Consider the following 72,089-nt stretch of genomic DNA (forward strand, 5'->3'; position numbering starts at 1 on the left):
GATGACAAAACTATTTTAAATTAATGGAACAGTCCCAGACTCCCAATTCAACTCTTTCTAAAGAAGAAACCTCAAGTTCTTCTCAGGATTTCGTCCCTATTCAATCAAATCCACAACATATAACACATACACCTATTAATTAGTAGAAAATAAAAGTGCATGTACTAAATTAAAGAACTCATTTGTCGTCTATCCGATCATGGAACTCTCCCGATAAAATTCTGAATGTTCTCAGCTTTCACATATACATCATATAAAAATGCGAATCTTTTTTTGATAATCTTCTTTTATTTTTTATTATTATTTTTTTTTTAATAAAATGCGAATCTAGATCAAATGTAATGAGAAAAAGTGATATACACAAAATATGTCACCTAGCCTTTTTCTTTAGTTGAATATCTTGTTCGTAAAAATGAGACAAAGTGATAAATATAAAATATATCATCTAGCTTTTTTCTTTTGTTGAATATTATATCTTGTTCGTAAAAATGATATAAATTAAAGTGATAAACACTAAAAAATCACTTTTTTTTTAGAATAAAAAATGTAACCTAGTTGAATGTTCTATCTTGTTGATAAACACAAAAGTGAAAGTGATAAAAACAATGCGTAGAGTAATTACTATTTTTATTTTAAAAAATTGTTGTAATTTAATATAGTCACTTGGCACAACTACGACTTCTAAACCTAACTATATATATATTTGGAGGGAAATACGATGAAACTTTCATTGATGTGTAAAATGTATACAACCAAAAAGCAAGCCAAAAGCTGGGTTACAGGCAGCAAGTTGCCTAGACCCAAACACATGTTGTTACATCAGGGAGTTCATTGTGTGTGCATCAGGGAGTTCACTTCTAAACCTAACTATAATTTGGGTGCAACACGGCTTCTAAACACAAATTTTATTATATACTATATAATTTGGGATAAATTATGTTTTAAACCCGATAATTCATATTTAGATAATTTCAAATTATATTATAAAACTTAAGAATGCTACAAATTTTTATTTGTTTCAAATCGAATTCTGAACTTTTTTTTAAATTTTTTTTTTTCTCTTTTCTATATGGAAAGAAAGATAGAGAATATGGTTAAGTTTTATTATTATTACTGATGATGCACAGAAAATCAATAGGCTGAATGATCCGGACTTCGATGGGCTAGTGGTTGCTTGGAAGGTCTGAAAAGAAAGAAACGCAAGATCAAAGGTGACCGGGGTGAACCGGCCAAGAACCCTTCGATGCTTGAGTTGATTTTTCTCTCAAGAACTCAAGAATTCCAACTTTCAGAGTGGTGGAAACTTACTTTTATTTGATGTGGATGAATCCTTTTATAGTGAGCTCTTGGAGTGGTTACTTGTCTAGTAACTTCCCCAATATTTGTGGAAGTTAGAAGGTTCAAACTTAACTTCCACAACCGCTATAGAAGTTAGAATATTTAATCTTATCTTCTACAACTGCCATTGGAAGTTAAGTACTTAATAGCGATGAACAAGGATTTGGTAGCGCGTGGTCTGAGTTACAAGCTCTTGTGGATAAATTTTATAAGTCTTGGGTGGTCGTCCAGGTCACCTCGTGAGCTGGACGACCCTTCTGGTCCTGGACGACCCTTCTGGTCCTGGATGACCCTTCCAGTCTTGGACGACCCTTTCGGTCTTGGACAACCCTTTTGGGTCTTGGACAACCTTTCTGGTCTTGGACGACCCTTCTAGCCTTGGACGACCTTTCTAGCCATAGACGACCCTTCTGGTCTTGGATAACCTTTCTGGCCTTGGATGACCATTCTGGTCTTGGATGACCTTTCTGGCCTTAGATAACCCTTCTGGTCTTGGACAACTTTTCTAGCCTTGGACGACCCTTCTTGCCTTAGACAACCCTTCCGGTCTTGGACGACCTTTTTGGTCTTAGCTGACCCTTCTGGTCTTAGACGACCCTTTCGGTCTTGGACAACTCTATGGACGAACTGGAGATAGTCTAATTTTTAGTTCACCATCAGTTGCCCCATTTGTCCAAGAGTCGTCTTGGTCACCGTAGTAAAATTCTTGTTCACTGTTCATTTTTGACACATGTCGATGTTTCATTGGTCAATTGGCATGCCATGCAGTGTCATTGTTGTGGTCGGTTTTCGACGCCTCAAGTTGTGCTACATGTCATGATCTCATTGACCAACCTATTATGTCAATTCGTTAACCAAGGAGATCGCCACGTGTCAGCTTTTGATTGCCACATGATTTCATTGACCAACCTATAGGTACAATCTCTCTCTTTCCCTCCCATTTTTTTTTTTTTTATATTTTCCTCTGCCATATCGTTTAGGAGCCTCGTCTAGTCATCCTCGTCCTTAGGCTTTCGTTAGGTACTTCTTCTTTTCTTCAACCTTAGGTTTGCCTTAGAAAATTCTGTATTTTTCCCTATCATATCTTCATCTAGTGGTAGTACTGTGAAAGAGATAGACGAGTATCAGGATGAGTCCAATGGTAGTAGCAGCTTTAGTTCCCAAGACAAGCATTATTCGTCTAGGGTTCCTGGAGTTCCTTTGGAGGTCTTCCAAGAAGAGATGAGGCGGAAGGCAACTTCCAGTTCTAGAGCTAGCTCGTCCAAGAGGGCTGAATCATCCAAGACTCCTTCTTAAGAAGAAGAGGAGAATGTTATCTATAGTTGATTAGGGGTCGTAATTCTTCTGATAGGTTATGGAAGACGGAACTTTTCTTCGTCTTCGAAAATTGGGCTGGGGACCCAATTGATGTAAATAGAACTCCATTCCCTCCTTTTACCAATGCTCTAGGTCGTCTTTGTCCTGAGGGTATGTTTTCTTTGAAGTTTACTTCATCTTTTCATTTGCTCTTTCCTTTGTCTAAAAATTCTTCTCGTTCATGCAGCTGTTACTCGTCCACACTTAGACGACTATAGAAAGAGCTCATAGTTATCTTGATAGGTCCTTCCATAATTTGGCAACGTTGTGTCATCTTGAGCCCACTAAGGAGAATCTCATTCACAAAGAGACTACTGATAGAAGTAAGAATTGTCTTTCAAATATTTTTTTTTTAGTCATCTAATTCTTCATGCTTTCTCCATTATAGGGCTAGCTACCATGAAGGAGAACAAGGGTAAGAACGTTGACAGTGGGACTAAGGAGGAGGAGGAAGTAAAAGTCCTCTAGGACAAACCAGTTCCTTTGGTCGTCCAGAGCTCCACTGTCCAAACTCATGCTAGGAAGAGGAAGGGTATCTCTAGAGATGTGGACCTTGGAAGCCTGGACGATTTGGCTGTGAACTTGGTCCCTTCTGAAGTTCCTCCTTCAGTTGTCCAGATTGAATCTCTTTATCCTCTTGTTGGTAAACCTTCTCGTAAGATTCATCCTTCAACTCTTGTTAAGGCTCCTCCTACCTTGGTGTCAGACGAAGGCCATGCATTTTCTTTGTTGATTTTTTTTTAAGAGAAAATTTCTAACTCTTCCTCATCCATCCCTAAGTTAGGCAATGGCAAAGCTTTATGCTGCATCCTAGCAGGCCAGGGAGTTGTGTGACGATGTTAAGGTTTTGGCATAAAGAACAAGGAGCTAGAGGATGAGCTTCTTCTTGAAGGAAAATGCGAAGAGTTATCCTCGTCCTTAGAGAAAGCAAAGGACAAAGCAATCGAAGCCTTTAAAACATCTGACGAGTTCACTAGGCATCTGGACAAGCAATAGGTTGTTGGCTACGAGGACTTTCACTTTAATGCTAAGGAAGCCTATCTTGAGATGGACTTTAATGTCTTCAAGGTTCCAACTGCTGCTGAGAGTTCTTTGCTTCAGACAAGCTCTAAGGATGTAAATATCATGGATGATGTCTCTACTGAGCCTTCCAAGGACGATCCAAAGTATGGGGATTCCCCTGGTGGTTTGCCAAAGTAATCTTCAATTTAACTTTGATTTTATATATTGTTCATGGTGCCTTTTTTTTTGGCTTATTTTAAGTTTCATCTAAGTACAATCTTCTCGTCCAAATGTATGGAGGTATGATAATAGATACAACTACTTTTATTAGCATGCACAATTTAAGGGTTTTTTGGACGATGGTTGTATGCCCTTTTTATGTTTTATGAATGAATATTTACTTCCATTTTCATTCTTCATTTGGTGTTGAACATGTTATATGCTTTATGTATGAACGAATTTTCCCTTGTTTACATCGTCCATGTTATTTCTATGGTTTTAAGTGTGGTTTGTCCACTTATAAGACATTTTATCTCGTCTTAATTGTATGAAAAAATTTCCTTTGTTTACATCGTCGTTGTTTTTTATGGTTTTTAAGTGTGGTCCATCCACTCATGAAGGCATTTAGCTCGTCTATGTTAAAATAATTTTTTATGTTCAACACTTTTACCATTCTTTAAATTTTACAAGTATAACTCGTCTATGAATGGTAATTCTTTTGCTAGTTTTATTCGTCCATAGATTTGACTTATAGCTTGCATTATCCCTTTTCCATAGGCTGGACGGTCCTTTACTCATCTTTAGGCAAGACTTTGCTAGCATTTACTTGTCCAAAGATTGGACTGTTTGGCTGGTCAAATTCATTCATGAATTTTGAATATTTTCACGTGCACGTTTTTCCTTGTCCATTGGTTAGACAAATATACCTTAGGTTTTACCTCATCCATTAATTAGATGAATATACCTTAGGTTTATTTTTCTTTGCTTTATCCTTATTTTAAGGAAAGCTTATAAACGTTACATCCCTGCGTCCAGAGATTTTACTCGTCTTAGGCTTTTAGCCTTCTTGTGGATTAGTTTGAATGAAAATAACATGACAATTAGGAATTCATACAACATTATATACATTGGGAATCCAAACTGTATATACACAACATAAATATCGTCCACAAGCATGGCACATACTTAGAAGCTAGTGCCTTTAGGAAATTAAAAATACTTATGTACAAACAGACTAAGTCCATGACTTTGTCCATCACAAATTCATCCATAGACAGCGCAAAAGTTGGAAACTAATGCACTTTTTAGAGAATTAAAATATTAAAAACATGTAGTACTAGCAATAAAATAAATAAATATGAGGGAAGTAACACATAGCTCCAACTTTGTCCATGATGATGCTCGTCCATGATGATGCTTGTCTAGGCTGATCCTTCACTGATAGTATCTTCATAGATGTTCAACATTCCAGGGGCACTCTAGCTTCTGTCTATCCAAGGCTTCCAAGTAGTATGCTTTTTGTCTTTTGCAATTGATAACCTTGTAAGATCCTTCCCAATTAGGCCACAATTTTCCATGAGCTAGGTTTCTGGTTGCCAAAGAGACCCTTTTTAGGACGAGGTCCCCAATGTTGAAATGCTCAGGTTTCACCATTGCATAATATTGTCTAGCCATAAGATTTTTATATATTGTTGTCCTCTGCTCTACATCCATCCTTACCTCGTCTATTAGATCGAGGTTAAGACGAAGTTGCTCTTCATTCTCCTCGTTTGCTCCCTCGTCTATGGTGGTCGTCCATAGAGTTGGACGTTCTGCACCACCTTCAGGTATGTCTTTCTTGATTTGGAAGATTGCTTTGCTAAAATTCTTCCTACAATAACTCTTATTTCTCCAAGTGGGGGTTGTGATGGTTTTTCTACCTTTCCTTTCAACTTCTCGTCTTTATGATCTCATCCAAGAAAAGTCCTCAACTTTCCCTACCTGATAAGATTCTCTATATGATACATTAAGTCATAGCACTCGTCCGTGTCATGCCCGTGGTCCATGTAGAAGCGACAATACTTTTTCTTATTGCGCTTATTAGGATCTCCCTTCATCTTCTCTAGCCACTTCAAGGATGGGTCATCCTTGATTTGTATAAGCACTTGATCAAGTGGAACATTCAAGGGCGTGTAATGCTGACTCCATACTGAAGATGAACCTGCCTTCCTATTGTTTTTCTTCTCTCCCGTCCGGGCCTAATTTGGACAAGGGCCTTGGTTAGGATGGTGTGGGAGATCAGCTTCCATTCGATCTACTCTCTTCCTTTTCTTGGTAATGATCGCATCCTCTGCATTCATGAAGCTTTGGGCTGAATGGACGAGTTCACCCATGGTTTATGGTTCCTAATCATAAAGCTTATGGATGAATAAATCTGAACTAACTCCATTATGGAAGGCTGCCAATAGAAACTTGTCATCCATCTCATTTACCGTTAGGGCTTCCCTATTGAAATGAGTGATGAAGGACCACAAGCTCTCATTTTCTCCTTGTTCTATAGTCAACAGGTTGGATAAGGAGCATTTATGCCCTTGTCCTCCAATAAAGTTGTTGGCGAACAACTTACTCAGCTCCTCGGAGCTATTTTACTGAACCACACTCATGCTGGCCCCTTAAAGGTGGTTAGGAAGGCCTTACACATTATCTCACTTGGAACTTTTTTAAGATGCCTTGTGGTCTTGAAAGTTGCTATGTGATCACACGGGTTGCGCATTCTATCATATGAGTCCAAGGAAGGCATCTTGAACTTAGAAGGCAAGGGATGACTATTGATGAAAGCCATGAAAGGGGAATCAGTTCGATGAACTAAATCATCTATGTGATTCGTCCTTCTCATGTTCTCCCTCATCTCGTCCATGGCTTTCCTCATTTGATCCATCTCTTTCTTTAAGTGTGGTACCCTACGTGAAACAGTTCCTCTTTAGTGATTCTCACTCTCAGTATTTTCTCCTCTATCTTCTTAACTCTGGGCTTGTCCTTCCACACATCCTTCAAGATGTTATCTCCTTAGATTAATCTCCCTAGTCAACTCTTGGTTCTGACAGGTTAACTCTGCCGTGGCGGCTGCCATGGACTACATTTGTTGGATGGAAGGTGGTTGCATGACAGGTGCTGACTAGCGATCATGTTTGGGATGACTAGAAGCATTCCCACTCCCCTAGTGCCCTGGACTAGTGGCCATTGACCTTGCCCGAACCATGCAGCCTTTTGTCAAAGAAATATCATTTGAAAAATGTAAATTTAATCTTCCCCACAGATGGTGCCAACTGATGATGTACAGAAAATCAGTACGCTGAATGCTTTGGGCTTCAATGGGCTAGTGATTGCTTGGAAGGCTTGAAAAGAAAGAAACACAAGATCAAAGGTGACTAGGGTGAACTGGCCAAGAACCCTCCAATGCTTGAGTTAATTTTACTCTTAAGAACTCAAGAATTTCAACTTTAGGAGTGGTGGAAACTTACTTTTATTTTATGTGGATGAATCCTTATATAATGAGCTTTTGGAGTGGTTACTTGTCTAGTAACTTCCCCAATATTTGTGGAAGTTAGAAGGTTCAAACTTAACTTCCACAACCACTATAGAAGTTAGAATATTCAATCTTATCCTCTACAACTACCATTGGAAGTTAAGTACTTAATAGCGATGACCAAGGATTTGGTAGCACGTGGTCCGAGTTACAAGCTCTTGTGGATAAATCAATTTCTAGAAATTTAAGTGTTGGGTGGTCATCTAGGTCACTTCATGAGCTGGACAACCCTTCTGGTCTTGGACAACCCTTATAGTCTTGGACGACCTTTCCAGTCCTGGACGACCCTTTCGGTCTTGGACAACCCTTATGGTTTTGGATGACCTTTCCAGTCCTAGACGACCCTTTCGGTCTTGGACAACCCTTTTAGTCTTAGACAACCTTTCTGGTCTTGGATGACCCTTCTGGCCTTGGACGACCTTTCTGGCCTTAGAGGACCCTTCTGGTCTTGGACAACCTTTCTGGCCTTGGACGACCCTTCTAGTCTTGGACGACCTTTTTGGCCTTAGAGGACTCTTTTGGTCTTGGACGACCCCTTTGGCCTTGGACGACCCTTTTGGTCTTGGACGACCCTTCTAGCCTTGGATGACCTTTCTGGCCTTAAACGACCCTTTCGGTCTTGGACGACCTTTTCAGTCTTGGCTGACCCTTCTAGTCTTGGTTGACCCTTCTAGTCTTGGATGACCCTTTCGGTTTTGGACAACTCTATGGACAAACTGGAAATAGTCCGATTTTTAGTTCACCATCAATTACTATCATTATTATTATTATTATTATGGAAAAGATAGAAAGTTCTACTATTGTTGACCCATTTCTCACATGAACCCAACTAGATCAAACATAAACCTGATTGAACCGACTGCCAGGTGTGACTACCATATGATTAGAAAATAAACCAGCAAAACATTTGGAGCATTTCACTTTGTCAGCTACAATTATTGTATATAGGCCAAAATACATTTTAAGGAGTAAAAAGGGTCATTTAAAACATTAGAAACAAAACAACAACGACCAAAAAATAAAAAACTCAACTTATAAATTTTATGGGCGGATCCTATATGTTTGTATTGCAAATATTATTTGGACGCTAAGGAATGATTTTTATATTTATTTTTATTGCTGTGGCGTTAGTGGATCTAAAGCCATTCAAGCAATTTTTCATTATATTCTCTCTGTGATTCCCCTATTATTCCTAATTAAAGTGTTCCTAATCTTGATTAGAGTTGTTTCACGGAAAAGCCTCGTGTTTCCAGGATCAAACGCAATGTTGGTGCAGCTTGAAAAGCAAGCAAATCTTGTGCTGCAATTATAGCAAGGAGTGCCAAAGGTGATGCCTTGAAAGCTTTTGCAATTCATTTAGCTGTGGAAAGGGGCCATTGATACATGATTGTCTCATGTGGCGATTATTGAATGTGACTCCCAATTAGTGATGCTTAGCTTCATTAATCCTTTCAAGAAGGCTGATTGAGAACTAATGCAATTAGAGGAAGTTGGTAATACCATGTTTTTCCACCCCTCGTTTGCTAAATTTGGGGTTTCAGCATTTCGTCTAAGCCTATGTTTACTTGGGGTGAAACTGGTTAGGAAGAAAAATAGGGAAAGAAAATTGGAGAGAAAAATGTTACTTTACATTGTTTAATTTAGATTGAAAAATGAGATGAAAGAAAATAAGAAGGATGGAGTTTTACACCTAGACTTACCATTTTCTTTTCTTTTTCTTTTTTTTGAGAAAAAAAAATAGCAATGAGAAGAATAGTACAAAATTAACTCTACATTTTCATGCATATACTTTTAATCAAGGATATAATAGTAATTTGATTTTTATCCTTCTACCTTTCTATCATTTCTATTAAACTTAATAAAAAACACAAATATTTTATATCCTCCAACTTTTCTATCTTTGGGACATATTATTTTTTTTCAATTTTTCATCATTCTAACCAAATAGAGCATAAGAGAGGAGCATAAACTTGGTTCCTAAATTTTGTGGAGTCTTTTTATACAATATATTTCCCATTCACATCTTTTCACAGTACAGAAATTTTGCTGCCACATTAGCAATTTTGATAAAAAAATAAAAGAAAAATTATTAGGCACTCCCAGAGTATCATAAATGCGTACTTTTCCCTCTCACATAAATAGTGGGTCTCACTATGAATTTAATTAGTAGGATCTATCATTCATGTAAGAGAAGAGAATACGCATTTATGATAGTCTAAGAGTACACAATAATTTCCAAAATAAAATATGTAATGACATCGCAATTAAAGCTTTAGATTTGGAAATCTAATCAAATAAGAAACGAATACCTATCTTTTCCTTTTCGCTACAGGAACAAGGTACCTAATTACTTAATGGAAAATCTACTGCGTAGACACATACATTATTGCTAGATTTAGCACATGAAGCTTGATACTGTCGTGTTATCTTTAATTCAGAAAAGAAACTCTTAAATGGCTTTGATTAAAGGGAGCTGTTTCTTAAAAATGACCTGTCAAAGCTTTTTCCTATATTTTTCAGCAGCCACTTCCTCATCTATAACAACACAACCTTTTCATTATTCTTCTCAATAGCTTATAAAAACTTAAACGCTCAGTCAGCCTGTCATGATACCATTTGAGGCTTAAGACAATAAATTTAAATGAATCTTTTTTATATATTTAAATATAAATCAGATAATACAATTTGATGCAAAATGATTGTAGGTAGGTTTTGCTAACAACTCTTTTTTAATTGATAATAGCAAATCCACTCTCTTTTTTTTTTTCTTTTCTTTTTTTGGACAATCCATTCTTGTTGTATTTTGACATTAAAAATTATTAATAATCTTAATTGGGTTTCAAATAGGTTGGGTTTATATTGGTCCAATATTTTGTGGCCTGTTTGAAATGGTGTCCTTAGGCTTAGGCCTAAATCTAGCCTTGCAGTCTACCATTGAGGGTTTTTATTAATACTAGGGATGGCCAAACCCACCCTGCACCCATTGATACTTCCTCTTTCTAATCGTGCGAATACCCCTCGAGCGTTCTCAGGAAGTTTTGGGCCTTTGAAATCTAAGTTCTTTTTGAAAAAAAGCACCAGAGGACTCTAAAATAGTGAATTCAATTCTCTCAGAAAATACAAAAAACACTGAAGTCGATTACAATTTCATCTCTCATACAATAAGCACACAATTTCTGTGATCATAACAAATTTTAAAACGTTTAGCTAGCCCCCCTGCGGGCACGGCGCCCCCCCTCCCCCTCCCAACAAAAGAATAAAGAAACTCCCAATATCATGACAGTGATTTCACTTTTAGCACCCAGGTGGAAAAATGTTTATATAAATCAGCACTGATTCTAACAGATGATACAAATAAATCCATCATGTTATGTATTCAGCGAGGTCAAAGCTAAAGCTCCAATGCTCCATTAGATGTACTTGGTATTCCAGGCCAAATTGCAATAGTTAACAGGATCTGAAATGAGCATCAAATTGAAGTACTACATATATATATATGTGTGTGTGTGTTCTATGGATTGAAGGGCAAACGATTCGATTTTACTCTATCTATTTTGGCATACTTGGGCTCTCTACCATAATAAGCTGGAAAGAGAGCCTTTTGACAATTGCATTTTCACTTATGTAGAGTTTACAAAGAACGTATAGAACTTATACTCGGGCTCTCTCTCATAGATAGGGAAGTAACTATACACTAAAATCATTATATCTTTGCCAAAACTCCACCTCAAATGACACTATAATGAGTACCTCCCATGGATATAGAGTCGGACTTATTAGACGTTGTAGGAGCTTAAAAAAGCGTTTTAAAAAGCAAAACTTTGTTTTGCAATTACAATTCCTCGTAGTTTTTCACAAATGCTCATTTTAAACTCAAAAATTTGTTGTCCAACGGCGTATACAAACGCACCCAGTGTCGGTAGACTTATTGCTCTAGCCAAGTAGCCTTTGCTCAAATAAGGTACTATTAAAGTTCACAACCAATCTAATGTCTATATGTATTTTTTTTTCAAAAAAAAAAAAGTTAGTATTCAGAGAGATAAGAGTAACATTACATTGTTTTAGCAGAGAAAAGACAAAGCCTTTATCAAGCCTTGAACACCAGCCTCCACCTCATCACAACCCGCCTGCTCTTTTCGATGGTCTTTTGCTTCTCCTCCATTTGCTCAGCCAAATCTTTCTCTTCCTTGTTAATAGCCAAGTGAGACTCAAGGCATTGGTTCCATTCTCTTTTCCAGTCAACAAACAACGCCTCTTCCCAAGCCGATTCATGCTCAAGCTTTTTCAGCACCTCTCGGATCTCGAAAACCAGACTCTTCAGACCACTAACCCGCTCTATGGCTTTCCAATAATCGGCTTTGGATCTAGCCACCGCTTCTTTCAACCGAGCTTGAATAGACGAAACAGCGTCAAATTCTTCGTTTTGGTGGGTTTGGAGCTCGGACTCAACGGAGGAGAGTTGAGTGCGGCGACAGAGGACAACCCTAATGGCATCGTAGAACTTAGTGTCTTCTGGTTGAAGCCAATCCAAGGTTTTGAAAGCCTTGTTCACCGATGCTGCCATCGTTTCCACGTCCCCAGACCACGACAAAAGCTCCAAAACTATTAGCTTGTTCAACGACTCTACCGTCTTCGCGTAGTGTTCATGCGTCGTCAGGGCAAGTTGGTTGAGATTGCAGTTGGCAGAGAAATTGTTTGGAAACTTCCAAAGTAGTGAGAATGGGCCCGTATCTTCTCCGGAGTCCGAACACGACACTAGTGGTGGGCCCCACTGCTACTCTAACAACAACCTTGTCGTTGTTGTTGTTACTCTTAGTCTCCTCTTTGTCTTCCTCTTCGTTTTCCACTTTCTGTTTTTGTTTCTGTTTTTGTTTCTTTCTCTTGTACAGATTTAATTTTGATTTTCTTATTCTTGTACAAGAGGGAGGAGATTTGGTGTTGGTTTTGGTTTTGGTTTTGATATTGGTATTGAGTTTGACTCTCACTACTTGTGGGAGTGGTGGTGGCTTATACAGACTCTAACCCTCTTTCAGACGACCATTGCTCCGCCACCGAAAAAGTTGTGTTTTTTGAGCTCTTTTTCTTTGAATAATAATCAAATATTGATTAAAAAAGTGACAAAATGATAATAATTTTTTTAAAAAGTGACACATAGGTATAAAAAAAAATTAACTCTTACCTTTAAAAAATGGTGTTCCTTTGATTTAAAAACTCATTCACTCTTCTTGTGTTTGTTTCTCAGTATTTTATAATATATATAAAATTAATGAGTTATCAATTTAACAAAGTAAGTTTTTTTTTTCCTAAAATAAATGAATTGAATGCAGTATCAATTTTAACCTTTATGTATTGACACAGCAAATTGAATTCACATGCTTTTAAACAATAAGAGCATGAGCATATATATCTTATGTATTGGCAAGTAATATTAATGTTATCACAACTATGTTAGAGTTGTTTAATGCGGACAAATTACGAACAAAAGACAAAAATACATAAAAATAAAAAATAGAAACTCATTAAAAAATAATAATAATAATCTTAACCAGTCAACTAATCAAAACAAAATTTAGATGAGAAAAGCCAAGAAACAAATAGGAGAAAGAGTAATCAAAGAGAAACTTTCTCTAGGAGAAAGAGAGATCAAAGAGAAACTTTCTCTAAGGAAAGCTTCACTGTGATCTTCAAAGGGATGGAAGGAGAGGTTTGCTATGATCTTCAAAGGGATGGAAGAGGGTATGAGGATTCTTGGAGGGGTAAGTTCCACACCTACAAAGTATCTATATATCTATATAAATGAAAAAACTTATTTGAGAGGTAGTATTGATAATTGAATGCTATGGCAGTACAATCTACAGAAGAAGCAATTGTGATTTATTTTTTTATTTTTTTTTTCTTTCTAAACCCTAACAGCGATGTAATCCAAGTGATAAACTTGGGAGAAAAAATTGACTTATGTGTGCATATGGATAAGTAAAACAACATATATGGCGGTAAAATCTAGAGAAGAAGCAATCATAATTCCCATTTTTTTCTCTCTGAACCCTAACAGTGAGCTAATCCAAGTGATAAACTTTAGAGGAATTATTGACTTCTCTATGTATATAGATAAACAAAAACAAAAAAAAAAATGTGAGCAAAAAGACAAAACACTTTTCTCTTTTCTCTCTTTCTTCCCTTTCTCTATCACTTGGCTCATAGTTGACTTTTTTTTTTTCTCCCATTTCTGTCTCTCACCGTGTTCTCTATTTGTGACCATCAACAAGGTTAGTAGCTAAACAAAATGATAACAAAGAGATAAATAAAAGTACAGTTCTGATTGTTGCAAATTAAAATTTAAAAGACAAAAATACCCATCAATATTAAGAACGCTCTCATTAGGTATGTTAAATGTGCCAAATGTCAAATATTTGGCATTTGGCACACCAAAATACCAAAAACAGAGCATCATGAGGTGTGCTAAATGTGTCAAATTTTTGAGATATGTTGTAGTACGCTTCTATCTATGGCACAATACGGAGAAATGTGTTATATATTTTTATTATTATTTTATTCATCTTTCTCTCTTCTCTCACCGTGCCAAGCAGATTCACTCTCTCTTCCTCTCCATCAATCCTCCTAACCTCTTATTCACTCTCTCAGCCTCTCATCCTCTCCTTCAATCCTTCCAATTGGTGGTTCATCCCTCAAATGCCTCAAACCCAGACCAGATCTAAGCCTACCCTACCTTCTTCCTAGACCTTGGTTTCAACGGAATCGGAGCATCATCCAAGCTCCACCGTGACACCCACAGACCACCACCACTCCTCTACTCTCTGCATCTCGGTCCAACCTGGACCCAACATAGGCCTCTCTAAATCAAGAACCAAAACCATGCCAGCGTCTAATCAAGCTTTGCCATCGTCCTCCTTGCTCATCCCCTAAAGTCCGATCTCACCGATCTCTCTGAACTTGCCGCCGATTACTCCTTTGGTCTCACCAGCGCCGCCGTTGGTCTTGCTAGTCCTCGCTGCTGATCATGCCGCCGATCTCCACAGGCGTCACCGATCGTTGGTTGAGTTTTTTTTTGGTTGGATGAGTTTTTTTTTTTTTTTTTCTTTCTTTCTTTCTTTTGTTGAGATTTTTGGATTTGGAATTTGTTGAAGGATTCGATGATTGTGGGTGTAGTTTTTGGCGGTTGATTTGCTGTTGGTGGTGGTTGTAGCGGTGGTTGTTGGTTGGTTGGTGGCAACTGCCACTAAGTTGGATGTTTGTATATTGGCTGAGATTTGAGATAATATATTATTTAATGTGTAGTAAATGTTATTTTAATGTATAGAATTGAAGGATAAAACATCTGATAAATAGGATATTATAAAATGATATGGTAAAATGATAAAGTAGGTATTTGGTGTGTCAAAATGACTTTTTTTTTTTGAAACATGTAACGAGAATGCTCTAACTAACAACTTTTCAAGGACAAAAAATTCATTACATTTAGAGCAACCACATCAGTTCGTGCAAATAATTTTTTATTTTGCACATCTAAACCTACTTTTTCTATTTTACACTTTCATTTTTACAAAACACCCACATCAGTTTGTCTATTATACACTTTTACTTAAATAAAATATTCATTTTTTACCATTTTTTATTATTTTCTTCACTGCCTTTCTCTTCCTCTCAGTATATCAACATCCACACCAGTCCTCTCTTAACTCTCTTCCTCTCTCATATCTCAAACCCAACACTCACAAACAGCGGTAGCAGTAGCAACAGAGGATCCGGCGGTAGCAACGTCAGCAGATCCGGCAGAAGCAACAGCAAATCCGACGGGTTTGGGTTGTTTTTGAGTTGGGCTTTCCGATGGATTTTGATGGATTTTAGTTTTTCTTGATTTTGAGTTGGGTTTCCTGATGTTTTGGTTTGATTTTCTGTTGATTTTCGGTTGATTTTGTGGTGGATTATCAATTGTTGAAATGGGTTGGAATGGTGGTGATTGGGTTGCAATGGTGGCTGGGTGGTGCTGGGTTGGTGGTGGGGTGGTTCTGCCCTTCTTTTTTCTTCTTCTTCTTCATTTTTCTTCTACTGATGGGTTGTTGTGGCATTGGGAAAGAGAGGGAGTCTGACCAGTGAGAGAGAAAAAAATAATGAACTATTATTATACAAAGTTACAGTAACCGCGTATATTTACACGGTTACTGTAGCAATTTGGAAAATGAACAGTATTAGAGAAGAACTGATGTGAATGAATTTTAAGCAAAAATATGTAAAATGGTGCACTTTTTGTATTACAAAGAGACGGATGCATTTGCTCTTAACACAAATATCTGCACTTTCTTTATCTTTTTTTTTTTATATAGATAGATGCATAGTAAAAAGACAAAACAAACCCTCAAAACTATCTAGCCTACTCGTATACTAAGAGGGCGTTTGGATAGCACAAACGTGCATCCACGTCCGGTTTTCTTTTTCTTTTTTTCTTTTTTTTTTACGCGTGTTTGTTACTGTTCATTGGCCATGAACAGTGATTTTAGGCCAATGAACAGTAACTTTTGGCATGAATAGTATTTTTTACCCATTTAAAAATTATTTTGCTACAGTATTTTCAGTTTTCAGTTTTCAATTTTCAGCAATAAGTTCTATCCAAACGGACCCTAAGGGTACAAAGGATATTGCACCTATTAAACAAACAATAAACGCCAAATGAATTTTTTAAAGCAGAGCAAGCAAGGCGTTCGACAAAGCATTGTTCATAGGCTCATTCGCGCTTTTTATATAGGTAATAGATCTACCTTAGTTGTCCTTGTCTTTTCTAGCTATGTGTCTGTTCTTGTTGACCTGAAAAGTATGTAGTTCCTTAATTAATTCCTATGAAGTACGAATACTCCAAAATTCATAGCATTTCCACGTTGAACTGTAGGAATGGACATAGCAGCATAGGAGATACCTTCTTGATGAACAAGAACATATTAAGGTGCACTTTCAACATTGCGTAAAGAGGAAAAAAATATAAGTTTTTACTTAAATAATCCTTTTATTTTAGATATGTTTTTATTATAATTTTTTATTTTTATAATTATAATGTATATATGGAAAGTTTGTTTCTTTAAAAATACTGTATTAATCTTAAAACTTTTTTAGAGATGAATAGTTACTACTTATTTTAAAGAATGACTATTCTCTATATTAAAAACATAATCAAACTAAAAAATAGCTAAATTATAGGAATAATTATTATATTTTTATTTCTATTACAATCTACTAAACATGCCTTAGTACCTAACGAGGTACCAACTTACCTAAGGTGGTGTTGATACTTAGGTCTATCCATGGGTCGGGCTGGATTGGTTTTGGACCCAACTTGGACTCAACCTGCTGGCATCAGGTGGAGGGCGAAGGAACCCAAAACTGACTGCCGACATCAATCGATCAAGTCGATTTTAGGTTCAAGTGTGGTTCGGTCAGTCGTTGGAATCTGCAAAAGGTCGCCAAACTACAAAGCTTCATGCGAAAACTACATTTTTTTGCTAGAATCTACAAATTTTGCTAAAAATTGTGGGATTTGGCCAAATCTGGCTAAATCCCACCAGATCTAGTTGAGATCCCGCATCTAGCTTGATTTTGCCGAATTTCTTATACAGCTTTGGTCAGGTTTTAGATTTCTCAGGTTTTGGAGAAGCAGACCCGCCGGCATCGGTTCTTGAAATCAAATGCCCGCTGCCGTCCTACTGGAGCTTCGGTTCGGGCTAGAATCAAATCGACGTCGGGCAGTTTGGTCGATTTTTTAAGCTCTGGTTGGATTTGGACACCCCTATTGATACTTGAGTTTTGGCAGAAGTGAAGAGAGAATGAAACTGACAGTGCTATCTACAAACTTGACCTAGATTTGGCCAAGGAGTGCAATCAATGGTTGTGACTCGTGATTGTCATGTCAATGTAAATCTCCAGACTCATATTTTTTTCTCCAATAATATTTAACCAATAAAATAGAAACGTAACTTACTTGTCACTGGCATAACATTGCGAGTCTTAATTCTGTACACCAAAGTGAAGCACAAGCCACTCTATAGGAGTTACTGTCAATGCTGTTTCATAACAACATTTTTTAGATTACTTTACGGTTTTCAAAGAATCTTTCACTTTATCTCAGTAATTACAAATAGTAAAAATGTTTTTTCTAAAAGTTATCCAAGAGAATGGTGCAAAACATCAAACTGAAGCAAATTGACATTTATAAGATGGTTAAAGCCAAAAGTGCTGTGTCCCAAGTCCACATTTCAGCTTGCTGCAGCCAAGCAATTCCTATTATGCAGGAGAGCAGATAGGAGATTAGGCTGGCTATCATGGATTGATATCTGGTGCAAATTGTGTTTTGAATTGTATGTAACTGCTATCAGAAGATGTATTTAAATACAGAAAGGGATGAATAAAGGGCAGCCAATTAGTTCCCTCCCAAAAACACACCTTTCCTCTCTCCTATTCTTGGAGATTAGTCATCTCAAATTTGACGATTTATTCATTTTCATAACAGGGTTGTATCAAAAAGCCATCCATTTAATGTGACAAATGTCGGAAAACAAGAAAATATGTATATATTTTCTTGAAGAGTGACATTGGGAGATGGAATCACATATTAATCCCTTTCAAAAGAAAAGATACCACAGTTAGCTGATAAGACATAAACTAGCTTGAACTGATGCATCACATACTGCCCATTAGTAAGGCAATTAGGCACAAAACCCTGATCAAATAAAAAAAAATTTCAACTGTGTCTCAGTGACTGTTTGTGTATGCCTGCATGTGTGTGAGAGAGGGAGAAAGGAAGAAATTATCATTGAAAATGAATGAAAACATATTTCATACTAAGTTAGTTGCAGACTAGTAATCCTAATCTCTTTTCCAACCTTGGATTGTCTTGGACAATCTCATTGTTGGATTATTCTAACCTTTGTGTCCTACAAAATCATATAAGAAAAGGACAAAGGATAAGCACAGAATTCTTATTCCTAGTTGTCACTTCTCTGTCCCACCTCTCTTGCCAAAAATGCTTTCCTTACTCAAACAGTGTAGTGTTGCTGAATGGTTTCAATATCAAGTCCCTTCAATTTCACGACAGACTCAACATGCCCCTTAAGTGTGTGGAGCTCCCTCAACCTGGAAACCAAATAGCAAGAACATAAATCAAGGTACATTGATATTCAACTGTTATTTATTAACATAATATCAGCTTCCCTGAACAGTACCTGGCAACTTCTGCTCGCCTCTTGGCCTGTTCAGCAATTTCAGACAACTCCCTATGACTGTTCTTATCATTGAAGAGTTCCGATGATTCTGGAGGCTGCAGTCCATGCAGGGTACGTTGAGCTGCAGCCCATTGTGCCTCCCTCTCTCCCCTTCCATAATCCTTCTTTGTTGTGAAAGCAGTCTGGACAACATTGTGCAATAAAAGGAAGGGTCAAAGACTGGTAAAAAAATATTTGCCCAAAACTCCCAACATTCCTTGTAATAAAGGAAAAATCAGTTACCTTATTTTGGAGTAGATTATCCCAGGCTTTGCCACTCAATGCATATCGTATCATGAATTTAAGAATATCCAGAGGGATGTAAAAGATGATGCTGTAGAGCCAAATAACACCAGCCCATCCCCAACCAATTCCATGCATCCTTGCAAAGCCCCAATTTCCATACACAGCAATGATAGTAGCCACCTTAAAAAATCAATCGGAAAATAAGTAGTTAGATCATTTGTGTTATGTGCAAGAGAACCATCTCATCAACCAGAAACTAGATTTTCCTAATACTCACCAACTGTGCTATAAGAAAAGCAACCATAAGCAAGAGACCAGGGCGTTCAACATAAGACCAGCTTCGAGACCGAGTAACAAAGATTAGTGCCTGACTTACAATACTCACTTGAAGATAGACAGCTGCTGTAAGCTCATAATTGTTGTTCCTGATAGATCTTACACCAAACTTATCCTGCCAATTTATTTAGGTATAGTTAAATTTGCAATTGGATTGATTTCACGATACGAAACAATAGTGAGAAAATATTTCCATAAGTCCAAGCAACTGCCATAATTTGTATTGTAATCAATTTATTAGCTGGGTTAATGATTTTCTTACTGAGAAGAAGTCAGTTTTGTGAGCAGCCCAGAAGAAAACAAGAGTCATAACAGCTAGATAGGTGCCGAGGACAATGCCAGTAGCAAAGATCTCTTTAAGCTTCCATGAGTCTGGAAGAGGAGAAGGCTTCACCCTGTCTTTTGAAATGGTCATAATAGTCCCATCGTTGAGTATGGCAATTATCAGAACCATGAACGGTGAGAAATCGAATTTCCATATCAGCGCTAGTAGCATAAAACCCAGAACAATACGAATAGTTATGGAAACTGCATAGATGGTGTAGTTCTTCATTCTCTGGAAAATGGCTCTGCTAGTCAATACAGCACTAATAATCACACTCAATCCTGGCTCTGTCAGGACTATGTCCGATGCACCCCGGGCTGCATCAGTTGCATCAGCCACTGCAATTCCAATATCTGCCTTCTTTAGAGCTGGGGCATCATTCACACCATCTCCAGTCATCCCACATATATGCTTCTTCTCTTGCAGCCTTCTCACAATTTCATATTTATGCTCTGCAGGCTTCCAGTTAGTTCCATTTGAGAAATCTCACAATCATTCAACTAAACTTTGAATCATCCCAAAATGAAACATATTCAAACATTCAAGAAATAAAATCTCACACTGATTTTCCTTGATTTTTGAATTTTCTATAATTGTTTACATATTTTATCAATTCATTACCAAAAATAGAATCTTGTACAGAATGGTTTAAAATGTTACAATGGCTAACAGTGAAAACCTCATAATTTTATTCAATATAAAGCATTCAGTAAAATTACCCGGGAAGACACCAGCAAAACCATCAGCCTTCTCTATAAGCTCATCAACGGGAATGGCAGCAATGGAATCATCCTTGTGCTCCCCAAGTAGGGTGGAAGAAGGATACATGTTTGTTCCCATGCCAAGCCTGCGACCAGTCTCCTTCCCAATGGCTAGCTGGTCACCAGTGATCATCTTAACATTGACACCAAGATTGAGGGCACGGCGAATGGTCTCTGCACTGTCATGCCTTGGAGGATCAAAAAGAGGCAATAGACCCACAAACTGCCATGGTCCTCCTGCGCTCTCTTTCGTTTTTTCTGGCACAGTCTGATAGTAATAGACAATGAATGACAAATAAGTTTGGCTATCTGAACCATAGCTTTATCATCCAAACAGAATTCTGAGGAAAATAAAACACAAACTCACTTGTCTAGCAACAGCAAGAGAGCGAAGACCACGATCAGCAAACTTATCGATGATTGCATGAGCTCTCTGTCTTGCATCATCCCGGAGGTTGCATAGCTCTATGATCTGGTAGAGATTTCAGATACTTAGCTATAGAGATAACAAAAAAAAAAGTTTGAAGAAGGTAAAATAAAGGAAAAAGTTCAGTAGTGTAAGTCAGACAATCTATCACCTGCTCTGGTGCTCCTTTGCTAACTCGGTGCCAGTTGCCTTCAGAGTCTTTGTATGTTATCGCTGTACGCTTATCAACTGGGTTAAAGGGCAAGAAATGTACCTCGGTGATACCTTCTCTGGCCTGCCATGCAAAAAACGAAAAACAAGATATGGATTTTTATTATTCAACTATTGAAAGGTTTCCCAATGCTTAAAATACTCTCTGAAAAAACTGCCTAGTTAACATAAAGCTGGTTCAAAACTGTCCAACAAAGTGCGTTGGAACTAACCTTCTTATCTACACTAAGGAAAGAAGTTAATTGAAAAACACTTCCAATAATTCACTGTTAAATTTTGAGTACATTATCATTTAGCAATGCATATTAACAATTTAAAAATATTCCAAAATCTTCCCAGTTCTTTATATTTCTACAACAGTTTTGCATTAAATGTTAACCTAGAGGCTCCATCTGGATTGACAAGGAAACCAATATATACTTATATGGCATCTTATCTATATTTGATAGGCAAATTTATTTTATTAAAATGATTCTAATACACCAGAACCATACTAGAGTTATCCCTTGATGCATCTTATCCTAAGCACTTTCAATCATTTTCCTTTCCTTAGCTACACCACCCCCCCCCCCCCCCCCCCCGCCCTTCTTTTTCTAGATGAGTGTCTGCATTCCCTTACATACCAACAATCCAAACAGAAATTATTTTTTCCTATGATAATCTAAAATATATTTAGGTTTAGTGCGAATAAGAAACAGCTTACAAATCCCTTGAATGTTCAAAAGACATTAAACCAACCAGCTTGTCAAGAAATTTTTTAACAGAAAGCATGGAGCTACAATTGTATGTGGGGTGGGGGGGATTATAATGACAGCAAGATCTTAATAGCCTGAGCAGATCCCACAGCCATAGAAAAGAACGAGACTTTAAAAAAAAAAGAAAAGAAAAAAAGAATAAGGGATATATCACATAGATTAAAATTTTCTTGTATACATACCTCCTTGGGGTCACCCAACATACCAACAATACAAGCATCAATAGCATCCTGATTCTCAACCCTAGAAGCCCTAGCCCCAAGTAAAATCAAAGTGTCCTGGTTCACATCCTTCACAAATACCTGTTAATTAACCAAATACTTCCATGATTAATGAATCACCGAGTATCAAAATTGTTGATTTGCTCAAAAATAAGATCATAGTCCAAGTTCTTATGTAAGTCCTTTTTGTTTTAACTCATCTATTTTTAGTGTTATGTTAGATACACACTCATCTATAATTCAATCACAAACCTCAACCATGGACCTGTCAACTGTAAGCTTGTTGAGAGTAAGAGTCCCAGTCTTGTCACTACATAGGACGTCCATTCCAGCCATCTCTTCAATGGCTGTCATCCTCTTGGTGATAGCCCCTTGTTGTGACAGCCTGTGGGAACCAATAGCCATTGTCACAGACAATACAGTTGGCATTGCTATTGGGATACCTCCAATGAGAAGTACCAAGAGATTGTCAATCCCATCCCTGTACGCACGGTGCTGAATTGGGTACATTACAATTATCTCCACTGCCATCCCCACGGCAATCGAGCATATGCAGAAGTTTCCAATTGCAGTCAAAACCTGATCAAACAATCACCATTCAGTGCACATCATTTAAACAAATAACACATTTAATTGGAAGGTTTAATTGTTCAAACTTAATTAATTCCGTCAATGAAGCACTGATTTCAGTACATAGAAAAAATTGTCAACTTCATTGAAAATTTTAGAAGCTTGACCTTTACCAAACTCATAAAACCAAATTCTGTATAGCAATATTCCAACATAATCAGGTTTTCAGTAATTATTTAGTAAGCTCATTAATTATAAGGAAATTATATCACAATTTCATAAAATATCCCCCCTCCCTACCCTCTAATTCATGAGTCTTTCTCAGATTCTTTCACTATATTTTGCACTAGGCTGCAGAGATGATACCTTTTGGAAGTGTCCTACTTGGTTAGTGCTGTCAACCAAGTGAGCAGCCTTGCCGAAGAAAGTGTGCACACCAGTGGCAATCACAACAGCCTCAATCTCACCTTGCTTGACAGTGGACCCAGAGAAGACTTCAACACCAGGGTGTTTTGTAACTGGCAAGGACTCACCGGTTAGGGAAGACTGGTCAATCTTAAGCGGATCTCCCTCCAAGAGACGAGCATCAGCTGGGATGATATCTCCTAACTTGACACTAATCACGTCTCCTGGTACCAAGATTGCAGCATCTTGCTCTGTCCATCTTCCATCTCTCAGAACCTACAAGCAATCAAGCAAGCATATGAATTTACCACTTCACACAAGGAGAGTGTATTTCTTATGGATATTATTGTAGCCACATTATCATGTACAATTACCTTGGTTTTTGGTGCAAGACCTGCCATAAGTGCTGCTGCAGCATTGCCTGCATTGTTTTCTTCTATGAAGCTTATGGTGGAGTTAATAACAAGCAATGCCACTATCCCCACAAAATCCTGCCAGTCTGGTGGGTGCCCCTGCATTAGATCATTAAAAAAAATAATAATGTTACATATGATACAGAGAATTGTTATTATATGAGCGTGAGAGAGAGAGATATAGAGAAAGATGTTACCCCTCCATTTGCCAAAGCAATGGCCATGATAGCAGCAGCCTCCATCACCCATGATAGAGGATTCCACATAAAACCCAAGAATTTCAGAAACTTACTTTCCTGTTTCAGGATTGTTTTTAACAAATCAGTTTATTATTTCCTTTAAAACTAGATGTGAATAAAAAAATAAAATAAAAATACACACAAAAGTAACATTAACATTGCCTTCTTTTCTTCTAGCTTGTTTTGGCCAAAGATTTGGATCCTCTTTTGGCCTTCCTCGGTTGACAAACCCGCTCTTGTGCATTGCAACTGTTCAAATACTTCCTGAATTGGTATGCGCTCCTGTATGTATACACATAACATCATTGCAAGTCTTTCATGAATAATTCAATAACTTAGCTACTTCAATTTTCAAATTCAGAAACATATCTTCGTCAATTTTTTTTCCCCAGTTGCAAAATGAGACTTTAAAAGTTAAAAAACCATTCCTTTTAATTAAAGTCCATTTTGACAAATCAAAAAAAAAAAAAAATGATACAATTATCTAATCCATGTGTGCACCATAATGGGGAAAAATAATACTAAAACTGGCCATAATAGGTAGAATTATTTTTTTACTTTGTTCCGTCTACCGAGTAACAGTGAAGTGATTTAAGATTTTGATTTTTTCAATTTTCAAACATTTTCTCAACCACCAAACAGAGAACAAAAATGTCAATGACAAACACAGAAACAGCTTCTGTATACAGTAACTTTTAGAGTTCTGATTCTTAACAAAAATACAAACTTTTAGGGTTCTGCGTTATTATTTATTTATTATTATTATTGCAATAAAATAAACAACATATAGACCTTAACTTATTAAAAGACATTAGCCGTACAGAACAATTATTTAGTACTCCACAAAAGTAACTCAATGCTCATATTAACAGTGGATCTCATTAAATAAATATATAATAGACTCACTATTAGTGCGTTTATGTTTGTCATACAAACAAAAAGAATCTTTAAAATGATTTATATTCCTGCTTCAAGCACAGTGCACTAACAAAGACATATCAATACCAAAAACACAAAAAGGGGACGCGGAAAACACTTTCTAAGAATAAAAAAAACGGATATTACAAAAACACTTTTCTCATCAAACACATTGACAAAAAACACAAAAACATTGTTTGACAAAACAAAAACAAAAAAAAGTATAACGAAAACTACAAAAAGAAAGAATAAAAACATACAAGATCTACGCTCTCCTTCTTTATCTCTTCCAAGCTTAAGCCTTTGTTCTCAGCCATTTTGTTTGTTTTTTTTTCCGTAAGCTCTCAAAGGAAACCTATATGAATGATGAATGAGAATGAATCCTTCTCTCACACAAACACACTCTCTTTCTCTCTATCACACTCTGTGGGGGCCACTAGTTCGTTGCGGAAGATAGAGAGAGGATCCCTCCCTCATTTGCTTTTTTTATTTATTTCTCTCAACAAACAAGAGTAATGCTATAAGCACTATATATTTTTTATCACAAATTTCACACACGTTTAGTTGGCATGCTACAACTTATAAACTTTTTTTTTTCCCTTAATAGAGTTTGAGTTTGAGTAAGTGAGTAATTACTATTAAGGATAATACTTAAATATAATATCTTATACGCATTTATTAAGTTATCTGATACTTAGTATGTTACCAAAAAAACAAAAAAAAGGTTCCCTAATACTTTAGTAGAGTATTTGAATTCAATCGGGAAAGCTAATGCCATGTATTTAAGGTTTACCTTATTAGCAATTACTAGTTAATTAATATAATAATAATTAATTGAATTATTAAGATTAATTAAAAAGAAACAATAAAGAGAGTAGTGAGTGAGTAGTGAGGTGAAGTGATGTGTTTAATTAAGAAAGTTTAGAGGTGATATGAGCGAAGGAGCGAGAGTGTTGGTGGTCCCTTTGGCCCAGGTCATACGCCTTAGAATTCCATTTTGCTATGCTCACCTCACCCTCACCCTCACCCTCACCCTGCTTTCTGCCTCAACCTCCAATACCGTTGAGCCAACTCTCACTGTCACTCTCACTCTGCCTTTTGGTGACGTGGCTTTTGTTGGGTTGAGCTGCTGTGAATGAGAATGTGGCCACGTGGAAAGCGTTTGAAGACTAGAGAGAGAGCATTATTAAATTTAAAAACAAATAAAATAGTAAAATTATTTTTAAAACTATGACAAGTTTTAAATTTCTAAAAGCTCTTAGTAGTAAAATTATAATTTATATATATATATATATATATGTCACTTAAAAATCTTTTCATTATACTTGCTAACATGTAGAGTAGTACAAGTGTTAACCATATACAAATTTCTTGCCTATACAACCAAAACAAATTCTATAAATTAAAAAATATATAAGTATCTAGACTATAATGTAAATGTAAAAGTTTACCTATAAATTACCAGCCATAGCCATTTTAATGTTACCTATTATTTTAGGCTTCGTTGATAATATTTAGATAGATACAATTGTAGGTTGTAGTTGTAGTTATATGGCCCCAACCAACTAAATTTACTTCTCCAAGATGAAAACCAACTAAATTTAATATCTTTTTAAATTCACTACACGTAAAAATAAGAATTAGATGGATCAGATGAAGATTTTGGATTATAATACACTACACTTAAAAATTAAGGATTAGATGGATTAGATAAAGAATTTGGATTGTAATCAAATTAAGATTTTTATTAACTTAGAAATTATAGTAGATGGATTAGATGAAAATTTTGGATTGTAATTGATGAAGCACAAGTTTGTCAATTGTAATGAAATCGTCCAGATGGAGCCGGATGTTCGCTTGCGTCGCAGTGGAATTAACAATTCTCTAAAATGGTCACCGGTGTGGTGTCTACCACAACGCCTCCTATGCCAAAGTCAGTACAAGAGAATTTATAATAATAGAATGTAAGAATAATTAGGTATATCTCGTAATTGTATTCATACCTTGTGTTGGCAATGTGAGGCTTTTATATAGGTTGGCTCGGATTCTAGCCATTGTGGTTGATATTGTGGTGTTAATGCTTTTCTTGGTAACACTTCCTGGTAAGTAATGGGGCTTTAATGTGCCCTCAACGGTCTGTGCGGCTGGTTTTGTAACTGTCTGGGGCATTATTGGCGGCATTGAATGATCCTGCTACCTTGTTGGTGACGTGGGTACTTGCTTAGGCTCGTCCCAGAGAATGGTCTCGTTTGTCTTATTGAACTCGTCTGTAGTTGATTTCGTCAGTCCCATCATCTGCCCCCGGATTCTGTGGTTGTCATGACGTGTCATGATGACCTTAGAAGATGAAAGGTTTTTTTTTTTAACTGCAGGCAACTCTTGGGATTTCGCGCCGTATTAAATGAGTAGTGGCGGCGCCACATTGGTCGTAGCCACGTGCCATGTTCTGGTTGGTGGGGCCTATGTTCCCATTGTATGACTCTTGGGTTTCCCTCTAATTTTCAGTTTTTGCCTTGATTTTTAAACTTCTATTCTTCTTACTTTACTTTTCGTTTTCCCAAAACTTTCAATCATTTCTTTGAGCGTTTTCTTCTTCAGCTTTTCTTTGCCACTCCTTTCCGAGCCGGTGTGTGTTGGTGTTGGCCTTCTTATCTTCTTCTTTCTGAGGTACATTTTTCTTTCTCCTTTTTTTTTTTTTTTTCTTTTTGTTTTCTTTCTTTGGTGGTAGTAAACATCTGATTTTCTTTTCTTTTGGCTTTTGTTTTATGGTTATTGGGGATTTTAGCATTTACCTCTTCTCTTGTGTCTTCTTGGGTGTCCATGATTAGTAACTCTGAGGTTAGGATAGCTTGCCCCTCAGTTTCCTTCCTTTTCACGCATTTAAGGGGGTCTTTAGGTGTTTTCCCAAACCTTGAGAAATTTGTTTTTGAGGGTAATAGTTTGGGCATTGCCTTGGCTGAGTTGTTTCCTTTGCTTCGTCAATCAATTGATTGGTTTGAGGGTTTAGTGAGAGAGCGGGGATCGATGTCTGAGGTTAGGTCCAGCGAACTCGTGACTAGGTTATCATCTAGTGGTGACCCAGCAGAGGGAGGTACTGCCGTTTCGACCCTTCGAGAGGTTAGGGCTTTTCATATGTTGGGCTTTTCACGCCTTCGAGAGGTACTGTCTTTAGTTGATTTCGTCAGTCCCATCAGTAATCAAATTAAGATTTGTATCAACTTAGAAATTATAGAAAAAGAATTTGGATTGTAATCAAATTATGAATTATATGATATATATATATATAAGTCTAATATTAATATAATATTAGTCTAATACGCAGACTTTTTTATTTTATTTTATAATACACAGACATCAAGTATGTTTGATTGTTACGAAACCTGTAACATCTAAGCATATAAGCACTAAGCAGTACCCCATATCACCACATTATGATTTGTCGACGCATTAATTGCAAATTGAGCCCTTATGCATTGTTTTTCTGGGAAACAAACATCTCAAAACTCAATCCATAGATGCAAATGTTTGGTACGTTGCAACCTTAAACAAAAAGTCTAAGGTTAATATAATTTTCTTTCAATTTGAATACATAATCCTTAAAGGAAACTGCATGGAGACATATTAAGCACAACAAGTGTAATTCAACTATAATCAAATTAAGATTTGTATCAAGTGAAACAACTTTTATTTAGTTCTTTAAGATTTTTATCCATTTAGAGATTGTAGAAGAAGAAAAATTTTATATATTTTTTCTTAAAATCTAAAAATTTTAAAAATCTACAATTCGGTAAAGTCACTTAAAAAGGTATATCTAAATATATTTAAAAGATTCAAAACTATACTAATAATTAGTTAGTCACATTATAAAACACATTAATGTTATGACATATAATTAATACATATATTTGAGTCACCTTTTATGAACACGGTGTGTAATATATAAATTTTACATATTCAAACATAAAATTATGATATTCAATTAAAATAAATAATAAATTTGTTTTAAATTACTTGAAACTTTTGCTAATAGAATCTTAGATGAAGTAGAATTTTAAATTTCTTATAGTTTAGAAAATAGATTGTTATTCATAGTAAATTATTGGTAAAAGAGTTTGATTAACGCTAACTATCTATTGGCACTATATTAATAATTAATCAAAGTATGCATTTATTAGTATAACCTATTACCAAAACACTTTAATTTTGAAAGGAAAAAATTGAAAAGGAATGGGCATTATTTTGACTTTCCTAATGCACAATGTAAACAAATAAAGAATAAGTGTTGACCTTATCTGTGGAGTAAAGTTGCTTGAGATGATTATATATGAAATCTTCACATATTTTTTGTAACCAAATTGAAATTGACAAAAAAACTCTTCATAAGAGTGTCATTAAAACCTAAAATAAATACTAAACTAAAACTCTTAACTCACGAAAAAAAAACTGAAATTTGTAAAACTTGAACTTTTTCAAGTGTATGAATTGAAAATTTTAAAAGTAGATAAATTAACACTTAAATTAAAATTAATGACAAAAAAAGTGTATATGAATATATATGAGAATAATCTGAAAAACAAAACCACACACACACACACATATATATATATATAGAGAGAGAGAGAGAGAGAGAGAGAGAGAGAGAGAGAGAGAGAATTTTCAATTATGAGGAAGTTAGATTTCAAATCATTCTAGGAATTATAAGAGAAGAAGAATTAACTTAGGATGTATGTTTATCCCAAAAAAAATGTCATATAGATTGAACGGAAAAAAAAAAAAAAAAATGTTGACATCAATGTCATGAACGTAATGTAAAAAAAAAAAAAAAAGAAGGTAAATAAACGTGAATGATGGCAATAAGGAAATATGATAGATTTAAATATAAAAAAAAATTATAATCAGCTTAGAAGTTTAAGGTTATCTAAAAAAGAAGAATTTTTTTAAGAAACATAACCTTATCCAAAAAAATGATAAAAGACATAGAAGAAAAGTTGATAAGAACAAAGAAGGTGATTTATTTACTTTTTTTTTTGAGTTAAAAAGAATTGATGCAATTTGAATTATTAAAAAAAATTATATAAATAGTATTAAAGGAAAGAAAATGTTGATATGAACATAACATAAAAAAAAAAAACGTGATTGATGGTTGTAAGGAAATAAAATATAATTTTTTTTCTTAAACCTATTATCAATTAATGTAGAAATTAAAACCTAAAAAAAAAAACACACAAAAGAATAAGTTGTTATCAACATAACTTTATCCAAATGAGTGATAAACCAATGGAAGAAAAGTTGATAAGAATTAATAAGATGTTACGATAATTATCTTAAAAAATAGTCAAATGTGTGAAGAGGAAGATTTTGTTATTGAATATGTTGCTTTTTTTTTTTTTTTTTTTCTGGGTATCATGTTGTTTTTTTTAGATGAAGCAATATAATTTTTTTTTTAAAAGGAACAGATGAAGATTGTTGCTATTTTTTTTTTTTACATGTACTATGTTTTTTTTTTATTTACACGTAGTAATATAATTTAAATAAATAAAAAAGATTAGATGAAGAGTTTGAATTGCAATCAAATTAAAATTTTTTATCAACTTATAAATTATAATAATAAAAGGATTAGATAAAGAGTTTGGATTGTAATCAAATTAAAATTTTTATTAATTTAGAAATTCTAAGAGAAGAAGATAAGAACGAAAATATTTATATATATATTTTAAAATTCTAAAAAAATTTATGCAATTTAGTGCAGCCACTTGGTGCAACCACGGCTTCTAAGCCCAACTTTTATTATATAGTATATGATACAATGCGTAGACTATAGTGGAACAGATTAGTCATTATAAGGTTTATACATTTCAATTTCAAAAAAAAAAAGTTTATTCATTTTTTTTTTCGTTCTTCTTTTTTACTCTATACAAAGTCCTCAATTTTTGTTTAAATCCTTTTCCTACTACGACATTAGCCATTAGGGTCATGATTTATTTGTTTTATAAATTTTTTTTTCCAATAGGTGTACTATTTTACTTCTGGAATTCTTATAAAGGGAGAAACATACAAATTTTTTTTCCAATAGGTGTACTATTTTCCAACCCATCCAGCCTTGTGTTAATTGGATTTTTGAGGAGAGAGATACACCCAAAATACTGATTGGTGCTCAAATTAGATTTTTCCTTTTTAGATTCTACCTTTTTGATTTCTTTCCTTATTTGAAGCTTCCAATCATGGTAGACGATCCAAACACTCTAGCTGCACCTCCTTAGACATTTAAGCATGGTCTTTTAGCTCCACTTAATTTTAGTTTGACCTCCATTCTCTCACAAATTCCTGTAAACTTATTTTTTCACATGATTTCTTGAAAGTAGAAAATTACACACAATGAATGACATCTTATTCAAGAAATTATGTAAAGATAAATAATAGGAACTAATGCAAATCATGGCTTAATTATACAAATTAAGCATAGTAATAAGAAGATAACGCCCACATAAATATATAACAAGTATACATTTTAGGGCGTTATCAGGTTGGTTTTGATTTAGGTTTTTTTGTCTGAGTTTTACATTTTTGGGTTAGATTTGTATTGTTCCTTCCTTGCAATGATGGCCTTAGACTTGGCATTTTGTATAGTAATGTAGATGGAATCAAATTTGATACAACTGAATCTATTACAATGAGAGAATACAATGCATATCGATTGCAAGAACGTGAGCATGAGGGACATACTTTGATATACAGTGGTAGATTGTTTCAACAATTTGATGTAGATGCCTACATGTGTTAATTCAGATCAATCATCCTAATTTTCAATTTATTTAGATTTTAATTTCTTTGGTTTGTTAATATTAATATCCTTACTTTAATGAGTTTGGCTGGCTTGGTATAGGGTTATCTTTTTGTCCACATATTTCAGTGGGATCTATCACAATGCTGATGGTTAGCCTATCATTCGAATTAAGCATATAATACAAAGTTAAATTTATAAATCTATATTTTTTCTTTATTCTTTTTTTATTTCTTTTAATGTTTCATAAATTGTGCTGAGAAACTTAAAACAGCCATATTCATGGTTGGAGAAATTGGAGGGAATGATTATAATTATGCATTGCTTCAAGGCAAAACAATTGAGGAGGCTAGATACATGGTTATAGAAGTTGTCCAAGCAATAACTATGCATTGTTACAGTAAGTTTTATTAGCAAAGAAACTTAAAATAAAAATAAATAAAAAACCTTCTTTTTTCTTGCAAAATGACTTGCTATAATTATTGATCACCAATTTTCTATTATTGTTCCATAGGTTCATTGGTTCTCTACTATTACGACATTCTACACCAACAATTACTCTGCTTATGACAAGATATGTTGAGTCTTTCTCTACTTCTAATAGAATGCAAAAAAAAAAAAAAAAAGAAAAAAAGAAAAGGAAGGACATGATATGATATGGAGACTTAGTACTAGATTTTTTAATTTTTCAAGGTACAAGATTTTATGATGCACCTATGCAAAAAAATTGCAGGGGTGTTGGTGATGAATTTGAGTTTAGCATGGCATAAAAAATTGAAAATGTGATGCTCTTGATGTATGCTAAACTCATTGATTTAATTATGTTCAATTTTTATTTCATAACTCTTGCCTTCAAAGACTATTTCAACATGATTGTGATTATATTGCATTAAAGGCTAATTTGTTTGGCTCCAAGTAATTGTGAAAAGGCATGTCTATTTTATTTCAATGTAATTTGTCAGGTTCCTCTGTAAATACCACCAAAGTTTGGGTTGTGATGACTGAGAGTGAAGCTGTTGGAAAATATTGGACCAGTTCTAGGAATAATGAACGCTAGCTAACCTAAGAATTTTTAATCCTATGTGATAGGGATACCAAGGGAAGAGATTAAGTTTCATTCACCCAGTAAAATATGATCCAAGTTACAAGTATCATATCTTTAATTTACTTTTAAGTTTCAAATAAATGTTGTTAGGACAATTTTTAATTCAAAATTATTTTGCATGTACTTTAGTTGTTTATTTGGCCTTTTTGTGTTATTTTAATACAAAAGGAAAATCTTTATTGATCATGAAAATATAGATATTAGCTTACTAGCAGAAGTGCATGCATCTTAACATTCACTTGATTAGGACCTGCCACAAATTATAATTGTTCTTCAATTTGTTCTCTGTAGCATGCAGTTAATTCCTTTATTTCTAGATTCCTTCACGTCATACTTTCTAGAATTAGCTAATGACATTTGATCTATTACAAAATAAATGTTATAAATTTTATGAATAACCACAGTAAGGAAGTCTCTATTGCATGAGGTAAATGTTCTTTTCAATGACTACCTTATTAGCTACAAATTACTACGTACAGCTATTATATTGTTAAGTTAAACCAATTTTTCTTTGGCTGAAATTGTTAAATTACCTAAAGATTATAATATATGCCAGTTATAAATGGCCATTATAGTTTGCTGCAGCATTCATTAATTTTGTTAATGCTTAAATGATCAAGGATTATAATATATTACAAATTATTGGAGACTTTAACTTTCACTCATATATGTTTAAGGTCTGTCACCATTTTACAACACTCCCTTATTGTATTTTTGGATTTAATCCTTCCCCAAGCCAGTTGTTGGATTAATTATTTATCATAACATGTGCATCATATGTACCCACCTTTAAGTTATTATTTGTAAAAGAATGATTTGAAAAGACTAAGATGGAATACATAATTAGCGATCATACCAAAGCTTTGCAGGGTGTAAAAGCATCTACTACTCAAATTCTTTTTATGTGCGTGTAAAATAACATTACATTGTTTTAATACTACCTCGGTCTGGCTTTTATGATTATATTGTTATTCTTAAAACTCTGTTGTTTAGCATTTGATATCAATACTATGCTTGCAACACGGTTTTTTTTTTTTTTTTTTTTTTGGGTTTGGTTTATTTAAAAGATATGTAACTAAAATCTTTCTTAAATATTCAGTGATTTGTCATTCACAATACAATGTCCAAATAAATTGAAAGCTAATATCACGAATCAGGTTAGGTGGGAAAGGATATTTATTACTTTGCTGCTACTTGCTGGTTAGTTTTCAAAATCTGTGGTGAATGTGAGAGCATGTTTATTTCAGGTGAGGATTTCATTTGGTGTAGCAGTTGCTGCTGCAATAAAGGTGGTAAAAGAAGGCTTAGTGATAGAAAACTCACTGTTGTAAGTCTTATTCCCTTCTTCAAATTAATATGGAATCTCTATTGCATGTTTTTGTATTATGATGGTTAGCTTAAGTTATTTTAATCAAGCTTCACTTCAAAATCACTTTAAATATATGATGACTTCTTTTTATATTCCTACTGATGGTAACATAGATTTTCAGGAGGTTTTTGATCTACTCTTGGAAATTTCTGAAACTAAAAGGTTAATCCCAGATAAGATGGTGAAGACAGTTTTCATGTTTAGCAATATGGGATTCCAGTAGAAATGGGATAAGATATTTCTGAAGATCGTGTTTTGCATTGCTAAATGCGGTTTCATCTTTGGAGGATTTAGTTAAGTCAGTTCCAAAGCCAGAGGAGTTGATGGAGTTAGAAATTTTTGGAGAAGATTACCACGATCTAATTGTATTTGATTGATAACTGTAAAGTCTTCATTATTAGAAAACAGACATTAAGGATTTATTGTTGTCAGCAGCATGCTTGTTGTGATATTATTTGTGAACTAGCTTAGGAGTTAGGAGTGAAGCTATATATATATATTTTTTTTTTTTTGAATCTAAAGAAATTGTTGATTCTAATTTTAGAACATTGAGTTTATTAATCAGTCAAGTAACAATCCTCCAACTAAATTGGTATATTTTAGTTTCTTCTTCATCATGCAGTTTTGTAGCTTGATGAGAGTACAATTTTTATGTATACTGGTCATTGAAAGCTAATCTATAGTTTATATAAGATCTTATCAACTTCTTTGTAAGCTAAACTATTATTTTCTTGCAAGTTAAAATAATCAAAACTCATTATAAAACAACATGTGAAAAAAAAATACTTGCACTTATTAAAAAATAAAATATAAAAAAGAAGTTACACTTATATTGCTTTGGAAACTATATAAATGCATTTGTTACATATTATAAATCTTATTTTTATTCGTGAATCTAACTATTTATGAGGTTTGAAAAAATTAACTTAAAGAGAAAAGTTCGTTTCCCATCGCTTTAAGATTTATATTTTGTTTGCTTTAAAAATTCCGCACGAGCACGGGTTACAAGCTAGTATATATATAAAAGAGGATTTCCCTCTTTTAATTGGACTTTTACGTAGTTCAAAAATACTCTTATTAATGAAAAGTAACTTCATTTAGAAAAACGGTCATAAATGTCAAATAACAAATTTCATTTTGAATTAGGATTTTTTTCCCCCTACACTAGGCCTATCCAAGACAACCCCTTTACCCAACCCACCCAAAATTCTAACCAATCCAATCTAGAAACCGCCCGATCCGACTCCCGTGATGGGTCGGTGACAATTTCCGAGGTACCCAACCCGATTCTAGCTAGTCGGTTGGCGGGTCCTTGCATCTAAACTCGATTTCAACCGACCCGACCAATTCTACCACCAAAAAGGCTGTTGATCTCCACTGTCTAAACAATTTCTCAGTTGGGTCTCACTAGATTCGCGAGATCTCGTTGAGATCCGCCTAGATCCGGCGATATCTTGCCATGAAAGGCTAGTTTTCGACCATATTTGCTGGATTTACTACCCAATTTTTGGCCAAATCCGACCTTGACTAAGACCCAACCACCTTCCAACAAAGGACTGTCCAATCCGGCCTGATTCTTTGACCAGTTGCGGTGGGTCTGAAATTTTTTAACCCGATTTGGTCGGGTCGGTTGCGGGTTGGGCACAAACCCGACCTAGATTTACTCGTGGTCACCCCTACCCTTCACGTTTAGAAAAGAAATTATTTCTTATCTCTAAAGTTTATCCTTTTATTTGTTTGAAAAATAAAATATATATTTCTAAATTATAATAGATACAAATTATTAATTTTTATCTAAAAAAATATAAGAGCTTCTGAGCACGCACAATGTGCATGCTTAGAGGCTAGTATATATATAAAAGGTTTTTCTCATCTCGAAATAAGTTCTAAAAAAAAAAAAAAAAATTGTTTGTTAAGAGATTAGGATATTCTTTCTCATATTTTAGGTGAAGAAGTGCAATATTAACACATGCGTCATCTGAAATCGAATAATGTGGTGATAGTGATACTGATAGTTCTACCATATATATATAGGATTTTCATAAGAACTTGTAGCCAATGACTATAATTCCACTCAATATCTTTTTATTAGATGTGAATTTTGACAAATCTATCATTAAATTATATTTTCTTCCTATATCCTTCATGCTTGAAAATTTCTGAAAGATAAAAAACTAATAGCTATGTCATCAATTAATTGTCTAAATTTCAAGTTTTTGTGGTTTAAAATTATGTACAAAAAATAATTTTATGGATTGAATAATAAATAATACCTAATTGGCATGAAATTTGACATATATGTTCAAAACATAAAGAACATATAATTCAACGCTTAGATTTTTAAAATATGTCATCATAATAAAAAAAAAATTTAATGAAAGTTGTACCTATTAGTTACAACTAAGTTTGTAGCCAAACTTTGTTATTTTCATAATTCATTTGTATTTATTTTATTTATTAAATGGATTTACCTCATTTTATTTCAAAACACAAGGGACAGTTAAAAGCTTTACCTAGATAATGTTAATCATCAAGTAAATATACTGTTAAGGATTTGGTATGCAACCACATCTCATCAATAATCATTGGTTGGAAGGTTTCAATTAGCATTTTATTTTATTTTTTTAAATGTGGGTTTCAATTAGCTAAAAAAAGTTTAAAATGTGGGTTTTAATTAATTCAATTAGTAAAGTCTCAATAATCATTAGATGTCATAGATTAAAATTGTATCTTATCTATTAAATTTTTAAAAAAAAAAAATTATATCAATTCGACTCTTTTTCTTTGTTCTAACGTTGCACACAATTTATTATTATTATTATTATTTTTAGAGAAAATGATAATAGACTTTATTCATAATCAAGGTATACAATTGGAAAGAGAAAAGAGGGGCATTGTTCGATCCAAACAATAGCCTTCTCTTTCTCTTGTGCAACACTAGCAAGAAACTAGAGTAGCTCTATTAAAAAGTCACAAAAAAAAAAAACTAAATGAAAATAAATTAAATAAATACTTCAAGCTGTAAGTGTAGAACGACAGTACCACTCCATCCAAATGATTCCATAGATATTTATATACCATGCCAAAGCCCATCGGTGAAGTATTGAGCTAAGGCAGCTATGGAGGATGAAGCATTGAGCTGAGGCAACTAGGGACGGAACCAGGATTCGAACTTGGGGGGCCAAAGCTTAAAATAAATTTTTTTTTTTTTAAATAAAAATAAAAACTAACATCTATTTCATATTCAACAAAATACTACATATAAAATAAGTATTTCTTAAACATTTGATATTATAAAAATGTCAACAAAGTATAACATATAAAATAAGTTTTTCTTAAACATTTCAACACAATTATTAAAATGGAACTCGACGCTATTTCAGAGGAGATCCAAAAAAAAAATATATATATATATATATATATATTAAAAGGCAAATCTTAGTTTTTCAAATTACATATATATACCAGTTTTTTTTTTTTTTTTAAATAGGGCTATTAGGACCAAAATTTAAAATTTCAACACACACACACATACATACATACATATATATATATATATACATACTTGGGGGGGTGGGGGTGGGGGCACACTTTCAGTCTTCCACAGCTCTCTTTTTTACAAGAGTTTGATGACTTTGATCTTCACCATAATGTACAGATAGTTTACTAGAAATTTGTGAGTTTTCAGATGGTTGTGGGATAGCTGGCCCGCGAAGATGCTTTTTCCACTTTCTCTTATTCTAACGGATAAATCTTCAGGAGGTTTTCTAACGGATAAATCTTCAGGAAGTTTATTTATTCCAGCCGAAAATTTTGGTATTTGATCATTGTCAACTACAATTAAATTACCTCACAATCTTCTGCCTCCATAAAGAGAAATATAATGTCAACATCTTTTCCCACGAAATCCGTCCCAATACTTATCTTCTTTCCCATATCACGTTGTTGCACAACCTCACCCTTATTATCTTGTATCCAGTTCAAACTTCACGGCGCTGTTTCACTTTTTTGAATTCAAAATGAGTATTGTGTTATCCACTGAAAAAGCGGTTTCTCTGTTTGGTCCACAACTATCGCTGCTTGTTCCGCGAACATTGAGAGTTCAGCTGTAGAGGAATTCCCAACGGACTCAGGGGCTTGCTTGGTCATCAGGAATCAGTGCATGTGATGTGAGTGAGATTGATGATTGCGTTGAGTATTGCCTTGACTCTGTTTTCTTGGAGCCACCACGCTCAACCAATGACCATATTGTAATTCATCCTCTTCCAATGAAAGTCGTCGACCTACTCGTCTTTGGGGGCACTCACGATCATTTTCATTGTGACCGAGAATATATAGTAATACCTACCACACCGGCCTATAACAGAATATTGGAAACAAATCCATCCAGCCTCCAATCCTTCGATCCGCATTAGTGGTTTTGTTATATCCATATTCACACGAATGCCAAGGAAATTAGGTCCCCGTGCCAAACCATTTCGAGGAACGTCCACTGTGACTAGTTCACCAATTTCCTATGCCATTCTACCTCCCACTTCTTTATTCATGCTCTTTATTGGAACATTAAAAACAAAGGTCCATGCTTGAACTTTACATCACAAGGACTAATATCATCCCCATGGAAACGCTTCAGTAAAATGAGGTGTTTATCAAAGGACTAATAATCTCTTCCAAATTGCTTTCCTTCTCAAAGATGTTTCCAACCCCATGTGAGCAACGCCAAAGTTGACGTAACGTAGCTTTGAAAGCTTCTTTATTGTAATCTTTGTTGATCTGGAGTTTCACTAATAGCTTTTGAGAGTAAGTAACCTCCTTAGATTTAATTAGCATCTCGCCCCCTTCCACATTTCCTCCATTTCAGATTCCATGGGAGCCAAAAGGTATTCAATCAAAGGGTATCTTTACTATCGAGAGAATAGGGAATGCCAGGAAAAGCAAGGAAGAATAACAACGGAAAAATCCTCTACCTGTCTAAACTGGAGAGGTTTCAAGCTTGTAGATGGACACAAGTTTGGGGCTTCAGAGGAGCCTAGAGAAGTTAACGTAGCGCACAGCTCTAGACATATATACTGCGTAACCTTCAGTTAGTTTGATTTTATTCAAAGATTTTCTTTCCACTTGGAAGGCCTATTGAATTTATCATTGGAAAAACTTGTGTCTTGCTGCATGTAATTGTAGGATTATCTTTTCAATCAGGGATGGATTATCTTTTCAATATTATACTATCTAATAATTTTTGATTGGATTAATATTTAAATGACAACATAACTATTAATCTCGTGTCATATTGCAATTTTGCAAGCATGTAAAGTATAAGAAGAAAATCTAATTCAATAATGGATTTGTTAAAATTCGTATCTAATAAAAAAAAATTAAGTGACATAACATAGCTTAAAGTTCAAGAAACATCACACAATAAAAAAAAATAGTGCCTAACTAATAATTTTTATTTAGTTTTATTTTTGGGTGAGATAATTTATTTAATATCAGAGATAATTTTATGGCTAAGTAAATTTTAAGCTACACTAACAATAAAGTCAAATGTAAGTGATTAGCCAATTGAACTAATTATGGATAATAAGCATTGCATGGATAATCTAAATAAGCAATAATAGTAAATAAAAAAGAGAGGTAAACCCAAGATAACACCCAATGTGTTATTAAAGAGGATGACCTGAGAACCGGACAAAGAAACCTCTTCATGTCTAGTTGCTGAAATGATCCACTAAAAATAGATAGTTTTAGTACAAATTGACACACACAACCCTTAAGTAGTACTGCAAACTTGTACTCGAGCCCTCCAAGCTCCTACTTGCAACTAACTTTACTAAATCCTTTCTCTATCTTAATCACCAAATCCAAAACCAAGAACCAATTGCATCTTCAAGCCACCGTGGCTGAAATTGGCAAACTCCATTACACTCACAACACTCAAGGATGGTGATAATTGTAATTGGGATAATCACCTCTCAAATATATGGCTATGGTAAGAATTGATGGTGTTTGGCTCTCAAAACGATGGGTATCATTCTCTCAACTCTCAGGATGGTGATTAGGGTAAAATTCATGAAAAATGATAAGCATATATAGTAAGAAGGGTCTAGTCCAATAGGTGATCTGTATAACTAATTTTCCTCAGGTTTTGAGCAATTTGCAAGTGCGGATGTCCAGCAAATTTGAATCACATGCCTGTTTCGTAGGTGCCTAGGACCTATAATTGTCCCACAAAATTGAAACGTCAACAGCATCACTTGGACAATCCTAAGCCATCCCAAATACAAAAAATACCCACAATTGACATTTTTATTTTGAAAAGGACATTTTCTTTTGAATAATTCACAAAAAATAAAATAAAATAAAATTTCCAAACCATTTATGCTTTGATAAATCTTTCTTGGATGGTGCACTCACAAACCCTACTTTCACAATGTTTGCTTCAAACTATGAGTTTGCATTTACTTCAAGCACTCGAATTGCAACCTCAATTGGAGAAGATGCTTAAGCAGGGGATGGTAATGGACCAGGGTTGGGTTGGGTTGGGTTTTATCCATGGATACCCAGTTCCCAATATCTATTAAGAACCCGTACATAATTTCTACCCAGATTTTTACTCAAGGATACCTAAACTTGACCTGAACCTGGTTTTTTGAGCTTTTAAAATAATTTTTTAAAGTTTTTTTAATTAAAAAATTATGATAAAATGGGGGATGAAAATTGTTGAAGAATGATGCATAATGGCAAATATCCAAATTCGCTATGGATTTGAATAAAAAGAGATGCATCTAATGCACGACAGATGAAGAAATTATTGAATTCAATTAAGACCATGCAACAAACAAAAATTATTCAAATCAATATGACTACACAATAGGGAAATATAAGAGAAAAATAAATTGTGTGTGTGTTTGTTTATAAGAAGTGAGTCTTCGTATTATATTTCGCTTTTGTGTGTGTGTGTGTTTGTTTCTCAAAACAAAGTAAATAGCTTCACCAAAATTAAGAAAATTGGCTGGGACACATGACAAAAAAATTAGACACACATTTGAAATCTAATTGAATTTCCTCTCAAATTTGGCTTTATATATATAACTAGTCGTAATCTCGTGCTATGCACAAAAACCTACCTGTTTGTATGATAGACTAAAATAATTCTATAAAATTTTAAATTGATCATGAAACTACAACATTCCACGAATCACTCATGTTTGACTTCAATTTGTGTTACAATTTGATAGATATATTGCAAAAAAAATTAACCCAAAAACACAGACGTTAAAAATTACAAAAGGCAAAAACATTAAAGAATCAAAAGATTTAAAGCCTAAAAATTATAGAAAGAAAATAAAAGTTACACAACATAGAAATATAAGAGACAGATGTATTACCCACAAAAGAATAATTTGTGACTATAGTTATTGAAATATGCCCAATAGTTTAACATATTGCACCCAAAAAAAAAAAAAACTAAAAAAATTAAGATGTTAAAACTTCTGAAAAGCCAAAAAGCATTAAAGAATACGAAGATTCACTTCTTATAAATTTTTGAAAGAATATATGTGTGTGTGTGTGTGTGTGTGTGTGTGTGTGTGTGTGACTACACATTAGCGAAATATAAGAGAAAATAAATTACCTTCAAAAGAATAATTCATGGTATGGTTGTTTAAATCTACGAAATAGGTTCAAATATTGCAAAAACTAAAGCAAAAATTTAGATGTTAAAACTTCTAAAATGCCAAAAAAAAAAATTAAAGAACCATTAGATTCAGAGCCTATAAGTTATTGAAACAATTCAAAAATATATATAATTACTCAAAAGAGAAATATAAGTAAAAGGAAAAAGTACATGAACCCATAAAGTAATAAGTTTTAATAGGTCTAAATTTTAAACAATGAAAAAAAAGAATTATAAAAAATCATAGGCATAGGGTTTAAAAAATAAAATATATTAAAATGGAGTGTAAATTTGTGAGGTTTGCAAAGTTAATGTGTCAAAATTTTAAAAGGTGAACAAAAAGTTAAAAGCTTCGTGTTAAAACTGAGAAGCACAGAGCACAGTCAAATAAGGTGCAACAAGGAGATATATTTGAAGTAAGGAATAGAGGTCAAGACTTTAATATAGCAGCCAGAACAAAGGAGCATGATAATCAAGTGAAGATTACAAAGTCAGTATTAGCAAGTGCAGAGGCGCTGGACACAATAGAAGCAGTACCCTTTTGTCAAGACTTTATACTTGGAGCAATGAAGGGAGCTACACATGCCACTTGGAAGTTAGTTATTGTAGTTAGCACACGTGCAATATTAGCTTGGGATTAGTTGCATAATAGTTTTCTTCCACATTTTTAGGGAGTTAGTTATAGAGTAAAGCTTGCTTCTTTCGTGTATATATAGAAGTAGTGGCTATTGTATAGATTAATTCTTTTGTACTCTCTGTATTGAATTTTGCCTTTATCAATAAGAATTACAATTCTATTTAGAAAGAGTCTTCTAGAATTTTACATGGTATCAGAGCTTTGAAGCTCCTTCCATGGCGTCCTCTAATTCAACCAATCCATCTGATCCAACACCAGTCCAACATTCACCATCAATTAGTAATGATTCCACTACTCCTAATCCTCCCAATCCTTATTTCCTCAATTCGAGTGCAAATCCAGGCAGTATCTTGGTTACTCAACCATTGCTTGGAATGAAGAATTACAAATCTTGGTCTAGAGCAATAGTTCTTGCTCTCACTGTGAAGAAGAAAATTGGTTTTGTTAATGGAAAGATTTCAAAACCAGATTTGGATTCGCCTTTGTATGAAGATTGGGAGAGCTATAACACGATGGTGCTTTCTTGGATGATCAATTCAATGCATGTTGATGTATCCAGTAGCATCATGTACTGTGAAACAGCAAGGGAAATGTGGATTGAGTTTCAAAATGTGTTTGCACAAGGGAATGGTCCCAAAATTTACAACTTGCAACAAGAAATTTCTCACATTTCTCAACACTAGATGTCAGTGACAAAGTACTACACTAAATTCAAGAGGCTTTGAGATCAGTTGCTTCGCTATAATCCAATTCCAGAGTGTTCTTGTGGTGCTATGAAGGTGTTGAATGCTTCACACAACAAAGCCTATGTTATGAGGTTTCTGATGGGTTTGAACGAGAGTTTTGAGACTCTTGGAAGTCAGATTCTCATTATGGATCCATTTCCTTCTATGAGCAAAGTTTATTCCTTAGTTCTTCAAGAGGAATCACACAAAACTGTTGGGAATGGAGGCTCAGACACACCTTAATATGATGCAGTAGCTATGTATGCAAATACATGAGGGAATACAGGTAGTGGAAATTGGAACAAAGGGAACAACAAGAAGGAGAAGCCTTTTTGTACACACTACAACATGACAAGTCACGTAGTTGACAAATGCTACAAGTTGCATGACTATCCTCCTAGATACAAGCCAAAAGGGAAATCACATGCTAATGCAAATCAAGCTACATCTAAACCATTAGCAAATGCAGAGAATTTCTCTATTGTAGTGAATCAGTGTCCTATATCTAAGGCACAGTGTGAGCAGTTGTTGTCATATCTCAACAATGGAGGTAATCTTGGAGATGGACATCATGCAGCTGTTGTGAGCACAATCACTGAAAGTAATGGTGTTGAAGGAACCATTGGTATGGCTTCTGATGGTGCTTCAGCTTCTTCTTCTCACTCTCAATTCAACCTCATGTTAGGTACTCATTCCCATTTTACTCCAAATTTAGAGCATTCAATTTTTCTGCTAAAACTGTCAATAGGGAAGCTTTTAGCAAATCTGATTGGGTTTTAGATACAGGGGCAACAGACCATATGATTCATTCTATTTCCTATTATACATCAATTATTTCTACATTGAATACTCATGTCAATCTTCCAAATGGTGAAGTTGCTCAAGGTAAACATATAGGGACTATTCAAATTTTAGAAAATCTTGTTTTACATAATGTACTTTGTGTTCCTTCATTTATCTTCAATCTGATTTCAATCAGCCAATTGACAAAATCTATATTTTGTTGCCTTATTTTCCTTGGAAATCTCTGCTTTATCCAGGTCGTTGCTCCTTGGAGCACAATTGGTCTGGGTAAGGAGTGTTATGGTCTCTACCTGCTTGAAGAGAGTTGTTCAACCTCATATTGTGTTTTTGCTGCTGTTTCAGCTAATAAGACTCAGCCACATGTATGGCATTCTAGGTTAGGCCACTTGTTAAATGACAAGTTGGATTTGTTGAATAAAAATCATGTACCTCTTTTCAATTCTTTTGAAATATTTCACTGTGATGTATGTCCTTTAGCTAAACAAAAGAGGATGCCATTCAATAAAAGTACTAATATTTCTGATAATTGCGTTGATTTGATTCATTGTGATTTGTGGGGCCTTTTTTCTGTTTCAACTACGAATGGTTGTAAGTTTTTCTTAACCATTGTAGATGATTGCTCAAGGTGCACATGGGTGTACTTACTTAAGCATAAGTCACAGACTCAAGCTACCTTGGAGCAGTTTTGCACAATGGTAGAGACTCAATTTTCAAGGAAAGTAAAAACTATTAGAACTAATCATGGAACTGAATTCATAATGAAAGATTTTTTTCTCAAAAGGGGCATTTTGCATCAACTTAGTTGTGTTAAAACTCCTCCAGAAAATGCCATTGTTGAAAGGAAACATCAACACATCTTAAATGTGGCAAGGGCTCTAAAATTTCAATCAAATTTTCCTTTGCATTTGTGGGGTCGTTGTGTTCTTACTGCTGTGTACTTAATCAATAGGGTGCCTTCATCCATTTTATCATACAAGACACCTTTTGAAGTACTCTTTGGTTCTGCCCCTACTTATTCTCATTTGAGGATTTTTGGCTGCTTGTGTTATGCATCAACTCTTTCTCACAACAGGTCCAAGTTTGATTCAAGGGCAAGAAAATGTGTTTTTTTAGGTTATCCTTTTGGCATTAAAGGCTATAAACTTCTTGATTTGACTACCAATTCAGTTTTTATTTCCCGAGATGTAATTTTTCATGAAAACATTTTTCCTTTTGCATCAAATACATGTGATTTTTCTGATCCTTTTAATGTTGTCACTGAGGTTGAAGCTCATTCTTCTAGTCAAGCTTGTACAGATACATTTGTTACTCCTATTAGTATTGCAGAGATTCCTAACTCTTCTCCTAGGTCTTGTGACTCAACCTTTCAAGTTCCAAACTCTTCTGTTTCAACACTTCCTTCATCTATTTGCACCAACATTGATTCAGCAGCTCTTGATCTAGCTCAATCTGATTCAATACCTTGTCTTGCTCCTAGTTCTATCTCACCTGAGGAAGCTTTTCCACCAGCCAGAAGGTTAGCCAGGGTTCACAAGACACCTAGTTATTTGCAAGACTATGCTTGTAACACAGCTGTTGCTGCTCATTCTCTAGGTTCTCCTTATGATCTTGCAAATTCTCTGACATACTCTCATTTAGAACCTTCCTATCAGTCCTATCTAATGACCATCAATGTTTGTTATCGAAAGCCTACTGGCTTTTCCCAAGCTGTCCAAGATCCTGCTTGGAAAGCAGCTATGGATATAGAGATTACAGCTCTTGAGAAGACTCACACTTGGAAACTCACCCCCTGCCACCTAGTAAAAGTCCTATAGGTTGCAAATGGGTCTATAGGATTAAGCTGAATTCTGATGGCACTGTTGATAGATTTAAAGCTCGTTTGGTGGCTAAAGGCTTCACACAGAGAGAAGGTCTTGATTTTTTAGAAATGTTTTCTCCTGTGGCCAAAACTATTTCAATCAGGGTTCTTCTTGCCCTTGCCTTTGCCAAGGGTTGGCTCTTGCATCAATTAGACATCAACAATGCTTTCCTCCAAGGGGATCTTGAAGGGGAAGTGTACATGAGTTTACCACCTTGTTATCACAATAAGGTGGAGTCCATTCCATCCTCTAATTCATCATCATTTGTCCCATTGGTTTGTAAGCTGGTCAAATCTCTTTATGGTTTGAAACAGGCTTCCAGGCAGTGGAATGCCAAGCTTTCAACCACCATTTTGCAGCTTGGTTTTCATCAATCTCAAGTTGATCATTCTTTTTGTGCATACAGATGGCCCTTTATTCACAACATTGCTTGTCCATGTAGATGACATGATCATCACAAACAATAATCCAAATTGTGTTGCTGCTTTAAAGTCCTTATTGGACAAGAAGTTTGGCATTAAAGATCTTGGTTCACTCAAGTTCTTCTTAGGACTAGAGATTGCTAGAAGTGAGAAGGGTATTAGCTTGAACCAAAGGAAATATGCCCTTGAAATTCTTAAAGAAGCTGGTATGCTTGGCTGCAAACCTGCAAAAACACCTATGGAACAACAATTGAAGCTGTCCAAAGGTGATGGAGAGTTACTTCAAGATGTTGGAAAGTACAGGAGGCTAATTGGCAAGCTAATGTACTTAACATTGAGTAGGCCAGATAATACCTATGCAGTGCATAGGCTTAGCCAATTTTTGTCTCAACCTAGGATGCCTCATTTGAGAGCAGTCACAAGGATTTTGCAGTATATTAAGGGTACTCCAGGGCAGGGTGTTTTTTATCCAGTTGAATTAGATTCACACCTTAAAGCCTATTGTGATGCAGACTGGGCAGGGTGTCTAGATACTAGAAAGTCTCTTACTGGCTTTTGTGTGTTCCTAGATAATGCTTTGGTGTCTTGGAGGTCCAAGAAGCAGAATGTAGTGTCCAAATCTTCTACAGAAGCAGAATATCGATCCATGGCTACCACTACCTGTGAACTTACTTGGATATTGTACTTGTTAAGGGATTTGCACATCTCACATGAGAAGCCTGCATTGATGTACTATGACAACCAAGCTGCACTACACATCTCAATCAATCCTGTATTCCATGAGAGGTCCAAACACATTGAGGCAAACTGCCATATTGTTAGGAACAAAATTTTGGATGGGACTATTAAAACCTTTCATGTTTCATCTCAGAATCAATTAGCTGACATATGTACAAAGGCACTTGGAGTAGATAGTTGCTTAAGGTTGCTAAGAAAGTTAGGATCAATCAATATATTTGCTCATTGCATTCAATATCCAGAAAAGGCAAATGAGTGCCAATCTGTAAGAGCCTTGCTCTTGAAGGGGAGTGTTAAAACTGAGAAGCACAGAGAATAGAGGTGCAACAAGGAGATATATTTGAAGTAAGGAATAGAGGTCAAGACTTTACTATAGCAGCCAGAACAAAGGAGCACGATAATCAAGTGAAGATTACAAAGTTCGTATTAGCAAGTGCAGAGGTGCTGGAAACAATAGAAGCAGTACCCTTTTATCAAGACTTTATACATTGACTTGGAGCAATGAAGGGAGCTACACATGTCACTTGGAAGTTAGTTATTGTAGATAGCACACGTGCGATATTAGCTTGGGATTAGTTGCATAACAGTTTTCTTCCACATTTTTAGGGAGTTAGTTACAAAGTAAAGCTTGCTTCTTTCGTGTATATATAGTAGTGGCTATTGTATAGATTAATTCTTTTGTACTCTATGTATTGAATTTTGCCTTTATCAATAAGAATTACGATTCTATTTAGAGAGAGTCTTCTAGAATTTTACACGTTTTATATAGACATATAGGTTATGAAGCTAATAAATTCTTAACTAATTTGAACTAATTCCTTTTATATTATTGTTTGAAAGCATAAACAAATTCTAATGGGATGTTCGCACTAAGACAATATTTTCGAGATAGGACTTCGCTCCAAATGAATTATCTCTGCCGCCACTGCCTAAATCAATAGGACATTCAAGGTACAAATCAAATAATGAGAGTGAGAAAATAAGAACCAAATGAAGTGCACAAATAATCAAGAAATATTAGACAATAGAACTCACTTGATACTATAATTACAATAGAACACGAATTGAAATCAGTAAAGATTAGATTAGAATTACTCATACTTCTTAAAGTTAAGTTACAAGCCCCTACTCCTAGATAATGCATGTGAGGCGATGTGCACTTGCAAACATGAAGTTATGCTTCTGTTAATTGGGAATGGTCACTCTTGATAGACAATTACATTGTTGGAGATTGTTTGCTTGTAGATTTCTATCTTTCACTAATAGGTAATAGGTGGTGGTTATTTTCGGCCAATAACTACCCCACAAATCAAGAAGGGGGTGGTTTATGTGTAGGAAATAACAATCATCTACAAGTGTCATATTTTCGCCAAGTTATTTACTACATGACATAAGTGACAACAACTTTTGTTTAATTAATATTATTTTATATAAAAATTATTATGATTTATTTTTTTGAGAAAGTATAGTATTATGAAAATGGTTTCACGTGTATATAGACATCATATAAAATGATATGATTTTTGTTTCACTTTTTCTTATTAGAGACATAATATATAGAAATGTAGGGGTATGAATAAATCATATTGTTAACTATGTTTCACTTTTTACTTTCTATATGGAATTATTATTATCAAAGGTTCTCCGTATTGGTTAGAGACTTAGAGGTACATTTAAAAGTTTTTCCTTTTTATTTCGTATAATTTGTATGAATATCAATGGAACACTCTGGTTCATTATCCTCCTTCTTATTCTTAAATTGAAATCAAAATTATTAAAAAGATTTTGTTTCCAAAATCAAATTCAGTTAATGAAAAATTTAAACATTTGTGACACGTATCAAATAAATGTCAATAACATACCATTAGCCATGTAGTTAGTGAGTTAATAATAAAAATCAAATTGACTACTACCAAAATATAGGAGCCAAATTGACTATAAATTCAAAATATAGAGACCAAAATATTATTTTCATCTTAAATCATAGTGAGGAAGAGAAAGGTCATGGGCTGTCAAGAAGATAGGAAGAAAAGTTTTAAAAAAGAAAAAACAAATTGAAAAAATAAGGAGGGGAGGAGGAAAAAACATTACTTGTAATAATAAACAAAATATAGCAAAACATTTTTGTGAAAATTTCGATGGTTTAATGTTTTTTTTTTATATAAGTATATATTTTCAATGGTTGTATATATTTTCAATGGTTGTGAAATGGTGTGTATGTGTGAGTGAAGCCACTCAATTATTCTCCCTTTGAAACTGATTGAGAAACCACACTTCTTGGGCATAAAGTGGAATTGGAGTGAAGATTAAAAGTGTTCTCAAGTACTTCTAATCTTTTGTTTTGAATTTCACCACACCAAGGTACGCTATCTTATTCTTAAATTATGAAATTTATATAGTGCATGTTATCAATCATGAATGAAATAAATCCATGTTTGTTGCTTCCGCTGTATGTTTTGTATGAGATACAAAACCAGATTTTCCAACAATTTTAGTGGTAATGAATAATGATATCATTTGTGAGGATTAAGATCCTCTATAGCAACTTTAGAGGATCCCAATCCTATTTGTGGTGCCTCCTTTGTATGATTCGAACCCCTCTTCCTCATAACCCACTATCTAAAATGAAATTCTATCTATAGTATAAAAATTTAAAGTAAAAACTAATCCCTAATGATGAATAGAACCACAATACATACACACACGGAGAGAGAGAGAAAGAGATTTGGATACTCACTATTTTTAAAGGAATCGTCAACCACCAAAATGGGAATACAAGCATCTAGCTAGATTCTTTGCTTTGTTTCCAGCTAAACATTAGAATGCTTGGGAATCTTAAGAGATTACCAAGAACTAAATCACTAAATGTGTTAATAATATCTAAAACCACTTTTTAATGAAAAATATTTGATGAAATATTTTCACCAAAAAATGGTTTTAGTAATATTTTAAAACATCACTACAAAAAATCGTCATGTCCTAGCGTTTTTTTCCTAGCGCTTTTAAAAACCGCCGTAATAGATAAGCCTATATCAGTGCTTTTTGAAAGCGCTGGTATAGGAAACCCTATTACGGCAGCTCAAAACTGGCACTTTACAAATAGCTGCAATACGAGGCCTATAGTGGTGGTTTTCAAAAATGCTAGTACAGGAAGGCTTATTGCGCTGGAATAGGGTTACTGATTTCCCTTCTAGGAAATACCTATCATAGCGCCGGGATAAGTCTTTCTTCCTAAGGGAATAAGTGGACCCTATTCCAGCGCTTTGAAAAGCGACGGGATAGAGTCACTCCATTCCCTTATGGACAGAGACATATCCCAGCGCTTTTTGAAGCGCTGGAATAGGTGGACCCTATTCCAGCGCCTCGAAAAGCGTTGGGATGTGATCACTCCATTCCCTTATGGAGATAGACCTGTCCCAGCGCTTTTAGAAGCGCTAAAATAGGGTCAACCTATTCCAGGGCTCCAAAAGCGCTAGGATAGGTCACCTATAGTGTATTTTTGGTTATTTAATTGTATGGGTATTAATGGATAAACCCACTAAAACCCATCTAAAATTTAAATAAACAACATAAAATCTAAATTTCTAGAAAATGACCAAAATATCTCTGAAACTAAAAAAATGACCAGAATACCCCTGAAAGCCAAAAAATGACCAAAATACTCCTGAAACCTAAAAATTACAAAACTACCCCAAAACCCAAAAAATGACCAAAATACCCTTTAAACCTAAAAATTATCAAAATACCCCCAAAACACAAAAAATGACCGAAATACCCTTGAAACCGATAAAATGACCAAAATACCTCCAAAATCTAAAAATTACCAGGATACCCCTAACATCTAAAAAATGACTAAAATACCCCTAAAACCTAAAAGATGACTAAAATACTCCCGAAACCTAAAAATTACCAAAATACCCCTGAAATCCAAAAATGACAAAAATACCCCCCCGAAACCTAAAAAATTACTAAAATACCCTCGAAATCTAAAAAATGACCAAAATAACCCTGAAGCCTAAAACTTTATCAAAATAACCTTGAAACCTAAAAATAACCAAAATACCCCCCGAAACCTAAAAATTGACCAAAATAACCCCGAAGCCTAAAAATTGAGGAAAATAATCTTGAAACCTTAAAATGACCAAAATATCCCCCCTAAACCTAAAAAATGACCAAAATACTCCTGAAACCTAAAACATGATCAAAATACCCTCAAACCTATAAAGTGACGAAAATACCCCTAAACCTTTGAAATGACCCAAATAAACCCAAAAGCTCAAAAATGGCCACAAACAATCTAAAACCTCTAAAATTACCAAAAATACACTGAAACCCCTAAAACGACCAAAATACCTCTAAACCTATAAAACGACCAAAATACCCCTCAAACTATCTAAAATGACCAACATACCACTAATCCTATAAGATGAACAAAATACACCCAAAGCCTCTAAAATTACCAAAACAGGGTTTTACGGGGTATTTTAGTCATTTGCTATGTTTAGGGAGTATTTTGGTCATTTCTTAGTTTTAGGGGGGATTTTGGTAATTTTTTAGGTTTAAGGTGTATTTTTATCAACTTACAGGTTTAAGGGGCATTTTTATCATTTTATAGGTTTCGGGGTATTTTGGACATTTTTTAGGTTTCGAGGATATTTTGATCATTTTAAGATTTAGGGGTTATTTTGGTCATATGTAGGTTTCAGGGGTACTTTGGTCATTTTTTAGGTTTTAGGGGGTATTTTAGTTAATTTTTAGGTTTTCAAGGTATTTCGATCATTTTTTAGGTTTCGAAGGTATTTCGATCATTTTTAGGTTTCTAGGTTATTTTGGTCAATTTTCAGGCTACGGGGTTATTTTGACAATTTTTGAGGTTTTGGGGGTATTTTGGTAATTTTTAGATTTTGGGGCTATTTTCGTTAATTTTTAGGCTTTGAGGTTATTTTGGTAATTTTTTAGGTTTCAGAGGTATTTTGGACTTTTTTTTGGGTTTTGGGGGTATTTTGGTTGTTTTTAGGTTTCAGAGGTATTTTGGTCATTTTTTTGGTTTTATGGGTGTTTTAATGATTTTTTTTTTTATGTTTCAGGGGTATTTTGGCCATTTTTTTTGTTTTGGGGGGTATTTTGGTCTTTTTATGGGTTTTAGGGGTATTTTGGTAATTTTCAGGTTTTGGGGGTATTTTGGTCATTTTTAGGTTTTGGGGATATTTTGGTCATATTTAGGTTTTGGGATATTTTGGTCATTTTTTTGGGTTTTGGGGGTATTTTGGTCATTTTGTAGGTTTCGTGGTTATTTTGGTAATTTTGAGGTTTTGGGGTATTTTGGTCATTTTTTAAGATTTTAGAGTACTTTGGTCATTTATATCTTAGGGGCATTTTGGCAATTTTGATAATTTGTTGGGTTGGGGTTTACCCATTATAATTGAGTTGGGTTGGGTTTAGGTTAGAAATAATTAGTTAAATGAGTTTTAATAGGTAAATGGGTTTTATATGTCCAACCTAATTAAAATATTAAATTATATTTTAATATTGTTGGTCTTCGAGTCTCATTTTACATTTTTTTTAGCTATTACATTAAAATATATTAAATTAGTTTGAAGTATTAAATTCAATTAATTTTTGTCAATTTGAATTATTAAATATATTTTTATTAATTAATATATTTCATTTTATTAATTTGCAGTGTTAAATTATATTTTATTAATTTGAAGTATTATATTAACTCTTATTAATTATTAAATTATACTCAATTAATTTGTAGTATTAAAATATGTTTACATAATTGGAAGTATTAATTATATTGTTATTAGTTAGTAAATTATAATAACCAAAACACTCCCAAAACCTAAAAATGACCAAAATATCCCTGAAACATAGAAAATGACCAAAATACCGCATGCTTGGAAAAATACCAAAATACCCTCGATGACTAAAATAAGACCAAAAACACCTATTATTATTATTATTATTATTATTATTATTATTATTATTATTATTATTATTATGTTGCTTTAGTGATAATCACGTGTGTGTTTCAACTTCATGTCCCAGGTTCGAACCTTTAGAACAACTTTTTCTTTTTTTAAGTTTCTATTGTGATAATCATGTGGTGAACTTGCTCTGGTAGATTTTTATTGAATGATCTATGATATATTTGCGGCGATGATTATTGAATTTCATTTCTTGTTTGTTAATTTTACTTTTAATATTTGATCGGAAAAATGCCGATATGTTGAATAATTAGGGCTTTTAGGATTTGAAATTGTATTTTTTTTTGCAAAAAAAGAAGGGCTTTAGCAGTGGTTTGCAGATGCCTTAGGGTTAGCTTGGGCATTTTCTTCAATTTTTTGTAAACTTTGGAGGTTTTCTTTAATATTGTCTTTGTTGCAATATGATATATGTCAATGCGAGTGTGGACCAAGTAAATTGGGTAATTGATTATCAGTAGCTTCCAGCTATGAGCTATCAAAAATTTCCGTTTTTACTTTCCAAATCTTAAAAAAAAAAATTTAAAAAAAAAAAGAGAGAGAGAAAAAGTGCTTCATTTCGTGTGCAGAAAGTGAAGGATTTAGCCCTTGGATCAAGTGGGTTCAGTGAAGTGATGGGATTTTTATTTATTTATTTATTTATTTTTGCGCTTGATAATTTAAAGGCTTTAAATTTGCAATTGTTGTTGTACCAAAATGAGAACAATGAGTTTTTATTTGCAAATTGAAGCATATTGAACATGTTGGTTGTACAGTTTCATTGTTAGAATATGGTAAATTTGTGTTTTTTTTCCTGAATTTTTATCAGGCAATCATGAGTGATGAAGGAGAAAGGACTTGTCCTCTTTGCACAGAAGAGATGGATTTGACTGATCAGCAATTGAAGCCATGCAAGTGCGGCTATGAGGTTTGAGATTGTTTATTATTTTACACTGGAGAAGGATTGTGTATTTCTCATAGTAGGAAGAATTGATACTAATTCCTATTTCACATTTTTAATAAATTTGCTTTAGTTAATGTTATTCTGAAGCTTTGTCCACTTTCTAATTCCTGTTTTCTAGATTTATTTGATCCTTGTTATTAGGAGCCCAAATATGCATACTATCTCTTCCCTTATTGTTGTCCGGTATGTTATTATTTATTTTTTGATAAATAACGTAAGAACTTTTTATTAGGGAATAGCCCACCCAAGTACACTAGAAATGTATTATATTGGCAGAAATTAGTAACCCAAATTACAATGATCAAGAAGAATAGGGCAGGACAAAGAAGTGCATGAAGGTAAAACTAAGCACTATTCAAGGAGAGTGTGGAAGAAAAAGGACTGGCAGGTTATTATGTGTTCAAAATATTTAAAATTCAAATTGTAAATGAAAGTTGCTGACTTTAATAAATTCCAGCATTGCTCATCATGATTGTCTTGGTTCCTTTTTCTATTGCCATCAACTTGCACTATGACAACTTTAGAACTTAAGATCATTCTTTTCTATTGCCATCAGCTTTGTTCTATATTGTGAAAAATAAATAATGAATTGTGATTCATTATTGGGAAATCATATATGTTAAATATTTGCACTCTTTAAACATGGATGCTCTTTAAATTCCAGAACAATACGTGTATGCTTCCTGTGTCTTCTGTATGGGTTTTAAAGTTATAACTTTTATGGATGTGGTTTGTATAGTTGGACTGTGTGGGGGTGATATTTTGGGGCTTATGGCTCTGTTGCCCCAATTCTTGTGTTTAAAAAATTTCATGCTATATATCTACTTGGGTGGCAAAGTTTGATGGGGGACCTCAGGTAATAAACTCTCTTTATGTCTTGATTTCCTTATTATTTTTCTTAATTTGAAGTTTTAAGTATTGTAGTAAGATACATATGAGTTAGAAAAACAATTTGTTGGACTGACATTGAATTGAGAATAGGCTTTTATTGCAGCCGTGTTTTAGTTTTTGCTTTTGATCCTAATACTCCCTTAACTACTTGCTTGACCCTAAAATGGTTTTTGGTTTTCTGTTATATATATATATATATATATATAATGATAATAATGACTAATTATTTTAATCTACATTTTATTATTGGAGATTGGATATCTTGCTCGTCTACTTTGTTAGTTTTTTTTTAATTTAAGTGGTGATGCATTTGTGGTACTTAAGCTAGGTTGATTTTGTTTGGTTGCTTCTTGATGAAACATGCTTTTGAGTAGTCTTGCTCTTTATAATTTTTTTTCATATTTTCCTTTAGAAGTAAAATCTTATAATTTATAATTATTCCAAACTATGAAGCTGGAATTCTGTTTTTCAGTTTGCTCGTGTGGTCATCTTTCACGTAGCACTTGTACATTTGTCTTCTTGTCTTGTTTCTATTGATGTTTTCTTGCTTCTAGTGGAACCTGGTTATGTTGTGCTAGTAGCTCTTTTTCTAGTTTGGATTGCCACATTGTCTGTATGTAGGAAGCAAGATGTTTTTGTTTGAGTGCTTCATAGCTTAAGCAGCTGAGTTTGGCGATAAACTCCCTTTTTCTTCCCCTTTGTTTTTCTCTCCTTCAAGCATAATAATTTTAAGGATACATTTTTGTTGTTTTAATTCTATCTAATTCTTGGGTTTGTGACTGAATTTCCTAGGTTTCATTTTCGAGAAGAATTATAATTCCAAGTCTTGCAAAGTGAGGGTTTGAAATTTCTATTGCAATTTTTCTTCCTTTGTCTTGCTGTCTTATTTTATTTTTGGTCATTATGTGTTGGCAACTTCAATAATGAATTCACAGCTTAATCTGGCAGTGCTTAGTATTGTTGTAGTCCACAATTTTAATCGTAGTGTGTCTTGAATATGGTTTATGAGGGAAAGCTTTTGCTTTCTCTTCTCCTGGCATTTGTGGGCTTTCTAGGAGTTACATTGGTATGCATCGTAATTTGTTAACTTCGATTGTTGCTACTTGATTTCCTTGTCCCCCAATATCTGGCAACAGAGAAGAGCTTGGGTTTCCGAGTTAGAAAGGATTTATCTTTATATTTTTGCATTCTTTGAAATATAGTTGTTTTTTCATTTGTTGTTTTGCAACTCCTGTGATTCTCTGTGCATACATTGTTTAATATATTGTTCCCTCAAAAGGAATCCTTGTTCCTTGTTGCACCAAACTTCTATAGAGATCGATTGATGCTGAATGTGGTTTAATTTGGGGCCATTTTATGTTTGCAGGGTCATCGCTTAATTGAATGTGGTAATTTCTCTTATTGGTATGGTGCAGGTAGATTGATGCTGATCTTGTGGTTGCCCAGGTTGAGTTCTTCAAGCTATTGGTTTGTCCTGTGATTGGCCTGACTTAGGCTTTTTGTGAATCGAATTCTTTTAACTTACACATTTGGTCTTAGCATTATTATTTGTAAAAATTCTGCGAATCAAATTCTTTTAATCTATGTCTTTGGTTTTTGCATTATTATTTGTAAAAATATGAATTGTGATTCATTATAGGTGTTATAAAATATGTATTGTAGGTACATTTCAGGTGCTATAAAATTTAAATTTTTTTTATTTTAAAAAAAGGCCCTATTTCAGCACTTTGAAAAGCACAACATATGGCCTTTTTAATTATATTCATTGAAGACCTATACCTGGCATAGGCAGTACCTATTCCAATGCTTTCAAAAGCGCTGGTATAGGTCTTGAATAAATATAATTTAAAAGATCTATACCAGCGCTTTTGAAAGCGCTGGTATAGGGCATGCACTTTTCCGACGCTTTTGAAAAGCGCTGGTATAGGTTTGGCGACCCTATACCAACTGTCATTGCGCGGCGGTTTGAAGCGCTGGGAAAAAAAAAATGCCGGGAGAGGAACTTTGACCCTATCCCAGTGCTTTCTAAGGCTATCCTAGCAGTTTTGAAAACGCTGGGATAGCCTCGTTTTTTTGTAGTGCATGATCGATAGATCTAATTTGAGATCCAATAAGATAATTTTAAGTAAGATCTTTTCTCATAGTATTATTATTATTATTATTATTATTATTATCTATACTATTATTTAAGGGGCTTCTCCTGTTTGGATTCCTAATTTTCATAGTTCTAAAATACCCCTATACCATATACTTACAAGTTTTTAACTAACAGGGATAAATATGTAAAATAAAACTTTTTTACTTTAATAACCCACAAACTCATGTACGTTTTGGCAGTTTACAACCCAATAACATCTACTCTCACTCTTCTTCAAATTAAACAAATTCAGTCTCAATGGTAAGTCCTCTTCTTTCTTCTTCTTCTATTTTCAGATTTGGGTTCTAAACAATTCAACATAATTTACACAATTTAAATGGCTTTTCAAGTTCTATCTTCTGCATCTCTAATCTAAATTGCAAGTTGTCCTTTCTTTTCTTCATTATTGACTATTGTTTGAGTTCTTACCTTCCATGGCTACCAATGATTTAGAATTTGAGTTGTACTTACCTGTGGGTGAATAAGATTTTTATAGGGATTTAATGGTATTTGACTATTGCTTATTACCTGTGATTGACTTCAATATCACATGCCTCAAAATCTTTTTTTTTTTTTCTTTATATTTTCCTTCTTCATTTTTGTTTCTTTGCACCAATGTGCATCTGTTTTTCTTTTTATTTTCTTTTTTCCTTATCTTTTCCTTCTTTTTTTTGTGTGGATATTTTCAAACTTTTCAATTTTAAGTTTTAACTGACACAAACTCTTTTTTTTTTTTTTTGAAGTTGTCTATACGTATAATAAAGCCCAAAAGGAATCACTTTGGCATAAAACTCTATTTGAGTGTTTGCTGTATACTTTTGTCATTTGTATCTACGTGTATTAGTTTTTTTTTTTTTTGCTTATCTTGTCCTTTTGTATGTGGATATTTTCAAACTTTTCAGTCAAACACAAACTCTTTTTAAAGATTTTGAATCTAGAAGTTTATCAATAACAAATTGATATTTATCACTTTGTTTTGAATTCAATTATTTTCGTTTGCTTGCAAAAAAAATTTTCAATTGCTTTTGTTTGAGATTTTTTTTATAAAAAAAAATTGTGATTTTGAGAGGAGAAATTTTTTTTTCTTTCTTTTCTTCAAAGTAACCCAACATACTTATCTAATTTTTTTTTTTTTTAAAAAAGAGTAATTGAACAATTAAGAGTATTTGAGTTTAAAAAAAACAAAAAAAAAAAGAAAAGAAAATAAAGGAAGGACCAAGAAGTAACCGAATTCAAATAGAAAATATACTTATCTATGTGTATCAGATTTTTCTTTTTCTTTTTTTTGGCTTATCTTTTCCTTTTGTGTGTGGATATTTTCAAAATTTTCACTCAAACACAAACTCTTTTTAAAGGATTTGAATTTGAGAAGTTTATCAATAACAAATTGATGTTTATCACTTTGTTTAAATTCAATTATTTTTGTTTGAGATTTAAAAAAATCGAGATTTTGAGAGGAGAATTTTTTTTTTTTGACATTTTTTTCTTTCTTTTCTTTAAAGTAACCCAACATACTTCCCTAAATGGTTCCAAAAAAAAAAGTACTTCCCCAAAAAAAAAGATTAAAAAAAAAAGTAACCAAACAATTAAGAGTATTTGAGTTTAACAAAATAAAAGACAAAATAAAATAAAAAATAAAGGAAAGGAAGGACCAAGAAGTAACCGAATTCAAATAGAAAATATACTTTTCAAATAGGGAAGAAGAGATTTAGAAGAAAAAAAAAGTGAGAATTGAAATTTTAAAGGAATAGCAATTTAAAAAAAATAGCAATTTTTAAAAAATAGAGGGAGAGATAAAAGAGGTTGAAATTTAGGATTTGATTAAAAAAAATAAAGAATAGTTTAGTTTTATGTGGGAGTTAATGATATATTTTTACTGAATTATCCTCAAGTTTTGTTTATGTTTGAATTCCTATATAAAAATAAAAAGGGAAAACTTTTGAAAATATGTTAGTGAGAGTTTGTGTTTGAATTGCTATTAAAAAAAGCACAAAATTTAAGTATCAAATTTTGTGATGGGAAAATATAGTAATCCAAAATTATAATAGATGCAAATTATTAACATATTTCCAAAAAAAAATAGAAGAGCCTCTGAGCACGCGCGTGAGCGCGTGCTTAGAGACTAGTTATTATTTTGTGTTTTAAATTCTTTAATTTAAAATCCATCTTATAACTTTTTGAGATGCAAAACTACTAATGAAGTTCTTGTATTCAACTTTTGTTAGAATCTCATTTTCAATTGATGATATGATTAATTTATATAATTCTTCTAACATAGTTAATGTTAGATAAGATTTTATTAATTTTAATTTTGAAAAACTTCTTATTTATACAATATATACATTTTGGAAAGAATGAATATGATCTTTTTTATATAACCAAGTTCTTCAATTGTAGTGGGTTCCAGTTAGCTCAACTGGTAAAATCTCTAATAGTTGTATAAGAGATTTGGGGTTTAATCCCCGCCTACACCATAAACTGATTGATGTCTTGGTCTGATGATAAAGAGCTATCATCATGAGCGAACACCATAGGTTGAAACTCTCTAATTAAAGAACTTTTTTGAAACATTAAACCATCGAAATTTTCACAAAAATATATTTATGAAATCTAATTTCATAAATATATACTTTAGTAACTTCTTACCAAAGTGGTTAGGCCTAACTCTCTGAATAACTGAACTTATTAAACTTATCTCAAGGGAATATTTTATATCTCCGTTAAGAGACTATAAATTCCACCTTGAGAATATATGTTCCATCAACACTAAATGTGGCTACCTAACATACTGAGGTTTTGACCGTTACTTTAGATCTCACTCTTGATATATCAAAGCAACCTATACTTCATGATCAAGTCCATTATCCTCTCAAGATTAAGAGTTCATGTAAATAGAAGTCTTGAGATTCATTATTCATTTGACAGTCGTTAGGAGAATAATAAATCTCACAGCGATCCAATTCAATATATCTTAACTCTTAAAAAATATCAACATATCAACTAGAAGTCTACACTTTTATGATCAAGACAAATCATTTTAGTTGATACGTTATAGTCTTCGCAGATGAAATGCCAAATTTCATCACTGACTACGAACTACAATTTTGAGTTTACAAAGAACTTGTGACTTATATCTTCTGTGACTTTTCACATAAATTACATACTATGCATCTTATGGACTATATAATAATGTCCCAATATTCATGTTACCATTATTTTAGATAATAATAAAACAACTTTATTAAACACAACATTAAGTTATACATAATGTCATACATAGCATGCTACAATAGGATTTAAGGGCACACATTCTAACAATCTCCCACTTGCCCTAAAGACTATTGTGCACTAATCTAACTCTCATTCCCTCTAAATGTGGTTAGAAAGCCCTTTAAGGCAAGGCTTTAGTAAAGGGATCTGCTAAATTATTTGCACTTTCAATCTTTGCTACCACAACATCTCGATGAGTAACAATGTCTCAAATGATGTGGTACTTCCTCTCAATGTTTTTTCCTTTCTTGTGATTTCTTGGATCTTTGGATTGTGCAACCGCTCCACTATTGTCGCAAAACAATGAGATAGGAACTTGCTCAATTCTTACAACACCAAGATCAGAAAGGAATTTCTTGAGCCAAACAACCTCCTTTGCCGTTTCACAAGCAGCAATATATTCAGCTTCCATGGTGGAGTTCGCAATACAAGATTGCTTAACACTCCTCCAACTTATGGCTCCACCTCCCAAGGTGAAAACACATTCTGAAGTGGATTTTCTGAAATCTAGATCCGATTGAAAATTTGAATATGTATAGCCAATGGGAATCAAATCCTCACACTGGTAAACAAGCATATAATCTCTCGTTCTCCTAAGATACTTGAGAATATGCTTTACAGCTTGCCAATGTTTTGGTCTTGGATTTGATTGATATCGGCTGACCATGCCAACTGAATAACAAATATCTAGTCCAGTACAAAGCATGGCATACATGAGATTTCCCACTGTAGAAGCATAAGGAACTTGCCTCATCATATTTTCTTTATCTTGAGTCTTAGGCCTTTAGTTATCAGACAGAGGAACTCCATGTCTAAAAGGAAGCAATCCTTTCTTGGAGTTTTGCATGCTAAACCGTTCTAGGACCTTATCTATATATCCAGCTTGTGATAAGCCTAACATCTTATTCTTGCGATCTCGCCAAAGCTGGATCCCTAGAATAAAGTCAGCCTCACCCAAGTCCTTCATATCAAATTGGCTTGACAACCAAACTTTAACCGATGACATTACCCTTATATCATTTCCAATTAGTAGAATATCATCAACATAAAGCACTAGGAACATTAGTACTTTATCTCGATGTCTTTTGTACACACATGGTTCATCAAGATTTTGTTCAAAACCAGATGACTTTATTACTTGATCAAATCTAATGTTCTAGGATTAAGATGTTTGCTTAAGCCCGTAAATGGACATTTTCAACTTGCATACCATATGCTCTTGGTTCTTTGCTATGAAACCTTCCAGCTTCATTATATAGATTTCTTCTTCAAGATTGACATTGAGAAATTCAGTCTTGACATCCATTTGCCAAATCTCATAATCACAATGAGTAGCAATGGATAAGAGAATTCTGATAGATTTAAGTATTGCTACTGGTGAAAAGGTTTCTTCATAATCAATACCTTCTTTTTTAGTATACCCTTTTGCCACTAGTATTACTTTAAAGGTTTTAACCTTTCCATCTATCCCTCTCTTCTTCTTGTAAATCCATTTGCAACCAACAGGTTTAATGCCGTTAGGCGGCTCTACAAGATCCCAAACTTGATTGGAATACATAGAATCTAATGCAGATTTCATAGCTTGAACCCAATGATGTGCATCTATATCATTCATTGTCTCCTCATAAGTGTAAGGATCCGATTCAGTCTCTTCTGAGACAGCTTTATAAGTTTCTCCCAAACCTATAAATCTTATAGGAGGCTGAACAATTCTCCCACTACAACGAGGCACATGTGCACTAAACATCTCATGAGTAGGATCTTGTGGTGTATCCAATACAGCCACATCATCCCTAGTTTCATCCATTGGTTGTTTAACTACAAGTTCATTCATTTCAGCCAAGACAACTCTACTTCTAGGAGTAAAATTATTCATATAGTCATTTTCCAAGAATTTGGCATTTGTGCTAACAAACACTTTATTATCCTTATGACTATAGAATAAACCTCCAACAGTTCCTTTTGGATACCCTACAAAAAATATCACTTCTGTTTTAGACTGTAACTTGTCAGACTTTCCTTTCAACACATGTGTTGGACAACCCCAAATATGGAGATGTCTCATACTAGGCTTTACGCCTATTCCATAACTTTATAGGTGTTTTAGGAACATACTTTGAAGGTACTAAATTCAGAAGATACATTGCAGTATTTAAGGCATATCCCCAAAAGGAAATTGGTAGAGTCGAATAACTCATCATGGATCTAACCATATCTAAAAGAGTCATATTCCTTCTTTCTGCTACACCATTTTGTTGTGGAGTTCCAGGTGCAATCAACTGGGATATAATCCCATTCTTAGTCAAGTAATCCTTGAAATCCCCAAAAAGGTATTTGCCACCTCAATCAGAACAAATGGCCTTTATGTGTCTACCCAATTGATTTTCAATTTCAGCCCTAAACTCTTTGAACTTTTCAAAGGCTTCGGACTTCCATTTCATTAGGTAAACATAACCAAATCTAGAGTAATCATCAGTGAAAGTAATGAAATACTCATAGCCACCTTTTGCTTGGATTGACATAGGACCACATACATCTGAATGTACTAGTTCTAGCAAGTCTTAGGCTCTTCTACCTTTTGCATTAAAAGGTCGTTTGGTCTTTTTACCTTCCAAGCAAGTTTCGCAAACTGGAAAACCATTAAAGTCCATGGGCCCTAAGAGTTCATCTTTGATAAGTCTTTGAATTCTATTTGAATTAATATGACCCAAACACAAATGCCAAAGATATGCTTCACTAGTAGAAGGAAACTTTCTCTTTAATGATTTCATACGTGAATTATTATCTAATTCAGAATTATATAATTCATGCTTATCAGGAGTTAAAATATAAAGACCATCCACAATATTGCCAGAATAGATAAGCACTTTACCCTTCTTTATTACAACATTGTCTTTAAGGATAACACAATATCCATGTTTACCTAAATAAGTTGTAGAAATTAAATTCCTACGAACATTAGGTACATAAAGACAGTCTTCCAATATTAAAACCCTAGACTCAAAGCATAAATTGACAACTCCAACAGCTACAACCAGAATCCTGCTCCCATCCGCTAAGGTAAGAAACAATTTCCTTTCATTCAACTTTCTGGTCTCTTGGAACCCTTGCAAAGAATTACAGATATGATTAGTACAACCTAAATCCACACACCAAGTATCTGTGGGATTTTGTACTAAAAATATTTTAAGGAGGAATGAACTTATCATACCCTTATTATTGGCAGCCTTGAATTTTGGACAATTTCTCTTCCAATGTCCTTTTTCACCACAATGGAAACACTTTCCTTTGATTTTCTTTCCTTTGTTGGCAACCCCTAAGGAAATTTGTTTACCATCTTTCTTAGTGAAGTCCTTCTTCTTACCATTACCTTTCGACTTAGGTTGAGAAGTAGAAGCTTCACCCATATTGGCTTCAACACTAGAAATATCAAGGATGCCTTCCGCTGCTACCAACTCTTCATTAATTCAGACAATGAATAAATCTTTTTGTTCATATTATAATTGAGTCTGAATTCCTTGAATGATTCCGGTAGTGGCTGGAGTATCATATCCACTTAGGATTCTCCATCAATATCGGCACCTAAAACCTCCAATGTGTTCAGATTAAAGATCATCCTAAGACAATGCTCCCTCATTGAACTACTTTCAGCTATTTTGGTATTATAAATTTGCCTCATGATTTCTTGCCTTACAGAATGGCCTTGCTCACCAAACATCTCCTTCAGACTTAGCATTATGTCCGAAGCTAGTTCTACATCTTGCATTTGATACTGTAAAATATTTGAGATAGATGCTAGGATATAGCACTTGGCCATCTCATTAGATTTCTACCAACGATCATATTGCTATTTTTCTTCAAGAGGAGCATCTAATGAAGGAAAGCTAGGACATGGTTGAGTAAGCACATATTTGTGCTCTTCAGCTGTAAGAACAATGTCCAAATTTCTTTTCCAGTCAACATAGTTGGATCCAGTTAGTTTGTGTTGGTCAAGAATAGTAACAAGTGGGCTAAAAGATGTAATGTTCAAATCTGAAAACAATAAACATGAATATAATAAGTAAACTGGACATTATTAATATTATGAGTAATAGGGGAAAAACAGTAATATCATGTACTTTATATATAAATAACATTTTATGTGTTAGGGTTGTATGATTAGGAACCCTAAAACACTTTCACAGTCAACTACATGGTATCAGAGCACCAACCCACCGCTGCCGTTAACCCTCCGATCACCACCTACTAGTATTGTTGTCGCCGACAACCCTAACCTGACTCACTAGCTCCGACGACCCTAACCGAGACCTCCGACGATCTCGATTTAGTGGCTGAAGGAGTCGTCCCGCACTGGTGACCCTCTCTCTGGTCTCGCGACACCAAATTGACATTGCCTGACGACAAGAGAGGCAGGGTTTTACTCGCCCTCCTTCGGCGACCCATCTGGCTTACTCGTCGGTCCTCACACCACCGGTCCACCCTAGCACCGCGGCCGGAGTTTTCTATTGAGGGTTTTCAACCATGTTTTGACTTGTTTTTCTTTCTCCTCTTCTTCGATACGGTCTCTAATTTTCTGTTCAGGCAGCCTTAGGTTGATGTTTAGTGGTGGACTGGACATTTCCTTTTCTTTTTTTTTGGTGTTGGTATGGATTTGTTGCTGCCTTGTTGTTTGGAATAGTTTGGTGGTGATTCTTTGATAGATGAGTTGCTATTGGCGTGGCTGATTGGTTGAAGTATATTGGTTGTTGGTTGGAATTTGTTTTAATTCAGTTCAACATATTTCTTTAGAGTTAGTTTTTTCTTCAGATTGCTATTATGGAGTCCAAAGACAATGCTCAGCCCCCTAATTATTTCTTCTCTCCTGATATGTTATAAATTACCTCCATTCGTCTAAATGGTAGTTATTATGCCCAGTGGGCACAAGCAATAGAAGTCTTTCTTCTTGGTAGAAAGAAGTTTGATTACGTGATTAAGGAACCTCTTGCACCCACAGACCCTAAATTTGCTGATTGGAGAGCCAAAGATGCACAAATTAGAAGTTGCTTGTGGAATAGCATGGAGTCTAAGATTAGTTGTAGTTTGGTTTTCTTACCAACTGCTAAACTTGTTTGGGAACAAGCTAAGGAACTTTACTCTGGTGTTAACAATTTGAAGTGGATTTATGATCTCCATCAAAATTATTTCTCCTTGAGTACGAGTGATATGTCTTTGGAAGACAATTATAACAAGTTTAAGGGTGTATGTGAAGAACTTAATATTTATCAGTCTATCTCATCTGATGTTAAAATTATGAAGAAACAATGAGATTCTATGAATGTTGCTCACTTCCTCTCTGGATTGCCTAAAAGTTTGAATCCAGTTTAATCACAAATTTTAGCTAGTTCAGACCTCCCTTCATTGAGTGAAGTGTTTGGTAGACTTCGACAAGCCACATTATCTGATTCGAATACTGACCATTTCTCTTCCTCCAATTTTATGCATTACCTTCTGGTGATAAATCTTCCTTTACCACTTATATGGGGAGTAATAGAGGTGATCATGGAGGTCGAGGTCGTGGGGGCCGAGGCCGTAGAGGTCGTGACCAAGGGGGTCGTGGTAGTGAACAATGGGGTCGTAGTAAAGGACGTGGTCTTCGTAAGTGCACTTATTGTCATGGTGAAAATCATACAGTGGACTTTTATTGGGAGTTATATGGTAAACCCTCGGCTCACCAAGCTAGTTTTCAAGTTCAAGAACCGCCTTCACAGTCACATCCACCAACATCCAGAGTAGTCTCTATCCCTGAGGAAGAGTACAATCACCTCTTGTCTCTGCATTCCAACTCTGTTGGGTCTTATTCTACTGCTACTTTGGCTGAACAAGGTACTTCTGCTGCTTGTCTTGCCACTCAGGACCCTTGGGTCATTGACTCAGGTGCTACTGATCATATGACAGGTACCTCAGGTTTACTCTCTGACCTTGAGCAATCTAGTAGTCTTCCCAATGTTACATTGGCAAATGGCTCAGCCACTACAGTTTCTGGTTTGGGCACTGCCAATCTCAGTCCTAATCTTTCTCTCTCTTCTATCTTATATATTCCTGATTTTCCTTTTAACCTTTTGTCAATTAGTAAGCTTACTAGAATTTTAAATTGTGCTGCCATTTTTTTTTATCAACTCATTGTATCTTTTAGGATCTCAAGACGGGGAAGATTATTGGTGGAGGGCATGAAGTCGATGGACTTTATTACTTGGATCGATGTGGTTCTTCCCGTTTAGTGGCTTCTCATTTGTTTGTCTCGCCTCTTCAGTATCATTGTCGCCTTGGTCATCCATCTCTCAAGACTTTGAAGTCATTAGTTCCGTCATGTCGTCAAATTGAGTCTTTACAATGTGAAGCATGTCAGTTAGGTAAACACCATTGGGTGCCTTTTTCTTCTAGGCGTGAAAGTCGTGTTAGTAGTCATTTTCATGTAGTTCATTCTGATATTTGGGGTCCAATAAACCCTCCCTCATTGTTGGGATTGAGATATTTTGTCATTTTTGTTGATGATTATTCTAGAGTCACATATCTTTATCTTATGAAAGAACGATCTGAATTGTACTCAATTTTCAAATCATTTTATATGGAAATAAAGACTCAGTTTAATGCTTCACTTCGTATTTTTTGGTTTGATAATGCTCGTGAATATTTTCATACATCTTTGTCTCAATTTTTTGATGATCATGGTATAATTCACCAATCTTCATGCCCCCATACTCCACAACAAAATGGTGTTGTTGAACGCAAAATGCGTCATTTGTTAGAGGTCACTCATGCCTTAAAGTTTCATATGCATGTTCCTAAATCATATTGAGTGATGCTGTTCTCACTGCCTGTCACCTAATTAATCGTATGCCTTCCATTGTTCTAGGTGGTCAGATCCCCTATACTGTGCTCTCTCCTGATGCACCTTTGTTTCATCTACCTCCTAAGATCTTTGGTTGTGTGTGCTATGTTCATATCTTAGGTCCAGGGAGCGACAAACTTGATCCTAGATCCATTAAATGTATTTTTCTTGGGTATTCTCGTACTCAGAAAGGATACCAATGTTACTCACCTATTCTTCAGCGTCGTTTCATTAGTGCTGATGTCACATTTGATGAATCTCTGTCCTATTTCTCTCCTTCGGTTGCTAGTGACAGTTCCCCTCCTTGTCTTCCTCTCCTACCACCTGTGTCTCCTATTGACTCTCCTCAGAAACCACTCCAGGTATATTGTCATCGGCAGAAACCTCCAACAGAGGCCTCTACCCCGCCTAGTGATCCGACTCCTGATCCTACCTCTCTTCCAATTGCTTTGTGCAAAGGTAAGCGTTCTTGTACCTCTCACTCTATTTCTCAGTTTTTCTCGTATGGTCACTTGTCTCCATCTCTTTATGCCTTTACCACATCCTTGAATTCTATTGTTGTTCCTAAGTCTGTCCAAGAAGTTATGTCCATCTCTGGTTGGAAAACTGCTATGGAGGCAGAAATGTCTGCCCTGTCTGAAAATGCTACTTGGTCTTTAGTTACTCGTCCTCCAAGGAAATCTATTGTTGGTTGTCGTTGGGTGTATACTGTGAAGTATTTGCCTGATGGTTCTATTGAACGTTTGAAGGCTCGCTTGGTTGCCAAAGGGTATACCCAGACATACAGTGTTGACTATCTGAGACCTTCTCACCTATTGCCAAAATTTCTTCTGTCCGAATTTTGATCTCCCTGGCTGCTAATTTAGGTTGGCCATTATTTCAATTAGATGTTAAAAATGCCTTCTTGCATGGTGATTTGAAGGAAGAAGTGTATATGGAGCAACCACTTGGGTTTGTTGCTCAGGGGGAGTCTGGAAAAGTGTGTAGGTTGCATAAGGCCATTTATGGTCTAAAACAATCTCCTAGAGCTTGGTTTGGTAAATTTAGTGAAGTAGTGTTAAAGCTTGGATTGCGACGTTGCCACTATGATCACTCTGTGTTTTCTCATACCTCTGATAGAGGAAAGATTTTGTTGATAGTATATGTTGATGATATTATAATAACCGGGATGACAAGCAGGGTATTGATGATTTGAAAAGATACCTTCAAAACTCCTTTCGAACTAAGGATCTGGATAAACTTCGCTATTTCTTGGGTATTGAGGTAGCACGATCTAAAGAAGGCATCAGTTTATCACAGAGGAAGTATGTGTTGGATATTTTGGAAGAAACTGGCTTGTTAGGATCTAAGCCAATGGAGACTCCTATGGATCCTAATGTCAAACTGCATGAAGATGAGGGGGTGCTGTTATCTAATCCTGAGAGATATCGTCGTTTGTTTGGTAAACTAAATTATCTCACAATTACTCGCCCAGATATATCATTTGCAGTTAGTGTTTTGAGTCATTTTATGAAACATCCTCGCCTTCCACATTGGAAGGCAGTTATTCGAATTGTGAGGTATCTTAAAGCACATCCAGGCCGTGGTCTTTTGTATAAAACTAATGGTCACCTACGGGTAGAAGCCTACACTGATGCTGATTGGGCTGGATCACCATCAGATTGAAAATCCACTACTGGGTATTGCACTTTTTTGGGACGAAATCTGATTACTTAGAGAAGTTAGAAACAAACTGTTGTTTCCAAGTTTAGTGCAGAGGCTGAGTATAGAGCCATGGCACACACATCATGTGAGCTTATGTGGATTAAGCATTTACTTAAGGAATTAAGATTTGTTGTGAAGCTGCCTATGACTATGCATTGTGATAATCAAGCAGCAATTTACATTGCCTCCAATCCTGTGTTCCATGAGTGAAACAAGCATATTGAAGTAGATTGTCATATTACTCGGGAGAAAGTAGAAGATGGTGTAATTGCTACTCCTTATGTTTCTACAAGAGTCCAGATTGCTGATATGTTTACTAAAGCCTTATGTAAGACTCGTTTGGGTTTATTATGTAACAAGCTAGGATTGTATGATATATACTCTCCAGCTTGAGGGGGAGTGTTATGAGTAATAAGGGAAAAACAGTAATATCATGTACTTTATATATAAATAACATTTTATGTGTTAGGGTTGTATGATTAGGAACCCTAAAACATTTTCACAGTCAACTACAATCAATTTAGCATATAAACATATAGTATGGAACCTTAATAAAACTATAACATAATATATGCAATGACAACCCAATCCCATATTCAATATCCCTCAGCATAGAGTGAACATTAAATATTATGATTGATTGAGAACTATTCTCATTATTAGTGCTATCATGATAACTCTTATCAAACACTAATAATATGCCGTTTTACATTTAGTCTCTAAGTAATAATAGTAAGAACTCAGCATAAAGGATACTATAATACTTAGTCTAGTGTATACCATTGTCTAGAATCATGTGTAACCACATTTCATCCCTTTAACAGGCTTATTTTGTAGTACCATGATAAAAACACCCTCCGCATGGAATGCAAAGCTCAAGGCTAAGACAAGGTGTTTCATCAAACCAATATAAACTAGGAAATTCAATCTTGTAGGACTACGAAATAAATACTCTCCGCATAGAATGCTAAGCTCGAAGCAAAGACAAAGTATATATTTCACGCTACTATGAACCAACAATAGAGGCCATGAGATCCAACCCTTGTATCTCTCTCCCACTAGATATTTTAAATTAAAGATTTTTAAGATCAAGAACCATAATAATGCTAGACATTTTGAAAACATAATCCTAATCTCATTAGGAATAAATTTCATAATCCTAGCATTAATATATAAAAATAAATAACGTATAATAAACCCATATTACATTATAAACCTATATTATATTATATATATATATATAATATAATATACAGATTAATATATGTAATATATGATTATTACATTATATATATAACATATAGATTGCATGAATTCTTTATAAACAATTTGCATGCCATCAAGGATTTGCACTCAAGCCAATCTAGGAAGTTAGGCTTTGAATCCTAATATCATGTCCCTAAAGATAACTAACACATGCAAAGCAATTGAATGCTTGAATAGCCAAGCCGTGCAAAAAAGGAATCCAAGCAGTGCAATTACTTGGTTCACACATGACAGTTATTGCCTTGGAAGTGATATAAGGCCATTCGGTCTGCAATATATATAAAGATTCAAGTGAATCCTCAAAGATAACAAATGCAACCGTGGGCCATGAAACAATGCCTTTCAATCCGAAACAGTACCTTTCAATCCCAAACTATTTAATAACTAAGATCTCCATTGACAAATCTTAGAACACAGCACTTGATCAATACCATTCAATAACTAAGATGTCCATTGACAAATCTTAGGACATGGCATTTGATCAATACCATTCAATAACTAAGATAACCTTGGCAACGAAATTCTTTAAAAAGAATTTCTCTTGGACAATAACTTTATGCAAAAATTTGAAACACAAAGATAACGATTTTCTTAAATTCTAAAACTCAATCACATGTTATACAAGCATGAGATGAAAACCTGGCTCTGATACCAATTGTTGGAAAATCTGGTTTTATATCTCATACAAAACACACAACAGAAGCAACAAACATGGATCTATTTCATTCATGATTAATAACATGCATTATATAAATTTCAGAATTTAAGAACAAGATAGCGTACCTTGGTGTGGTGAAATTCAAAACAAAATATTAGAAGTACTTGGGAACACTTTTAATCTTCACTCAAATTCCACTTTACACCCAAGAAGTGTGGTCTCTCAATCAGTTTCCAAAGGAGAATAATTGAGTGGCTTCACTCACACATACACACCATTTCACAATGATGTCTCTCTTTTTCTTTTTATCCAATAAAAAAATTATGTATGTTTCTCCCTTTATGACTAACTAATTATCTAATTGGGCTAGCCTATTGGGCCTTTCCAATTGAGCTTTAATGTGTGGCTTGGAGTTGGACCAAAAGGAACCAATAAGACACTAGCTCCAATGGGCCTTGGGCTTTTTTGTCAACTCTTGACAAGTCCAAAGTTACCATTAATTATATTTAATACCACTATATAAATATAATTGCACTCTAGGCCTTATTAATAAATTACATCCCAAGACTTTATTATACATGCAACCTCTTCATAAAATATTTGTAGTAACACAAAGTCTCATGTAGACTGCCACTTTGTAAATTACTACATCTTATCCTTAAGTACCCGGTTTAATCCTTTAAAGTTACTCATCATATATTTATGAAATCCAATTTCATAAATATATACTTTAGTAACTTCTTACTAGGCCTAACTCTCTGAATAACTAAACCCATTAAACTTATCTCAAGGGAATATTTTATATCTCCATTAAGAGACTATGAATTCCATCTTGAGAATATATATTCTATCAACACTAAATGTGGCTACCCAACATACTGAGGTTTTGACCGTTACTTTAGATCTCACTCCTGATATATCAAAGCAACCTACACTTCATGATCAAGTCCATTATCCTCTCAGGATTAAGAGTTCATGTAAATAGAAGTCGTGAGATTTATTATTCATTTGACAGTTGTTAGGAGAATAATAAATCTCACAGCGGTCCAGTTCAATATGTCTTAACTATTAAAACATATCAACTAGAAGTCTACACTTCCATGATCAAGACAAATCATCTTAGTTGATACGTTATAGTCTTTGTAGATGAAATGCCCAATTTCATCACTGACTATGAACTACAATTCTGAGTTTACAAAGAACTTGTGACTTATATCTTCTGTGACTTTTCACATAAATCACATACTATACATCTCATGAACTATATGATAATGTCCCAATATTCATATTACCATTATTTTAGATAATAATAAAACAACTTTATTACTTGAACCTCTATTTTAGATAATGGCACACATCCTAACAAAAATGTCACTTGAACCTCTATTTAAAATTATATATTTTAATCTTTTAAGAAAATAAATAATTTTGATTGACAAGTCATGATATTCTAAAAAAATCATTAAAAAAAATTGAAACAAATATTTTGGTCTTGTATGTGTTAATATTGTTTTTTTTTTTTTTTGGGGTAAAAGTATGTGTATTAATGTTGCCCTATATTATTTTATGAGGTTTGACTTAATTCATAGTTCTTTTTTTTTTTTTTCGAAATGTATATAGAAGTAATGAATAAAATTACATTGGACATTATCATACATTACAATTATAAACTTAAGAATATATTGGGAAGAATGAATAATTGCTATAAGATTCATAAGAATAACCAAACATGGGGATCTCATATTGCTAGATTTCTAATCAATTGAAGCATAAGCATGGTTACATTCCTAAGTACCACATTTCTTAGAATTTGGACGTGAAGCTAATCATAGATTCCCCGAACCAAATGCAATGTTATAATTTTTGCTTTCATACTCCCACACGGTGTTAATGAGTTTCAAG

General features: G+C 34.3%; 2 protein-coding genes and 1 long non-coding RNA gene across 3 annotated transcripts; 2 read left to right on the forward strand and 1 right to left on the reverse strand.

Moving 5' to 3' along the window:
• Positions 1-18,018: 18,018 nt before the first annotated feature.
• Positions 18,019-24,711, reverse strand: LOC142634024 (ATPase 9, plasma membrane-type). Its single transcript, XM_075808286.1, has 15 exons — positions 24,612-24,711; positions 23,596-23,715; positions 23,392-23,490; positions 23,156-23,293; positions 22,743-23,057; positions 22,059-22,385; positions 21,768-21,887; positions 20,772-20,894; positions 20,561-20,665; positions 20,152-20,461; positions 19,370-19,884; positions 19,049-19,222; positions 18,769-18,951; positions 18,487-18,668; positions 18,019-18,397 (listed from the first exon to the last, which is right to left on the reverse strand). Exons 1-15 carry the CDS (start codon positions 24,666-24,668, stop codon positions 18,301-18,303), a joined length of 2,865 nt encoding a protein of 954 aa, XP_075664401.1. The 5' UTR covers positions 24,669-24,711; the 3' UTR covers positions 18,019-18,300.
• Positions 24,712-42,130: 17,419 nt separating this feature from the next.
• Positions 42,131-42,598, forward strand: LOC142635061 (uncharacterized). The gene has a single exon (XM_075809277.1). The coding sequence runs from the start codon at positions 42,131-42,133 to the stop codon at positions 42,596-42,598; it is 468 nt and encodes a 155-aa protein (XP_075665392.1).
• A 9,900-nt stretch (positions 42,599-52,498) lies between these two features.
• LOC142637424 (uncharacterized) lies at positions 52,499-55,888 on the forward strand. Its single transcript, XR_012844635.1, has 3 exons — positions 52,499-52,514; positions 53,259-53,357; positions 55,651-55,888. It is a non-coding gene; the product is annotated as an uncharacterized LOC142637424 (long non-coding RNA).
• The last annotated feature ends 16,201 nt before the right edge of the window (positions 55,889-72,089 follow it).

Source organism: Castanea sativa, chromosome 5, assembly GCF_040712315.1.
Source record: "Castanea sativa cultivar Marrone di Chiusa Pesio chromosome 5, ASM4071231v1".
Taxonomy (NCBI): domain Eukaryota; kingdom Viridiplantae; phylum Streptophyta; class Magnoliopsida; order Fagales; family Fagaceae; genus Castanea; species Castanea sativa.

What these genes read in the sequence shown, in the direction of transcription:
- LOC142634024 (XM_075808286.1), bottom strand. Translation starts at nt 24,668, where the DNA reads ATGGCTGAGAACAAAGGCTTAAGCTTGGAAGAGATAAAGAAGGAGAGC. An exon ending in TTGCTTTGGCAAATGGAGGG is followed by an intron (nt 23,294 to 23,391) that starts GTAACATCTTTC and finishes GATCTAATGCAG; the next exon opens with GGGCACCCACCAGACTGGCA. An exon ending in ATAATCTACTCCAAAATAAG is followed by an intron (nt 18,669 to 18,768) that starts GTAACTGATTTT and finishes AATGTTGTCCAG; the next exon opens with ACTGCTTTCACAACAAAGAA.
- LOC142635061 (XM_075809277.1), top strand. Translation starts at nt 42,131, where the DNA reads ATGGCGTCCTCTAATTCAACCAATCCATCTGATCCAACACCAGTCCAA.